We start from the raw sequence: 72,089 nt of genomic DNA on the forward strand, positions 1-72,089 counted from the left end.
AGATGGTTCCTTGGAGGGGAGTTTCATAATTCTAATTTCACCTAGAGGAAGACCACAACTTTCTGTCAAACCTCCTGTAGATTTTCCTGGACTCCTTGTCAGAAAGAGCTGACCTAAATAATTCCTAGAGTAAGCTTCCTGCTAACAGTGAAATCGTGAGCAATGTTTTCAGCTGGCTTCCCATTGCAGGAACATTCTGTCTGAGACCTGTGGTTCCATCCTTTGCTCTTTTCTTGGGAATCTAGAAGGTTAGGTCTTCCGAAGGCAAACTTCTTCTGTGTCTTGAGATATAGATTCTCTCTAGGTTGCAACTCAAAGACCACAGACCAGGGGGTGCTTCTGACCAGTTGCAAGCTCTTGTCTCATTCAGCCTAGTAACATGTTTCTAGGCATTTATTGATTTATGGCTTAGTCTACAGCAGATGAACATCTGAGGGAGTAGGTTCAGTTTCATTAGTTCTATTAATCTAGTTCTCTTTGGTTAAGATCAATTGAGCCCTCAAAAAGCAAGCAGAATGATGGCTGTTGCGTTTGACTCAATGAATTTCTCCAAACATAGCTTTATCAGATGGAAAGCACATGCTTTGCTTTAGATGGCAGGATATCCCATTGCCATTTTCTGACACTGAAGTTCAGCAGGCATGTAAGTGCAACAAGGTTGGAGAATTGCAATCCACGTTTTACTGAGGCAACTCGTCGTTTTATCCTCGTTACTATCTATACTATTCTCATAGTATTTCTCTGTTTGATACAGCAATTTTTGTAAGGCTTTGGGGGTGGGGTGCATGAGAAGAAAAGTAGAATTGAAAATTGGATCTTTTGGATATTCAGGGCATAGACGCCATTTTCCAGAAGTTCTCCGGTGAGGCCATTTGTATTGAACAGGGGTTGGCCCGGAGCCCTACTTTACACCTGGTTTATGCGAAATTTTGGGGGCAGCTGGCCACTTACTCCATGCCTCACTTGTGCAGTTGTATCCAATTGCTCGATAAGGAGGCTCAAGTACTGATTTAAAAAGGTATTTTCCAACTTTGATCATAATTTTATCCAGTTAGCATCAACATTATGAATACTTAAACATGTACAAGGCAATCAAGGTATGCATCTCCCCCATGACAGTCCAACAATGTTATATATGCCAATACAAGAAAAATAAATTGTTCAAACCTGTAAGTGCACAATTTAGGAAGGTATTTTTCACTGTGGCAGGCCTAGCTGTCTTGTATGAAAACCAGAGTACAGATTAAAATACTAATACTGTATGTTGGGAACGGGACTAGCAGGAAAAATTAAACTATGTTTAATAGTTATTGAAAATCCAATTTAATGGTGAACTCAATTTTTTTATATATATTAAAGAAAAGTAACTTTTAGAAAGTTACCTTTTTCCTACTCGAGGTTCTCAGAGGCTAATTTACAGTGCTCTCCAACTTCTCCTAGAAAGTATTTTGAACAGGTGTGAAATTCCTTCTGGAGCTACACTATAAGCCACTGTGATTGACAGGTCGAGATGAATGGGCAGGGATAACTCCTTTGTGCTCTAAAGAAGCTGGAGCTGCACTTGAAAGGGCAGGAACATGATGCCAAGACAATTCTTGCATAGTCACTGTCTGGTTGCTGGAAAACCCGGCTTTTGTTCAACCAGACTTATGTCTCTGGATATATTGTGGGTACAGTGGCAGTCCCAAACTGGATTTCAGTGTTAAATGTGCGAGGACACTAGGATTATCATAGTTCACACCCCAGAAACACCCTTAGAGCCTGCGCTTATTGGGGCCAAAGACTTCTGCCATTTTCAAAATGCCCAATGTGGGTAGGGTTGGCCTTGGGAACTTTTACTCCATTGGTAAGGATATGCCTCAGAGTCATTCCCACACACTAGCTTGTGCCAGGCATAGATGTGGCACTCACTTCAGAACACCTCTGAGCCGGATGAAGACCAGATGAGAACTGGACCTACTGTCTGACCTGAGACATGTCCTGAAGGACTGGATCTGCTCCCTCTTATACCCAAGGCAAAGAAGTGAACTCTAATTGTCAAAAGGTTGACAACCTGTTCAAGCAACAGGAGTACAACAAGCAGCCTTTCCTGCAACTGTCCAGCTGGTCACTGACAACTGGACCAGGACGAGTCCTACTGCTGGCCTCTGCCTAGGAACTTGCAAGTCTCTACGTGCCTCCCCTGAGATCCCAGGGGGAGTTTAGAAGTGTTCTCCTGGGGTGGATTGGGACTTGAGTTGAAAGGTAAAACTTCTAACCAAGATGAACCTGGTTGGTGTACTCAGCGTAAAATTTCACTTAGGTTTCTGTTTACTGTGATCGTTGACTATAATTTGCATTTTGTGCCCTTTGGTCCTGTTCCTACTTAAAACCTTAAATATTTATATCTCTGGTTCCCTTTATTGCATTTTTGTCATGGTGGTATCATTTTGTTTATTAAGTTATATTTTATTTTTCTAATTCGGTTTGGGATTTTCATTGTTTTGCATTTTGACTTTATTACAGTTTGGGTACTGTATAATACTTTATACATTGCTCTAAGTTAAGTCGGTCTTATCTGTGCCATAACTACCGGAGGAGGGGAGGATGGGTGTTCAGCTCAGGTTAACCTAGTGACTTTGAGGGTTCACCCAGACAAGGGTTGTAATTATTCTTTGAGGTGGGTAGTCATCCATCCCAAGTAATAACCCAATTTCTTACAACAATAAATAGGAGGATGTCACACCACATCTTTAACTTAAAACACATATACAACGATCAGTGATGTCATTCATAATGTTAATGGTAAGGTGTCGGAAAAAAGGTTATTAGCTAGGGAGGATGTGAATTCTACCCAGGTAATAAGTCCCAAAACATTATTATGTCAAACAGTTTCAATAATTTAAACCTAGGCTGAGCTCCAAGCACCCCTCCTGTTCTCCTAGTAGTTTTGGCGCAGAGCAAAAAGTTTCTAAAAATACTAAAACAGTCAAAAAGTCAAATCACAGCCCAAATCAAAATTCCACAACTAATTAAAAAACGCAAAATGTAAAAAGGAAATTACAAAGATTTTTTTTTTTTTTTTGAGTTTCAGAACAAAAGCACCAAGAAAAACAAAAGCGCCAATCAGATATAATTGTCCACAGTGGACCAGGCACAATTTTAGACAGACCACAATGGAGAGGAGGTCAGACACCAAGCAGGTCATCCAAGTCAAAAGCTGTTTTTATCTTCGACTTAGGTCTTTTTCATGGAAAGTGAAATTCTTCAGAAGGTCAAGGTTGAAGGCTGTATCCAATGAAGTGATCTTGCTGATTTTGGTAGGAAAGCCCTACAGAGGGAAAATTCTACTTTAATGATCCCCAAAGTCCTCTGGTCAGGCAGATACTTTCCACAACTTCATTCTGTCAACTACCGACTTAGGGCCCGATTTTAAGTTTGAATTACGCATTGCACTAAGTCAGGGCTAAAGAGAACCTGTACCACAAAATTAGAGGTCTGCCTGCCCAGGAGACAGAAACCACACTCACGGCAGTTCCTGTCAATAAGCTAAAAGTTTGATGGACAGCTCCATCAAACAAGACGGCCACCTGTCAAACGTTTAACTCGTTTTTGTTTTTTTCAAAACCAAAATCCCACAATGAGATTTTGCTTTTGAGAAAACAAAACTAATGACCCTCACACCAAACTCCCTTAGCATAGGGATATTTAAACATTTCTATTGTCCCCTATTGCCATGTTCATCATGTAACATGAGACAAATAACGTCTCACAGGAAAGCTTTTGTAAGGTTTCAAACCGAGCACCCATAGGTTAATACCAAATTAAGCTCCCACTGAGGCATGATAAACAGGGTGGGAGGATACCGATTAGTAAGTCCCTTAATAAACCTTAGCACTATACGGGACTTAAACAGGGAGGGCTGGACATGTAAACAAAGAAATGCCCAAAAGGCAGACAAATATCCCTAAACTGTTGCAACTGCAAGCTTCTTGCGAGGGATAGCATAAAACTTAAAATATCAAACAAATGAGATTTTAAAGGGTCAACAGTTTTCCTCACACCACTTTACAAACTTAGCACATTTGCCAGCATACACCAAATTAGTGGAGTGTCGCCTTGCCAATAAAAAAACATTCACCACGTCGGTGAAGGAAGGGGTGTTTTGGGGGGCGTGAAAAAGAGAAAAAGAACTCGGGTTGCCCTGTTCAATCTCCAGGCATTTAGATGCAAACTCTGGAGGTGGGGGGTACAGAACCTGCCCTTGCAAGAGGAGGTCTTCCCTGTGAGGGAGACGGAGCAGAGGGCACAGTGAAAGGCGGAGAAGGGCAGTGTACTATACCCTTCTCTGCCAATCCAGGGCTATTATTATGACTTGGGCTCGGTCTTAGCGAATATTCCTCAGTACAAGAAAAATCAAGGGTTGGGGGGGGGGACATAAAGCAGCTGGGAGCCCCAGTCCAATTGAAACGAGTCCCCCAGTGGTCCCTGCAGCCGATACTGGAGGCTTCAGAACAACTGGCTGTGTGAGTGGCGAACAGGTCTATCTGAGGAGGTCCTCCATAGCCGCAAGATGTGAAGCACCACCTCCGGATGGAGATACCACTTGTGATCATCTAAAAAATGCTGACAGACTGTCCGCACGTACATTCAGAACTCCGGCCATGTGATTTCCTAAGATGCAAATTCAATAACAAGTCAAGGACCAGTCATAGAGCTTCTCTGCAGAGAATATATGACCCTACAACTCCCTATCTGTTGACATACTACATTGTGGTTGTGTTGTGATTCAAGCCCTTCACTGAGACCACAAATGGAAGGGAGGAAGGCCCTGAGAGCCAGACGTATTACCCATGATTCCAACAGACTGATGTGCAATAACTGATCCTCCGGAGGCCACAGTCCTCTGATCTCCAGATCCCCCAGATTTGCTCCCCAGCCTAGAGTGGAGGCATTTGTTATCGCTGTGGCCACCAGAGGTGGAGGTCAAAACGGCTTCCATTGAGACAGACTGACATCCACATTAAGACCCGATGTAGTGTCTGTGGAGATGTTGACCGAGTCTCTGGAATCTGTTGTGTTAAAACCACTGCCTGCAAAGGCACAACTGTAAGGCCCTCATGTGCCAATATGCATGGGTGACCAACGGAATGCAGGAGTATCAGACCAAGCAGGCGCAAGACCTTCAGGACTGGACCCATTGCTCCACTCTGAAACATCAGAATCATCCAGGTAAGGGAATACTAGTACCCCCCCACCTTCTGAGATGTGCTGCGATCACCGCCATCACCTTTGTGAAGACTCCAGGTGCAGGAGTAAGACCAAACAAGAGGACTACAAACTGGTAATGTTGTGACCCCTACGGAAAGCAGAGATACTTCCTGTGCAACTACACAATGGGGATGTGAAAATACGCATCCTAGAAATTGATTGAAACCCTCCAGTCTTCCTTGTCCAACGCAAGAAGCACCTTGCCAGGGTCAGCATTTTGAATTTCTCCTGCTTGAGGAACCAATTCTGCTGAGGTCTAGAATAGGCTGCAAACTTCCATCCTTTTTGGGAATCAGGACGTACCATAATATCCCTGACCCTGTTCCGGAAACAACTCTGCTGTGCCCTTTTGAAGTAGGGATTGTATCTCCTGTAGGAGGAACCAAAGGTGGTCTTCCAAACAAAAACCTTCTTGGGGAGTTGAAAGATGGGGGAAACTACTGGAAGGGAAGAGCATACCCATTTTCTACTACACTGAAAACCCACAGATCTAATGTTATGGACCTAAACTGTGTTAAAAACTTGGATAATCTTCCTCCCACTGGTAAAGCATGCTCTAAGAAGGTGAAATTAGGGCTGCTTTCCTGTGATGTTAGCCGAGGAAGAATAGGACGAGGAGGAGAAAGGCTGATGGGCGGACCCTCAATGTCTGCTTTTACCACGCCCTCTAGAAGACTTGTAAAGTGGATTGAAGGACTGTTGCTGCTGGAACTGCGGCCTGCCACAAAAGGAATAGTTCCGGCCAAACCCCCGGAACTTACAAAAGTAGTCTCTAGGCCGAGATTGAAGGCCTATAGTTCTCACTGTTCCTTTGATGCCCTTAAAACTTTCCAAAGCAGAATCAGCCTTGGCGTGAACAGTCTTGCACCATCAAAAGCAAATCCTTTAGTGCAACTTGTACATCAGGTGAAAAACCAGAACCTCTCAGCTAAGCAGGTCTTCGCGTGGCGAATGAGGATCACATTGCTCTAGCCACAGACTCAGCAGGGTCCAGGCTCAACTAGATAACCTATCTCGCTGCCACCCATCATTCAACAAATCTGAAAAGTGTCCTTCAACCTCTCCCAGCAGCTTTGGAATCACTGTCCTGGCAGAAACCATCAAGGCATGAATATGACGACCCAAAAGACAAGTAGCATTGGGAGACTTGAGAGCTATACTACCTGAAGAAAATACCTTCTTCGCAGATGGTTCCATTTTCTTCACCTCCCTGTCCGCTGGAGAAGTTGGAAAGGACCCTGGAATCAACTTAGAAGAACAGAAAGCTTGCACCACCAAGCTTTCAGGTGCTGATTGAATACTAAAAAACAGAGGATCCCCGAGAGCAGTCCTGTACCTTCTGGCAATGGCTCGAGGCATTGCCGGAGTAGACAAAGGTTGCTGTCAAAGGTCCAACACAGGTTCAGTTAAAGCCTTGTTAAAAGGCAACAGTGCTTCTGACACAGAAGAAGCAGAATGAAGTACTTATGTCAACAGATTAGTTATGCTGGAGGAAGGGGCAACGCCAACATGTCCACAGCCTTTATCACCACATGATATAATGTGACCTCAGAAAGAGGCATGGCCTTTGGTGACGACAATTCCCATTCTGGGGAAGTATCCAAGAATCCCTCAAAATCTGGATCATGTGAATTAATTTTAGCTCGTTCAAGCTCAGGATCTTGCTGTGAGCAGAAATATTGCTCCTCCTCCAGAAGCCACTGAACTTCTCTATGGGATCTGTCTCAACTCCAGCAGCAGCGCCAGAGGAGAATGAATCAGTACTGGGGACTTTGACACCTGAACCACTGAATCCACAGGAACAGGAGTCGCATGATGAGATGCTGGCAGGGAGCCTTCCCACGGCGGCAAGGGTGAAATCAGCGCCATTGACTTCTGTTGAGTGTCAGTCGGTGAAGGAGTCCCTTCCTCCGCGCCTTAGAAGGCCAGGGTACCTGGGCCATTGGCATGAAAGGCAGATACTGAGTCTGCTGGTACGGCGCCAAGAAACTCCCAGGGAATTTGATCCATTCAACAAGAGACCCTTTATGAAACTTATTTTAAGTTTAATGACATTGGATCCATGGGGCCCGCAGGCGCACCAGATGAGTCACTGCCCTGCTAAAAATGCTGTACATAGCATTGAGGAAGCTGGAAGGATCTGTTCCAGGAGCAGGAAAAGCTGGGCACTCTTGCTCTTGTCGAGGAGGAAGAACTGGAGTCGGAGAGACCACTTCTGGCTTCAGATTGGGAGGCAGGGGTGAATTCAGTGATCTTTCTGGACTCGAAAGCAATGCCATACAAGCCACAGGAGATGGAGCCAGAGAGCCTTCAGTTGACCTTGGAGACACCAGCGTCAGAGATACCTCTCGCGAAGATTGACAGAGCTGTGACGATGATGCTTCTTGTGTTTCCTCTTAACACTACTTCGAGGAGTGAAGAGACAGCGAATTCGAACAAGGTTGAGGCTTTCGGCGACCTCACTTCTCCTTCCTTAGCTTATTCGGACACGAAGAACAGGTGTTGTGGTCCGAGCTGAGACACCAGAGACAGTTATCATGAGGGTCCGTGATCGACATCTGACCCTCGCACTCCAGGGAGGGCTTAAATCCGGACTTTCTTGGATGACACATTGTTGCAGGAAAACAGTATGTACTATTTTCCCCCCAAACAGAAACACTGTTGCCAACAGTAACCTCAGAAGAGATTTTAAAAAACTGATGATTATTCTCTAGTGCTATAATTTTAAGTCTGCAATCACATGTAACCTGACGATTGCTTGATCAACTAGTTAAAATACCCTCTAACACCAGTAGACATTGTATGTACATCATTACTGTGCTGCATGTCAGTTGTAACTGTGCTTTAAGTTGCTGCTTATGTATTTGGTTGTGATGTAAAACAAGTAAATCAAAATCAATAAAAAGATTCAAACAAAAATAAAATTAAGACATTTACTGAACTTAAGCTTTTTCATCATAGAACCAGCGACAGGCCTAACAGTGAAAATATATTTTGGAAGCTACTCACTGTAGGGACATGCACATATTAAATTCTTACATGTTTCACTTTACCACTAACCACACCCCAGTCATGTCCTGGCCCTGTACATCCATCACCTCCGCCCATGCCTACACCACTGTAGCTAGATTATTATGTCTAATTCTGAATGGCAAAACTCAAATTAGGAGGGAAATGTATTTGTGCTTACCTCACTGGCTGACTTCAGATAGAATCTGTCATTTAGTGGCCTGAAGGAAGAATTACTTTCATAAATGCAGAGTGCAGAACAGCAAATGGAATGTGCAGCCCTATGCTCAAGGCTCAAAGATGACAACTGAAGCTCTGCAAGAAGTACCTGACTGGCTGCAAGACTGAAATTGATCCATTCAAGAGACCCTTTATGAAACTTATTTTAAGTTTAAGGAAGATGCACTTTACCCTCATTGGATACCAAAATACAAGACCTGCACTCTTCCGAGTGGCATTTTGAGTCCCCACCTGCCACCCTAAGGATCTAGGCTGGCCCTTTGAACCCAGAAATGTGTTCCACCTTAATTTCCATTTGGGTACCTGTGCCCAGCTAGGCAAGGACTATTGTAAAGTAGATTATCTCAGCTAGGAATCAATCCAATATTTGTAAGCCAGCAGGTCCTTGTCATCACCCGTTTTTTTAATCCACCATCATTGCACAGTACAAGCTGTGTATAAGTATGCAACATGTGAAGATGTTAACTTTAATTCATGTTGCATTATTTCCTTTCAGTATAGACATGTTTACACTTTATTATACATGTGGAATCATGCTGCATGCAAGTAGGCACACTCAATGGTTACGTTTTATAATGTTTCGATTGCTCACAAGGAAAAAATGTATTTTATTTGGAGAAGGAGTTTTTGTGTCAAATGGCTAACCTAAGTCTGCTTTTAGTTTCCTATTTTTTTTTATTTTTTAGAAATTATGTTTAACCTACCCAGAAGTTGATGCATTTAAACCCTCTGGGCCTTCTTAGGATAAATGGTAAAAAATAATGTAACACTAGTGGCATTCACAATAATATATACATTTAAGGCATCATTCCATGTAGCTGCATCTCATCAAACACGGAAGATAACTAATCTTCTTAGCTGATCATTACGCGCGGTTGTTCAATTGGGCAAATTGTAATTTATCACAAGAGTTTTGATTAGATCCTATAGGAGTTGGTCACCGGTGTCACAAGCGCACACATTCAATAATGAATCCACAGTCATTAAAGTCAACAAAGTGTGGCAAAAAAAGAAGGGGTGGAGAATAGGGCTATTAAAGCACTATTTATGACTGACGTGCCGTCCCATTGTCCAATGAATGACTGCAAATCAACTACAAGCTAAACACGCACAGATCTTTAAAATCAAGAGTGCCATGTACTGTTACTGAATTTAAAAAAATGACAGTTAAGAGGGAAATGTGGCATTATGTTTATTTGTAATGGAATTGTTGTGCCTAACCACAGGCAAACTGTATGCCCTCCCAAGAGCATAGGCCAGACGTTCACTGTGGAGAAGCACAAACTTCTGAAAGAGAAGGTTGGCAACAGACCAGCGTACTGACCAACTGCCTTACTAGACCCCACTTGAGGACAGTTGTATGGAATGACTGCCCAAAGCATGGATTGGTGTAGAGAATGGTGATCCATGCCAGTGCTAAGCCTGACTGAAAACCAGTGCTGAGAGCAGGCACCCATCTAGACCCACTATCTGGCCCCAGGGCAAATCTCAGAAACCGTCAGGATGCTCCTTCTCCACTCAGATTGTCAGGATGCTACTGGGTGCTAACCAAGATGGGGGCTGAGGGGAAAATACCTCCTGTGTGGTACCTTAACAACTCTTGCAGGTGCATCCATCAATTCCCCCACATTGCTGCTGGAGCACGGCTCAAATAGTGGGTGCACCCAGCAGCGAGAACTACCAGTTGCTCCTCTCCAATGCCGAACTCTACACTTTTCCCCCATGTCCACCAGCTTCTCTACACCAGTCGCTGCTCTAATGGTCCTGCTTGCTCCTCATCACCGTAGTCTGCTGCTCAGGACACTGCGCCGACTGGCAGCCAAGCAGGTAAACCAATGCTGAAAGAACTTTTGGAGAACTTCAAGTCAAGGCTTAAAACCTGTACCAGAACTAGTATCTCCCAATCCGATTTGCTTAAACAGGTGAGGTTTTGAATATGTTAATATCTGTTTATTTTCACACTGTTTCACTGTAAACAAAGGAGCTCAAATTCATCATACTAACATGCCAGAGCTCTTGGCTTTGTCCAGGCTGGTTTGACTGCAACCGTCTTTTTAAACTTTGAATAATGTACTTGTATAAAAGAACAACACTGCCTGAAAATATATGTACACTCATTACGTGTAAACTTTTACTCACCTATCTCCAAAGAATGTCAACATCTAAGAAGATGATTTTGGTAGTCTAGGAGTTCACAGCAAGATCTGGCTGAAGTTCAGGGACAAAGGGCTGTACGTGTTACAAAGACTGCCCAGATGCCCCACAGCTCCTTAGTTCGTAAAACACGGTCTTATAATACTGTGCTATATTGTACTGGCAATCCAACGCCACTGCAGCCAAGTCTTCATGCAACTTTATATGCGATACTGTTACAGGTAGTTGTGCAACTGTATAAGTCATATAGTTATTTTGTTATAAATTCTGCATTAATTTCAGTCACATCTAATATTTTACATAAAACTGGTCTGCACAGTTAAACACAAAGTTTGAACAAGAGGTCATGTACAATGTTATTCAACACAAGAAGAAATGAGTGGTTGTTTAGATCTTTCTTCCAATTCTTTATTTCTTCTTAAGAATGGCAAATATGAAAAAACGATTCAGATTATATAAAATACTTAAAACTGAATTAGTGCAACGTAAACACCAATTTACAAAACTAACAAATAAAAGTAACAGATTTTAGAATACTCAATGAATACAAAAATAACCACCTTAAACTAAAGTTCTCAAAATTTATACTATAGTTTTTTTAAACAACTGCATTTTTTTGAAATGTTGACAATGTAAACACGAAAAAGCAATACAATTAAAAGTAGCTACTGTAACACAAATATGAAAAACTGATAAAATAGTATGCTTTCCCTTTTCAGCGTGATGTGATGCAACAAATCACCTTGCAACACATGTATACTAAAATAAAACTTAACAGGAAATACTAAAAGATAGAACTACACAGCTGATTGATGGGTGAAAATCGGTATTTTCCATGCCTAGCTGAGTTGTGGATAGAGGTTTGCTTGGATGGCAAGGAAAAATATAAATTTAACAGTGATGCAAAGCTAGGTAGCTGAAAGGAATACAATACTTCAAAAGGAACACTAATTACAGCATGACTTTCGTATTATAAAACTGGATAAAAAAAATAGCTAGTGAGTATACATCATCACTTTGGAAGATATAGAAACATACATTCAGATACATGATGCTATATTAAAAAAAGGCCTCAGTGACTTCCAAAAACTCCTGAATATTTTTTGACATCTGTCTAAAACTTTTTTGAAATTTCTTGAAAATTCCGGATGGAGCAATTTCATTTTATGTACTTCTTTGGCATTAAAAAAAGCTTCTTAGCAGTAGCCATCATGTATTCAACAGCTCCAGAAGAGCCCCTACGGCTCCAAAGTAGCCCTAAGACAGAAGAAGAAAGATTACATTAGGTACACAAATTACAGAGAAAGGGCACTAACATTTTAAACACAGTTAAATTATTGTCAAAGGGAACCCCTTCAATGCGGAGGACAGCTCGAAGCCATACTCCACACCGGTGCTCACGTGTGCAGGACAGCTCCGAGCCACCCCTGCATACAACTCTAAAAATTCATCCGCTGTTCCCAGTAGATTGATTTCTTTTCCTCTTTTTTAGCCTTGAGGGCTGGGAGAAGAGCTTCCCTAGCTGCCTCAGGCATTTTTGTTTTCACTGTAATGTCTGTCGGTGCACATGGCCATGCTCCCCGCAACCCTCGGGGGCAGAAAGCCCACTAGACACCAGGGAATAATTATTTTTTCATTATTATTTGTAATTATGGGGGCAGCCCAGTCCGAGCATGGCAATCCGTCCGCCGCAAAGGGGAAACAGTCATTCTGCCTCCCACCCCGGGGAGGCAGATGAGGGCAATTACCCCCATCTGCCCTTCCTGGGGGCACGCTCTCTAGACACCTGGGATTACTTTTTTGTTTCTAGGGGTGGGAGTTGCTCAGCATGGGCATGGCCATGCCCTCACCCCCTCAAAAAATGGGTAAACAGTCTTTCTGCTCCCATGCGGACGAAAGCATCTCATCCCAATGGCAAGCAAGAGGATATTTGATTCTTTTGGGTGTTGTTTTTACAAATTAGGCCAGGAGAGTTTGGCTAACTTCAGTATCATCCCCTTGCAATGGTGAATGGCTGCACTTTTTGGGCTTGGATAGGCTGCCACCTGGAAAAACCTACCAGACAGACAGTTCTGAAAGCTAGACATCTGGGAGCATTCAGGATGGTTTTGCATCCATCCCACACCATTTTCTTACCCACAATGCCCTGCAAACCTCAAATGCTGAATACAATCTCACATTTTTCCTCACAGTTCTGTGATGGAAAATTCCAGAATCTACACAGGAACATATCCAACCGATGCCAATAGGAGTCTCGACGCAAGGGCTCCCATTGTACTTGGTCTGCTAAGTTCCCGTCACTGGCATTAGGCCGAGCCATATAAGTGGCTTAACATTTTTATAAGCACAAGTAGGGAAATGCTGGGTGGTAGGAATTGTGTGGATTCTGCAAGTTTTCATCACAGAAATTTAAGAAAAAAAGCATGATTTCGGGCAAGGTTTGAGGTTTGCAGGGCATTGTGGGTAAGCAAGCTTCAGGGGATTCATGCAAGGCACCCCATTTTAGATTCCCCTAGGTGTCTTGTTTTCAAAACTTTACAGGTTTGCTAGATTTCCCTAGGTGCCAGCTGAGATATGGCCAAAAAAAAAACACAGCTACCCACTTTGCAAAAAACAGGTCCGTTTTGCATAGAAAAATTTGAGGTATCCATGTTGCATTTTTGGCCATTTGCTGTCGCGGTCACTAGGAATACCCACACAAGTGAGGTACCATTTTTATTGGGAGACTTGGGAGACTGCTGAATGGAAGTTTTGTGGCTCTGGACAGATTCCAGACCTTTCCATCACAGAAATGTGAGGAAAAGGAGTTCTATTTAGTTAAAGTTTGAGGTTTGCAAGGGATTCTGGGTAAAACAACCTGGTGCGAGTCACTTACGTCACCCCATTCTGAATTTCCCTTGGTGCCTAGTTTTTAAAAATGTACAGTTTTGCTACGTTTCCCCATGTGCCAGCTGAGCTAGGGTCCAAAACCCACAGCTTCCAACTTTGCAAAAAAAGGGTTGGTTTTAAATGGAAAATTTTGATGTATCCATGTTGCGTCTTGGCCCGTTTCCCGTCGCGGGCACTAGGCCTACCCCCACAAGTGAGGTACCATTTTATACTGGGAGACTTAGGGGAACACAGAATAGTAGAGCAAGTGTTACTGCTACCTGTATTTCTCTGCATTTCCCCTTGCAAATGTAGGACAATGTGTAAGAAAGAAGTAATTTTGAGAAATACCATTTTATTCACATGCTACTATGGGTACCCACAAATTCAGAGGTATGCAAATAGCCCCTGCTTCTAAACTCTAATTCTTGTGCCTATTTCAGAAATACATAGGTTTCCTTGACACTTATTTTTCACTATTTATATTTTACTATATGAATTACTCTATACCAGGTACACAATGAAAAAACATTGCACGGTGAAGCTCAGTTACTGGCTCTGGGTACCTCAAGTTCTTGAAAACCCACAAACCCTCTATATTCCCCACAACCAGAAGGGTCTAGTAAATGTAATGGTATATAGCTTATGTGAATAGACCATCATGATGAGAAGTTACACATAAAACCGTTGTCACTAACGTGACAACTAAAATGATTGTTTTTTCCTACTATTTTTCAAAAATTATCTAGCAGTGAAATGTTTAGAGGAGAACCTGAAAAAGGCATAATGTGTTCTTTAAACCTGGTGTTCATCCACCAAAACTAGAATTTGGGCTCCAGAGAGGAAATGCAATATAATGCAGATTAGTTATTTCGGACAGAACAAAATGTGATACTTTGAGCCAAACAAAAAAAAAAGAAAAAAGTTCACACTGCACAATTCTGTTGGTATTTTATAATGCTTTGGCTGCAATTGTTCTCTGGATGAAGCTTTACAAGTGTGCCGAAGGGTGAACAGGTTACTGTTATTCTGATAATGACTGAGCCAGCTGTTACTTGTAAATGGCACTGGGAACTTCGTATGAGATTTTTAAATGTATCAGTTTCTCCATCAGTGGCCACTGCAACATCTTCAAAGCAGGAAGAGTTGAAAATTAAGCAAAATGCCCAAGGTGCCAGCTTCCATTTAACATTCAACTGCACTTAGGGTTGCTCTGGGACCAATCAGGTGGTCGGATATGGTCACAGCAAGGGCCTAAGCGGAGAATCAGGACTGTACACATTGCTGTAAAACAGTAACAGGAGGACCCAAATGGTGTTTGGTCCACACCTCAGCAAGGAGATGAACGCACACTCTGTCCATCAGTTTACCATTGGGTCTCTCAGGCTTACACTTGGTAAACACACCAGTCATGCTGATCCAGTGATAATTCCCCCTTACCACAAGATAAGGGACATGCGTCAAGCATAACTACTCTGGAGTAGTGATAGAAATAAGAAATGAGTTTTGAAAATATCCAAAAGAATGCTGCAGGATACAGAGTGGACTTAAAAAAAAAAAAAAAAAAAAAAAAAAAAGAAATCCATGAAAATTGGATAGCCCAATTAAGCGTTGCCTCTGGAAAAATTTGCCAATTTTGGGGATCCTGGATCAATGTGTGAAACAAACAAAACAGCTCTGCAGGGATGACTGGGACAGAGCAGGAGCTGAACTTATCAAGTGTGAGCAACACTTCACTTCCACTCTTACTACAACCTTATTATAGGAGCAGATTGTCCCTATGTCTTGTTATCGTTTTAACCTACTACAGGGTGTTTTTTTTTTTTTTTTTTTTTTAAAGACAAATGGTTTAAAATGGATGCTCTGAACGTAAAACAAAACATATAGAGGTTGCTTCGTATTGGCATATTCTGTTTAAATTATTTTCAAATTAGAAAATATTTATTGTGCTTTGGAATCCCAGACTTGCATGTAGATAGATTCTTCTATAAAAAATATCAGAGTATTACATGTTGGACAAGGGTTTTGTTTCTTTTTTTATTATTATTGTGCAATAGCAGTCATCTACCCTATCCGACTACATGGAGGTATGTAATCAGGTTTGAAGAAGGGTTGTAGAAGAACTACTAGACTTGTTGGGTCAATAAATCATACAAACCGAAGCAGTTATGGACTGTAGCACTAGACATTAACAAAAATATTTGCAAAGGCGTCACAGCTCTTAAAACATTCACAGCACGCTTTGATGTTCACAGTAAGTCTTAAGAACGTGGTATACTAGAAAACAGATTGGTCACATTAAAACCTCAATAAAGTTTCATCACTGAGTACATCTGACTTAAGAGGTCCAAACTGTAACGGTAGCTTTACTGCACATGGGTGTAGATGTACGTAAAGACACACTTACCTCGTGCTCCAGAAAAAGGGCTTTTAACTGTCCATTCGACCAATAGTCCAAAGCGTACGCCAGAAGCTTCATCGAGATGGTATTGATACGCAAGAAGTTACCAACAAACACCACCCGGTTTATGTTCTATATATTAGAAGAAAGCGCAAGTCACAGGATTTTCTGATACCAGAGGTCTTTCAATAATGATAAATAAAGCAGTACATCTCATATCTCATCAAGGTTGTTTATCATGCATCCGGTTTTACAACACCTTCCGAAAGAACTAGAATTATGATAAACCCATGGGTTATGCACAGGGAAACCATTAACAGTGAGTTTTATGGTTCTGGTGAATAGTTGCTAAATTACCTTTATAAAAACAAAAAAAAGATCAGACATGATTTCCAAACTGTTGTTGACCTGGGTTGGGTTCGCACAATGCATGTTTCTGTGTACCGGAGTTTTTTATTTTGTTCAAGTCAAGGGTCAGAATGGACACAGCTGGTATTAAACTGAGGCCACAACCAGTGTAACTTCAGAGGGATATGAACGATGAGAAGTAACTGCCCCTCCTGTGGAAAAACTTCTAAAAGAGTTCTAGTTTTGTTGTGAAGGGTGAGGCCATCGTCCAGCCTGGATCAGATTACGAGAGCAAGTGGACAGGGCTAAATCAGAACCATCATACATACACCTCTGACTGCAGATTTAAGCACCTCCCTTTTCACAACCGATGATCTACGCTCTTGATCCGGCCATTAACAGCCTCTTTGCACTCCCAGAAAAGTAGGTTTAAAGCTAAAAACAGATGGGAGGTTAAACATTCTTACGATTATTCAATCTAACGACCACTTGTTCTCAAAATCCTAGATAACCTAAAACTAATACCAGTTCTGACATAACTGTCCAACATTGCCAATCATCTGAACAGTTGATGTTCGGCCAATAGGCACCTACTAAACCAGAATGCACCATCATAAGACAAACGTGAAACTCAAGTTAATAAATGATGTCACAAGAAAATTATTAACTGGTCTACTTTGGTATAGTGCTCATTCAAAGGTCCAAAACAACAGAGGCATGTTTAACTCACCATAAATTAACAAAGCATGATTGAAATGATTAACTATCTTTTTCACCTAATATTGACTCAAAAAGGTACCTGCGTCAGGTGACAAAAAGCATAAACGAGCAATCATACTTTATTAACAGTGGGACAGGTTGATACGGTGGCCTTTTTGTAGCACAGTACTTTATATTGGTCGGCAACCAAAATCTTTTTAACAATATCACCAATAACGTGTCTCAAAAAAATTTTATCAGCACGTTTTGAAGAGGAAATAAAATACATGTGACTGAGACGCAAACATGTTCAAATACAGCACTGTGCGCTTTTATCACAAGGTCCAAAAAATATAAAAATTGCACCTCTACATTTTTAACCGTACACTTTTAAGACAAGTTAAGAGGTGCAATCTTAAAAACTTTCCGTTGATTGCTTTTCCCTTAAATTACTTCGCCTTTAGAACATCTACAAATTACACATTATTAATATCTGCAAGATTTTACATCTGAATCTTTCATTCAATAATAAAAAATAAAAAAATAAAAAAGTTAGAGCTGCATTTACTTACACTGAAAGAAAAATGATTATCAGGACCTCTGTAAGAGTAGCAGCATGTTGCATAATCTTACGTAAAGCCACCCAAAATAACCTAGTATCCTAAGAGGTGCAATTTTAACCAAGAACGCTAGAAAATTGAAATATACAACCTTACAACTAAAACCACAGCCGCTACCGTGCGGGCTTTTGGTAAATCAACGTACCGACAGACCCCGCCTTGCTCATTTAGCGCTGGAGGCTTTGGCAGCATGCCACCTGCTCCTATTAATGATGGTCAGCTCCAACTCTCCGGCGGGTCAGCACTGCCCGCAGCATTTAAAATGAAAGAAGGGTATGTGACGTGGAGGTGTCAAAGTGAATTTATTTAAATAAAAAAATTTAAAAAAAAATCTTGGAAAACATCCCCTCCGCCTACTCCCAAGAACAGCGGTTGTTACACCTCTATAGCCAAAGTATGGGTCTATATTTAATCAATTTTGAAGCTACGGTGTTTATTGGGACAAGCAATGGGCTTCACATTTGGGGTAGGGCTGGTCATAGTGTATTAACCCTAGTGTTGGACGGTCTGGTCTGCTATGTTCTATGCCCTTTCTTGCATCAGGTACACAAGCAGCCGGAGAGCGAGCACCCTTCTTTCATAGCCCTGTACAATGCTGCTTGACATGAAACCTACAAGGCAGCACTGTAAAGAAGCTGAAAGCGAGGAGCTTGGAAGGACCGTCCCAGTCACACGCCCGGGGATGCACCAGAGAAGCAATGAGTTTGTTTGGAAAAAGATACCGTTAGGCAGACCAGCAATGTAGACAGTAAACACCGTGACTGTGGATCTTTTTAGAAACTTAACTGAATATTATAACAAACCCCAAACCTACAGAAATACAACCATGCTGGAAAGATTAAACCCAAGTTGACTTAAATGCCACCTCGCTTTCCATCCCTCCCAACAACGTCGAGGGATGCAAAACTTTCAACAACGAACAATTTCTAGATTTATTACACAAGATGAAAAAAAAGGGTCTGATGGAGTGCGAAAACATTTGGTACATGCAATGCTGTTTCACCTCTACTACACGCTGCTTTTTCTAACTTTCTTTACTTGTTGCAGCACAAAATTAAATGTACGTCTGGTAAGGTCAGCGAATAAACATCTAGGGGCTAGTACTGCAGTTAAAATCTCTAAAGTCATCAGGGTGGTAAGGGTGATGCTAACCTCGTTGAGGGCACACATCCTGGCTATGGAGCCAATGTTGTTAGTGATGGTGATGAGAGTGGCTCTGGCCAGGTCCTCCTTATTCACAGCATCTCTTTTCTCCTTGCTCATCATGTTCCCAAAGCTGGAGAAAAGAAACATTATCAGAATTAGAAATGAGCTATTGTTAAAAAAAATAAAATAAAATAAAAAAATAAAAAAAAGATTCTGAATGTTAGAAGTAAATGACATGCTTAAATTAAATATGTCAACAGAATACTGCATTGGGAGCTATCCAAACTCTTGGGTTAGAAACAGTGCCAGATACGAGTGGCCACAAGAAAGCAGATGCTGTGTGTTGTAACCTTCATATTAATACTGCAATGCTTTTTCTTACAGGTCTCATTTAGTTTGGAATTAACTGGTCTCCTTCCTCCTTGTTATCCCATTAGTTCTATTACCAGTTGTTCCCTTCCCTGATAACACACCAGTGTTCTATCTGCAGCTGATCTCTGAGAGGAACTGAGGGCCATATGTATGAACACTTTTTCCCATAGACACAGAATGGGTAAAAACCTTTGCTACATCTGGCCCTGAGACACTGATGTTGTCAACATCAAATACTCCCTGTAGCTCTTACAAGCCCCTCTCACACCCTTTTCAAAACATCACCATCATGCTCTTCTACCGTTTATCCGGTACCCACGATAACTAGTACAGGCTCGTGCTGGACATGTTTCCTTCTCTCAATATTTGCACTATTGTGATACAGTGTGTCATGTAAAACCTAACCACCCTACCACCCCTTCCAGCCTCCCACCTCCTTCACACATGATCCTTATGGACACTACCAGTGTTTTTACCCTGTGCTCTGCATTCACTCTAACAATCTTGACTGACATGAAGCTAGAAATAGCAGAGAATTGCAGGTGGTACTTAAGTGTATGACCCTTCCTGAAAGCTATCAGTGTTTCAGTGAGATCTGTTAACCCAACGTGTGTCCAGGAGGGTCATGAAGAGCCATCTAAAAGTGCCGTACAAAAGCCTTCTAAGACTCCTCTGGAACTAGCAGCTTAGGCACTACAGAATCGAAGGGTGTCTTACTCTGGTGGCCCCAGTTTTAACTCTCGGGCCAAGGACCCAATGTCGCTGCTGAGCATACCACGGTTTGTCCAACTCAACTAGCTGGAATTCCGTTTTACAATGAAAGATGTAACCCAAACTCCCTGAAATAAATCTGGAATTATTCTACACCTCTCGTCTCTCTGTTTCTGATCTGGACCTTCCTTCAAAGTTGGGGTAAACTCACTATTAAAATGACTTGGCATATATGAGAAGTAGAAAGATAAAATGTCACTTTTTCTCATATGCAACGTGTGGACTGATGGGGAGCTCAAATAAGCGTTTGGGGAGGGCTGAGTAGGGGGGGGGGGGCTTCTCTCTTTTTTAGCCATCCAAAGTAAATCCCAAAAAGGTCTACCTAGAACGGCATGATACATATGCACTCAGATTTTGTGTGATTCAGACGTACACCATTCCGAAACCACTGAGGGTTGTGCTATAGCACAGCACATGTTTAAATCTAGAAGAGCCATATCTCCCCTCTGTTTAGTCACTTGAAGTAGCTGAGGAGGAATTCCTGGCCTGTCATTATTCGAGACAAACTTTATCACTGATTTCTGTAGATGTTTGAAAATGGCTTTCCCACTGAAACGGGGAGAGCATAGAATAAGTAAAGAAGCCTAAGCAGTATAATTATCTTCGAGCATTTATTCTTCCACACATTGTAAAGGGAGGACCGTGTTGCAAGACCTTTCTATAATGGTTGTTAACAGAGAGAAAGTTTACCTAGAGTAGATATGCTACATTTGGTGTGATTTTGACCCCAAGACATTATAATATATATTAGTTTGCCCTTCTAAAAGGATAAATATTTCCCAGAGCCTGTGCCTTCTCCAGAAAAAGGGACAAGTTTAAAATTTCAGGTTTGTATAAATTAATTTTGTACCTTGTCACCAAATCAGTGTCTTTCAATTATCGAATCACCTCTGCGAGTGATGTGCCAGGTGATCCTAAGGTGAGAAGAAAGTCAACATAAGAGTATGTCGTGCTCATTCACACCAAAAAGGAATCCTCATAATATCTGGGGCACCCCGGATTTGGCTGGCCAGAGGAAAAATGGGAAGAGCAGACAACAAAGGTAACAAGGGATACCGCTGTCTTTGTCCTCTATACAAATGAAACGGTTGTGAAAGGTGGCCATCTAGCACTATTCATGTCATGGGGCAGACAGTTGCTCGCCATCATAGCTATTTATCTAGAGCCATTGGCCCTATGTTCCAAGACTGGTCTCAGATAACACCAGCCATCCATGAAAAACCTGGTTTCATAACCATGTGGGCCACCCTAGTATATTATCGTATGAGTGTCTGCCCTAGAGGAAGCCGTTTTGATTAGCGCACATTACATCAGGTAAACCCTTTTAAAAACAGAAGCCCAGATTTTGGTGTATAATTGGCCATCCACACCGAGCAGAGCAACTGGCTTGTATGAGGCATAAAGTCTCGGTTAGGGGGAAAAAACATAACTATGGCATCACCCATAGATGGTGTACCAACATTAGTTTCAGCGCAGTGATTGAAAAGATGCATCAACTTTGGGATCAGCCGAATGTCATAGCCTCCAGTGAAGCCATCAGGCCCGGATACTCTGTTACCCATCAAGGCCGTGATCAACACTCACGCCTCCTCCTTTTGCAAAGGGAGCATCCAAATGTTCTCTTTTTTTGCACCGTTAGTACAGGAAGATTAGTCCTCTCAATAGAGTCCTGTTGTGAGGGTGAGTAATCTCTTCTAGAGTATAAGGAGGTATCATTCTTCTAGTTTATCCCTTTACTTCACTAATATAGTGCAATTACTAGTCATTTTTTTATTAAATAATCTGTCTTCCTTCTACCACGGAGTAGTTTAGGTAAATGAGTGCCCACAGAGTCCGATAACTGCAACAAACTGCCAACTTCCTTTTTCATTACTCGAGGGTGCAATCTGTTGGATTACCCTTTACAAGTCCTATTAGCTAAGGTGTATTAGCTCCCTCGGCTAAGCTTATAGGTCCTCGTTATGTCTGCCCTCCTTTTCCCCATTAATCCTTCTCCTCCGTAATTTTGTGGCTGCCAAGTTGATGGTGAGCTTCCATTCAGGTGCTTCTTTAATTAAGGTGACCAGAAAAAATGTGAGTTGTCAGAAATATCGATAACCAAGATCTTTACAGTGTGCGTTTGTTCAGTAAAATGATGGTCTCTGAAATGAACGGAGGTGAAACCCACAATGCTTCCCCATAGAAAGCATCTTAAAGAGCTGCTGAGGCACTGCACACCAACTCCTTTACGTAAGATTTATTCAGCAACCTCAGCGATTACTTTGCGGCGCTGACCAAGGATGTCTCAAAATACCTGAACCAGAGGAACCAGGAGGTGGCGAAGTTGACTCAGCATGTACCCACGCTAGAGGGTTCTGGGGATACCAGGGGCTGTGTTACAGAATACAGCGCACTCACATTCTTTTCGCCAGGCGCACCTTTCAAAAGGTGCGCCCGACGCAAACAAGGAGAGCGCATCGTATTATATTGAATGCGCTGTCCCCCAGGGCAGGCACGAAAGCGGGTGCTTTAAAGTCGCTCCGTGTTTCACTGTGCTGGTGGCAACCAGTCTGCACTTTTAAGGGAGATTAGAAATTTCCTTGCAGGCGGGTGCAGTGAATGACTGCCCTCGTCTGCAAAGGGATGTCCGTGGGGTCTATAGGGCCCCCTTTCTCCCCTCCAGAGGGCTGCCAGCAGGGGAAGCACTGACAGTGTGCCTCCTGGCGGCTTCTTTCTTCCGTGCCCGCACTCAGCACGGGTGCAGAGGCAAAGGGATTCCTCATCTGCATGGAGCCACGCCCCTATGCAAATGGGGGAACACCCTCTTGTGATAGCACTGGTCCTATCTATGTGCCAGTCCGACCTGCATTACAGAAAGGGCAGCCCACGTGTCTGCGGCCCTTTCTGTAATATAAAAAGAACCCAGGGGTATGAAAAGCGGGCCCACATGCCCATTGCGCCCCCGGGCAAGAGTTAACAGACAGACATCCACCATGACATAAATCACTGAGACAATCCCTGACATTTTGACAAGTGTCCACTGCTTCAAGCATAAGGAAGACATTTTGGCAGTGATCCGCACTGTTGGTGCCATTCCCTTTAAGGGAGCGAGGATTTTGCTGCAGCAAGGGTCGTCATTCAACACACTGCAAATGCAGCTCCTCAGACATGCAACCAACGTCCTAACTGGGAAAGGAGTGAAATAAAGGTAGGGTTCACCCTTTGTCTTTCATTAATCCAGGAGAAAGCAAGACATTATGGATGTACCACATCTGAGAAGGAGCTGATCCACTCAAGACAGAGAACCCACAAGCTGTCAGCAAAGATAAAATTACCAAGGTATCCTCAAAAAAGAAGTGTTACATAAGTTGTATTGAGTTCGGATTTTAAAATTGGGATTTCCCCCATCCCTAGAGCATACAACCTCGAACATGCACACTTCATGCATACCCAATAGTGATCAAATCGTGTTGGCTTTCCAGGAACAGGTTGGCCAGTTGTGGTGGAGACTCGAGGTGACACATATGACTAAATTCCTAAACTTCAATCTAAGGGGCCTTAATCCAGCTTCTATGCATCTGGCACTTGTCACATGAAGAATCTTTGAATAACCACACACTCACCATATCAACGATTTACACCTTCAATTAGAATTAGAAGTTGTTCTTCAGAGAAGCTCTATCAAAGGTCATGACATCTCCAGACAGAGAGGTCGTGATTTTGGGTGGCAGGAGGGAGTTGGGAGTAAGAGACCTTAATCGTGTGCCTGACACTGGATAAATCAGTGCAGCACATGGGCCAGAATGTCACATGAACAGGGGCACATAGGGTCTGTAAACCGCCCTTGTTGGCAAGGAAACACCACAAGGCACCAGAATACACTCTACAGGTGCCAGTGTTCCTATAAGGGGGGGGGGATAGAAGGCAAGGAAACGTCTCACCTCCAAACTAAGGACTAATATACACAATATGGATAGAGGCACATAACTGACCATCTCAAGTTAGAGAAACTAAGAGAGGACAAAGATACTGCCCAGACCTTCAGACACTTCTACGAGGACCTAAACACAGAAGACAACATCCTATAAAGGCCCCCTTCTCCCCTCAAGCCCTCACCAGCCACTCCCCGTGTGCGACAGACAAATTATAGAAACATCTGAAAAACAGACAGGGTAAACAGCACAGAATGGCAAAAAAAACAACACTATTACCTAACACAGGTGGTGGGTGGCTTTGGTATCCCCAACTTAGCAAACTACTGCTTAGCAGCTCAAATTAGATATACAGTGTAATGGAACAGGGCTGTATCCGAGAAGCACTGGTGCTCCATAGGCCAACACATCGCAGGAATGCCCAGTTGGAAGGTGTTATGGTTGACTAAAACACAGACCAGGGGGTGTATACTCCACTCCGGTCACCAGGTTCGCTCTTAGCCCATTAGGGAAAGGCAATTATCTCGAAGGGTCTCACATCCATGCTCTCCCCGCTGACACCCCATTATCAACAACCCTGGCTTCTGTGCTCCGTCGTATATGCGTACTTGGAATGGAAAAAAATCGAAAAGCAAAAGGATAGAAGACTTTTACAACTCTGAAGGGATCCATTCCTTCAAACAAATTGAGAAGGACTATGGGGATGCCGAGAACAATAGATGATACTTTCATATAAGACAGCAATAAACACATGCTTCTATTAAGCCACATGCCAGCATGTCTCTTACACGTTTCGAAAATAGGGTTCTTACTAAAAAAGAAACTTATTGCATGCTGGCAGCCGTGGGGACATACTAATGCAAAGAGTAGAGAGGCAGAACTAGAGCGCACCCTTTCTGATGAAGGATAGTCCAGCATAGTTTAGAGAACACGCAGATTCGCAACTGGTGCCTCAGGCAAAGAAGCCATTTTGAAAGTCACATTACACTAGTATTACACCACAGCACAAATCAATATGTAGCATCTCACAAAGACAACTATCCGCTAGTGGAATGCTAACCCATCTTCTGTGGTACTGCCCCAAACTCAAACAACATTGGCAGGGAAGCGCTCTCAGACAAATGCAGTATTTAACACCGATATCCCAGATTTGCACTCGTACATCATCAATAGCCTCCCACACAAGTATCTCCCCTATGATCACATAGGGGTATGGACATAATACTGACACCGTGGGCTGCAATACAGATCATCACTTCTATGCAGGGGTTCTGCGTGATCCCAGAATATGGAACTTAACTACAGATTGTGGGCACTCCTGGGTATGCAAAAAAAATACCTAGATCACAAAGTAGATCAGTTAGAAAATGTACTGGGTCTCTCTGCATCACCTTCTTGGGGCAGGAATTTAAATAAGTCGTATGCCACAGATATTTGACAGTACTGTGTGCAATGCACTTGCTGTCGAGTTTGCAGGCGATGCCAAAAGGATACATCTATATACAGTTGATGTTTTCACTGCAAGTTTTTCGGTGATGGGAATGAAGGCTATTGTCCTCTGCAAGGGGATCTGCAAGACATCTTGGAACATCATGCAGGAGCAATATTGAAAAGAAACCTCACCTTGGCTACCGGGGCTTGCAAAACGTACTCTATCTCTGAAAAGCAACGAAATGTCCCTGGGATGTTGCAAGCTTCCCGGCTGTGTCCCAGATCATGTGACCCCACTCTGTGTATCCTGTCCAGTCAAACTTCATAGTGTCCATCTCTCAGAACATTCCCACTATGAATGCCCTCAGGCCTGGCCCTTCTGTGCTTTTTAGAGCTCTAATTAGCAGATTTATTTCCTCCTAGACAGGATTTGAAATTCTGCTGCTTCGTCAGAGCTGCCTCAAACCTTCACTCCACCCTCCACAACAACTGTTCAATGTCTGTTTCCAAAGTGTCCACCACTCTGACCTCCACCTCCCTTGGACTGGCAGTGCTCAATGGGAGGGCCGACGCTGTGCAGCAGTTACAGATCACTCTTCCTTGCGTTTGAAGACCTTTCTCTGCTCACAGTGGCCATGAACGAGATCTCGGTGCAGGCCCAAAACTGAACATCCCCAGCACTTCAACCCCAGAGGTGCTCCGACTCGAAATTCGATAAGAATCTTCTTTTAATAAAACTTGTATTCTGGTGCTGGGTTGTCCATTTCCAGCACTGGTGAGGCCATCCTAATCTTTCTTTAATGAGGGCAAGAGTGAGAGTGAGAGAAAGACACAGCAGTTCGTGCTGCTTTTGCAGCCCTACATCTATTCTTTTTTGTAGTCACTAATAAGCAAAATATCTGAGAGTCAAGAGGTACCATGCTCATCTGGTAAGGGACGGAAAATACCTGGCTGTCAAACGTCTATTGGGTTTCATATGCTAATTTAAGTTTGCTGTCATTTATTCTATTTAAAAGAAAAATAAATTATCCAACCAGGCAGTATCCAAAAAAAAGCAAATTGTGTAAAGTTTCAAAGCCCCTTCCTCCCTAAAATATGAAACTGCAAGCAGAAAAAGGCTTCACAAAGCAACATAAGAAGGGTCATCAACATAAGTAGTGCAAAATTGGAATTCCAATTAAATTTTTTTCAGACATTTTTAGTTTAAAACAGGTTGTGTACCTCGATGCAACAGCATAGCCTGGCAATCCAAACCGTTCATAGTCACCCCCGTAAATGTCCCGCACAAGCTTATCCACTTTGGTGCTGTCTCCGTTGGAGGCCATTTCAAGAGCTTCTTCAAATGTTGAACAGCCTGTCAGCAGACAGCAAAGACCGAAGAATGTGCCTCCACCAAGACTTGAACAAAGAATAATATCAGAGTATTAGCACATCCAAGAAACAAAATGACTACTTTTACAACAACAGTACCACCTACTTTGGCCTAGTGCTACAAGAGGTTAACACATTTATAAGATCTCGTGCCCTTACCTAGTCCCCGTTACCCGCTTATAATTGTCTTTGGAATACACAGCCAAGATGCTAACCCCTGAGCCAATATTCACCAGAAGGAGAGGGTATGGGTTCTCCAGGTTGTAAGCTATCTTCTGAGACATAACAGGGTCTCTTGGATTTTCGAGGTAGTAGCACTGAGGCTGTCCATTAAAGCCAACAGAGTCAATGTACAAAACTCCTTTGATCAAGCAATCTAGTTCATCTAGTTTGTGCAGTTGGAGGTCGCTGACCTGTCGTAAAGAGAAAAGATACATGTTACCGTGCAGGAACATTTCACATTAAGTGACAATAATAATATGTCTTGGACAAGTGCTTATTGCATACTAGAGGAAACTTTACTATTTTTTGCGGCTTAAGTTTAATGTGATGTATTTTCAACTACATGACTGGTGAGCAGGACTGTGGAATTCCTGTAGCCTGTCACCCAGGACATATTGTTTGGGGTGAAGGTCAACAAGTTTTCGTGTTTATTTTGCTCTTGGGACAAGTACCACATGCAGCACAAACCCTTTGGCTGTCAGTTTACAAAGAAGGGAAATGTCTGCAGTTGAGGTAATATTTGTGTTCATATGGTAATGTTGTTCGAACTTTTATTTATGGCTCATTAATGAAAAAGCCTTTATTATTAGAGAATGTACACAATTGTTTGAAAAGTTTAACAATATGAGACTAAGTATAATGCTCCCAAAAAGCTCTGATTAGATGCAATTGTTTGCAGAAGCTTGTAAGAAAGAGTGAGGATTCTTTGCTTTCAAAATAAAATGTTCAGAAAAAAATGCAAGAAGGAAAAAAAAACATTCCACTATTATGAAATTGTAGGTGCAATTTCTCTGAAGCATCAGTAAGTAAAATGTGCTAGTATTTCCCAAAAATATTTCAAATGGAAAAATCGGTGTAACAATTTTCAGCAAGATTATGAGAAGCATCAAAATAAATAAGCACTGGCAAAGCTAACCGATCCAACATTTGTTGTGAGTTTTTTGGTTTCGTCAATGTGTGTCATGTTTTGACAAGGCTTTTGTAACACTTTATTGTTGTGAAAGCTGCCAGGGTCTCACTATTGTAACGAACACTAGCAAAAAGCCACACACTGCCACCAGTGGCGTAACAAAGGCCCCACAGCCCCTGCGGTGCCACGGTTTACCCCATCAGCATAGCCCCTGCATTGAGTGAGTCTGAAGCCCCCCCATATTCTTTGCAGGGGTTGAGGGGCCTCCAGTTTCGTTACGCCACCGATTGCCACAGTAGTTCCTGGCACTGAACAAAAACTACTCTGTGTGCCAATATGCTCCTTGTAGAAGAGCAGAAAAGTCAACCCATAGATAGATATAGAGAGAAACTGAAGTTTAATAAAAATAAAATGTCTTGGTTAATGCCAGACCCAATTAGGGACACAATTCTTAAAGAAAGTCACAAAAGAGCACCCATGGTATATGTCTTTGAATTAGGGGATTTCATGAATTCACAAGAACTTACAGAAGTAGACCAGGAAATCGTACTCCTAGAAAATATTTGTTAACTGTATTTTAGCACGAGCAGATACACATGCACAGATTTACTCATGTGAAAATCTATTGAGCGTTTACAAGCTCACTTTCCCTCCAACCACTTTTTTCCCCAATCCTGGAAGAACTTCTACTTATGCCTTTGTCAGGAGTAAGTCTTTCTCAGTATGTGAAAAGATTAGAGAAGAGCTGGTAAAAATCCTTGAACATGCAATTTAGTAAGTTTGCAGGCTCAAAGGCATTCCAGTCCTGGAACTATTGCTTACTGCTTCCTCCAGCCCCACAATGTAGATCTGCAAAAAATTTGCAAAATAAGAAAATTGCTATAGTAGGGATTGAAATTGCACATATTCATGCCCTACTATAGTAGTAGCACTGGCATTATCAGAGAGGATATTATCAAAGCTCTAACATAATAAGATTGTTGTCATAATTTGTTGCCCAATTACATGGCACCAAATGAACAAGTAGATTTTTTTTTCACATGATAAATAGATGTAAGAAGCAACCTGTCCCAAGGGCAAGTAAATATTTTATTAAATTCTACTCCCCTGCCGAGCTAGCAATGTTACACCAATAAACATTTCTAATAAAGTGTATCTTTCTTTGAGAAACAACACTTGTTTTTGAGCTCCAGTGAAGTCTTAAATTTACAGTAATAGTGCTTTGGTGTGCCTATTAAAGTTTAATTAATTAACCATGAGCACTGGTTACGAGAGGTAACCACAGGATTATTCCACCACAGTTAACATCAGCTAAAAAGGTAGCCTTTGCCAGCTCGAACAGTTGTGGGCCTGTTTCATTGATGTAAAACAGAGGCTCCAGCTCCACATGGATAGAACCAGGAGTCTGAGACAAGAGGTTTGTGCTGCAGTTTTCTTTAGATAGAAATGTAAATTGTTACCATCCTCATACCGAGTTGAAACTATAGCAGTAATAACTGCCCAAAGACAACTCTAAGTAGCACTAATAACATCCCAAAGACAACACTAACCTGGCAATTTGTAAATTCATCATTTTAAAATGCACACAATATAACTAACAACATTTTCAACTATCAGATGTAAGTATTTGGGCAAGCTCCTGTTTTATTGAACTGAAAGGAGTTGCCTACCACTGAGGGAAATCCATGTGAGTACAGTTCTTGGTATCAAGTAAGAATTTTACCAAGTTATGTACAGCAAAAAAACAAAACAATTGTGCTAAAAAAAAAAAATAAAAAAAAAAGGAATGATACCACTAATGCTAGCTATCTTTCAAGCAACTCATCACAATCCGTTATCAGAACTGCCCTGTTATTCCTCTCCACCCTGTGGGCTGCCTCACATTCTGGGCAATCCGGCAAAAATGTTCAAAAAGATTTCGCTCTATTTCAAACTTGACCAAACTCATACTATGAGAAAGGCTAAGAGTGCTGTATCCACCATGCCACGTAAACCTATTATTTCTCCTATCTCAAGAGCTTAGGACATTCAATAAATATTACAAAGGTTGGGATTTAAGAAGTAGGTGGAAAAGGTAATGTCCATATTACTACTAAATTTGTATAGTAAAATACAAATATCTACAGCATTTAACAAATAAAAACTAAATTTATTTGAAAGTGTATTGCCCTACTATAAAAGCTGAAAACTCATACTGTGAGAAAATCCTCTTCAAATTTGTATGCTCCACCTCCAGTAGCACACAAGGATGTGTGTAGGCTTGAGAAGTGCTTGTCTCTTGCCATCAGCAGAAAGGTCGGCATATCGTAGGTCGGGAAGCGGATAAAATGGAGATTGCCTTTCCGCCCGCACAGGGTTAGATCCTTCAGTTCATGGTGCACGTCCCGAATACCTGTACTCCCATAGGCCACATTGGAGGTCAGATACTTCCGGATGCTCTTTAGGTTTTCCACTTCTTCTTGCTCTTCCTCTGCTGTGATATCTTTTGGCTCAAAATAGACAAGTTTGACCAGTGTTCCTCCAATATCCAAGCCGAACCAGGGAAAAGCTAGAAACAAAAGGAGATTATTTCCCTTATGTGACAAAACCAAAAATCACCAGCACTAAGCAATCATCTAAGCAGCTTAAATTTGATTTAAGGTTGACAAAAATAAGTCATAGGATGCTGCTCAGTAATCCTATCTTAAGACAGCCTGCAAAGGATGGAAAATGTGGTGAGTACCTGAAACCTATGACTTACTCGGATGGAAATTTCCACATCCATAAATGTAGCAAAAATCTGCATTAGCACATTTAGGGCCTGATTACAACTTTGGAGGAGGTGTTAATCCGTCCCAAATGTGACGGATATACCACCAGCCGTATTAAGAGTTCCATAGGATATAATGGACTCGTAATACAGCTGGTGGTATATCCGTCACTTTTGGGACGGATTAACACCTTCCTCCAAAGTTGTAATCAGGCCCTTAATCTTTTTACTTCCCCGAAGGAAACAAAAAAAAAAAAAAAAAAAAAAAAAAAACATTTTCTTAGAGACATCGTTTCCTTTCCAGGGAAATTAACTTCTGCTTCCCTTCAATTTGCAAATGAAAAACAAGCCTAAACAAGAAAAATTCAACCCTTACAGGTGTATCCCACCCAGAACACTGAACTATTTCTAAATGCAAACATTTCATAATACTAGCTAAATGGCATCTATTCATTTGTGAATTGGGCATGAAGTGGTCATGAACATATGGTATGTCAGTTATTCTGTTCTATAGAACTGCATCCGGGGGAAACTTCAAGTAGTTGGTAAATTATATATTTCGGAAGCAGACATCTTGGATTTGGATGCCTTTGACCCAAGTTATGAGAGCCCCAAACACAACATCCTTTTCAGGGATGGTGGAAAGAACAATTGACGATTCCACGATTAATGGGAGCACATCCTACAATGACATAAAGCTGAACAAGCACAAGGGACACAATTGCTGCTAAATGTTTTGCACCGATGGCATCACATACCCATCTGGCTACATAGAATAGCTACAATGTGTGAGTTCCGTGCAGGAGAGACTGCGGAGAGCAAGACGCACAAACATTTTGTTGATATGTCTGATTGTTAGCTTAGTTGAATGACGTACTATAGGACATAAACAAGATTACATGTTTCAAATTACAACACGCCTGATCTATCTACACGCTACAAGGAAGTAAAGGAAAAACAATATCAGATTCTTACTTGCAAAACGTTAAAATGGAGCCATCCAAAAGAGCAGGTGGTTACAAAAGGCATGGGCACTAGCGAGCCTATCAGATGGCAGATGAAGAGTGGTTTCAGAAACTCAGGGGCCAGTGGCACATGCACACAAAATGAAGACCTTCCGATTGATGGCCACAGATGCAACAGGGGTGCCCCACTATACTTGAGGGGAAGACACTGGGTCTTATCTACCTTATATTACAAGACCTGCTGATCTATTCCTCCAGAAAGCATGAGAATATTGGGGGTCACAAGGGAGGATTGGTGGGGGTGTAGGGGGACAGTGGGTGGGGGGGGGGGGGAGTGGAGGGTGATGAAGAGGGTTCCATATGGTTGTTTTTGGTAGTATATCAAATCCAACTGCCTATTATACGTGTGCTTTAACAAAGACTGCAATACAGATTACTAGAACGAAAATGTGACAGGCCGGGCAAATTTGATCTGAAGAACACAACTACTGGTAACTGAGAAGATCTGATACAGTCTGAACTGTTCTATTTTTAAGTTATGTGCATTTATACTGCACATTTATATCATCTGTTTGGCCCTGCTGTAGTGCTGTTTATGTCTGGGAGCAATTATCATTTTGGGATAGTCATTAAGCAGAATCAAGATGGTCTGATGACATTGTATTTGGTATTGTTTAGTAATGAATCGTATTGGATGGTGACTGGCTATAGAAAAAATGGACCATCGTCTCTTGATAATAGCTCACATTTGATAAAGACCAGCTACGCCCTGTCTCCGAATAACCTTAAGACTACTGGCAACCAGATACTACTTTCTGCTCATGCTACATAAACCATGATTCTAACCTATACTAAAAAAAACACACATTTGTCTACAAGCCTTCTCTATATAACTAGGAACTGCAACAGTCTTCTTTCAAAGGGAGAGGAAAGCAAGGCAATCAAATTAACCTTGGGGCTGTGCTGACAATTTCATTGGCTTTCCTCAAAATAATCTATCATATTGTCATAGTTAAATAAAGCATCATAACCCTGATCTAGGAGTGAACCCCTCGGATAAGCATTGGTACACGGGAGCCCTTTTGGAGTGTATAGTCAGGAGTATGCTGTGTGGTGCAAAGTGATCGATGTGGGAAATGTTGGGCGAGGTGAGGTTCACAGCAATGCTGTACACATAGCACCGTGATGGGCATCTGCACTTGTTTGCGGTTAAAGAGGTATCGTGCAATCTCAGGCTTCGTTTTACCCAATTCAGTTACTTACACCAAACTTACCTGTCCCCTTCCCGCATTAAACACATGTTCCCGATGTCTGATCTTAAATGTCCAAGATGCGGCCTGGGAGATTCCAGCTTCTACCACATGGTATGGGAATGCTCGCTGCTACGAAAGTCCTGGCGTCAGGTAACAGAGACAGTAGCTGACGTAACAGATTATTCTTTGACATTCACACCTGAATCCTGTTTACTGGGGCTACGCCACAGGAAACGTAGAAACAAACACCTCCACAGATTCATAGACATGGCTTTTACCACTTTTAAATGCCTCATTGCCATGAGCTGGAAGATGCCTGTCTGCCCCCCTCGCCTTCTCCCCCCCCCCCCCGGAGATTGCCCCCTGCTACAACTAGCATGCGCAGACGCAGAGGTACTAAAAACACTGCTACGTAGGGGATTAGCACTGGGTGGTAGCGACATATGTAACACATTTCTGGTCAAATTGGAAGCCAAAAATTACACTTGACCCCCATGAACGAACTACATTAGAACACCCACATCTATAAGTGATGATTTCTGCGCTGCCCTCAAATGAATATCTTGTCGGTGATTCCTCCTTACAGACTAGCAAACCCCCACGTCACCACCACCAAACCCCCTCAAGCCTCACACAAATGGTTAAAAAATGATGCATCTGTAATTGTGCGATCTCCGTCATTTTTATTTTTCAATTTGCTACTTTTTTGTTTAACGTTTCTTTCAGTTTTCTGTTGCAAGCATTAATTGCGTTACAAATCTCAATAAAACGATTTTTTTTTTTTAAGCATGCACATTTGTTGAGAGTTTGAGGACAAGCGAAACTGCATACCTATTCAATTCTCTCTCTCTTTTTTTTTTAGACATCTTTTTATTACAGTTGCAACAAAAAAAAACATACACCACTGCATTTCCACATTGAAGGCTGTTGGATACTCATTGCAGTATGTGGTTGCCAATGCCTGGTACTTATTCAATTGTTAGTGAGAGAGTGGAAATTTCCAACAACATCCCGGGGATTTTGGTGCAGTGTAATCCTCTCACTTCGGTCCTGTGTAATGAGGAGTATCTCCCCTGACTACACCTTCCTCCTAGCCACGATTACAATACCTTAAGTGTATTTACGGAGACCTGTTGCCTTGTTGTGAAAACTGTAATGTTTTGAATTGCTTTACCAAGTGCAAGACATTGCAGTGTTTAATCTTTGAGACGATGCCATCACATCGTGAAGAGTAATCTGCTGGGCCGATAGTACTGAGTGGCATTAATTCATAAGAGATTTTCAAAAGTTAAAAAACTCAGATTCTCGTCAGATTTGCAAATCCTTCAAGTTCAGAGGATCTTAGAATTGGATGCCAGGTTGGGGAAAAAAAAAAAAGTTCTTTGGTCAATCATTTATTTCTATTTCTCAAGTTTGGTTTTGCTAATCCTCAATGGATCTGGATGTGTGAATGAGCAAATCTGGATGAGGGATTATGACAATCCAATCCATTTCCACAAGTCATTAACGACACGGCTCTCCCCATCATTGTAAAAAAACAAGCAGACTATTATTATCTTTAGAATAGGGGAAATCGATGTGTGTGCTGTGCCCAAGCCAACACTCCGAAACACCCCATGCATGTGCATTGCAAGTTGCACCATGTTAGGAGTATAATTTAATGGCTCATGCACGTCAGTCAACATCTCCCACATATGTTCTATCCTTCCAAACATACCATATCAGGGGAATTAAATGTTAAATAATGCTAGTCGCAAATGATGCAGTTTGCTGTTGCATTACAGAATGTGGCGTACCAAAGTCTGCATCTTAAAAAAATAAAAGCCTCACGGGATACAAGGAGGCTCATCCCACAGACACGTGTTTTTGGGCAAGTGTTGACAAAAACTTTATTAAATATAAAGTTACAGCATGTGCGGATCCACCCTTTGGCAATCTGGGCCTAACAACTTTGGCGAGCAAGAGTTTGGAGTGACAAGAGCAGTACTCAATTATAAGTTGAATAAAAGCTGCACTGGGATACATGCTTGAGTCAGCCAATATATGCAAATACTTTCATTTAAGAGGCCCCCTTACCTTTACCCGGGTGTCAGAGTATAGGCTTATAACTGCTGTTACTACAGGTTGCGGCATACCCACAAGCATTTCTACTTTACACATAGTCTAACTATCAAATACAGGCAAATGCCTTAGCAAAACATATGCAGCATAAAAGAGACTGATCCTTGTGTGACTGCTGAGTATGAGGCATGAGGGAGCTAAGTTACTGTCAAACCGCATCCTTTGTGGAATCTTGTTTGGAAAAGGTACTAATTTAGCAAACAACTACCCTCTACGTCCAATAAAGCTATAACATGTTGGGAGAGCAGAGCCCACTCTTTCTGTGAAACTGAACTAATGCTGAGCCTCTCCAGATATCAGGCACCAAACCAGGGTCCATTCTATTTGTACAAAACAGAAAAAGGATCAGCGACCATACAGGAATAATCCCTTTGAAAAATACTGTTGGTAATCCACTTGGGTCCGGGGCTCCAGCAATGATTTCAGTATTGTTTGGACCTCTACTACAGACCTAACTATTGTGAACTCATTCAAGACGTTTACTCCTTCTACCAGCTCACATCCTGAGGGTCTGTCAGTCACACACACAGGTTTTTTAGATGTAAACTGTCCTTTCTGCAGGAGACACACAGTCCCACCACTCTTACTATAAAATATGGTTTAACTCATTTCTGAAACGTTTGCCTGTCTCTGGAATTAGTTGCTTCAAAAATTAACCCATCTTTGTTCCTCTTTTTTGTGCTTTAGACCCCAAAGTTTTGTTCTATGCCCTTATCTTACTAACGTTACTTAATTTTACAAATCAGGGTTGTTTTTTGTGCTAGCGTTCTTCCATGATTTTTCAGTCTTACTCTAACCCCAATCCTTTAGTTGATCCATAAAGCTCAAGACTGCAGACGGCCATGACTGTACACCGCACACAGATTTCCACTGTTTCCCAACTTCTATCATGAAATTCAGATGCTTAGATAATAAAACTCAATTTCCCAGTTTTCCATTTTTCCCTTCGTAACAGTTCTGTATTCTCTAGGGCTCCTACAGGTATAAGCGATTCATTTGTCATATATTTGCAATAACTATCATCTGATCACTGCCTGCTATTAGGGCAATTTTCTATTCCGTTATTAGATTGAAGAAATCCACTGGAACCAAGGTGTACTCCAAAATCTCTAACCTTTGTGAGGATAGATGGGTGTATGCGGCAGGCTGGTCAAACTTCACTCAACCATTTAGCAATCAAAAACCAAACCCCTACAGTGCATTTATTAGGGAACATCCAATGTTAGATTTTCTGTGTATTGCAGCTACAATGGAGAATTCCCTGTAATTATCCTCTACCATTTGCCTTTCTAAAATAGCATATTTTGTGAACATGTTTAAATTACAATCTACTGTGAAAAGCCCCCCAAAAATAACTATTTTAAACTGATTCTCCTTCAAATGAAATTCTAGTTTGACCAATAATAATAAAAAAATTCCTGAAGACAAATTAGGTTGCATGCTTCCATGTGGTTTAACATTTTAGTGGTAGCATCTACTAGTGCATTCCTGATATCCCAGGAGCAAATTGCTAAGCAATGGCTACATGTAAAAGTGCTCACCCTAGGAATGCCAGCTTAGGGCTGTAGGTACCTGTAGACTGTTCTCACCCTTTCACATTAATTTTTGGTAAATGTTCTTTCTTTTTTTTCATCGATTACCTTTTGTTTGATGAGGGTCATTTATGTTGTTAGTCTCTGTCTCATTTAAAAAACTGATCTACTTCCTTTTGATATGTTTTGTTGCTGTTGTTTTAAGATCTGCGAGCTTTGCTTGCTTTGTAGAGAGTTGACTGAAGAACATAATGCCAGAGATGTAACTCTAATTCACTGGTTCAGAAAAAGCCTTGGACTATCCTGTATTTTTTGTTCAGTTTCTTTGAGAGAGCTACCTCCGCCGATATGTTCTTTCTCCCAAACGGAGTGATATAAAGGTGATAGTAGCAATGCCCTTGAATTCTATATGGTGAGCTTCAAAAAGCTTGAGTAAGATTTTCCCTGTCTCATATTCATCTTTTCCCCGTGACTGATATTCAGGATAAAAGTTATGTTTTACGCCTTTTGTCATTTGTTCAGTGTGAGCACCCACTCTGAACCAGGATACGCTCTTTTTCATGCACTGAATAAATAAGGGTTAGAGGTGCTTCCTTGAGTCACAACTCGGGCACCATGTCATCGAAAATCTATATTACTTGTGCTGTGTAGGTAACAAGTCATTTTCTTCAGTGAAAAACACGGACCACGGTTACTTGTCTGTGCAGAGGCATGTCTTGGTAGGCAATCATGGGCTCTTTGGTGTTGAGCTGGTTTTGTTCTTGCCAGAGCCTACCCCTACAATAGAGACCTCCATATTGTTCCTTGTTTCTTAGCGTACTCTGGTATACATGTGGATGGATGATCCTTTTTTGTTTTATCTTTATCATCATCTCGAAAATATGAGGTCATCACGTTATCATCCTCTGAGCCAATGGAAGGTGATTTCTTAGTCCACCGGGTATAATTGGTGGCTTACTTAGCCATCATCTTTTTGTCTCGTTTCGGTTTCCACTGTTCATTTAGTTCTTCTGCAGTAGTCTTCAGAACCACTTTCCTTTCTTCAATAACTTCAGTTTGGAATGATCTTTCATATTAGAAGTATAATTTCCATTTTGCCTCATTGGTTGCTTTGCTTTTCTATTTAGCTTTTTTAAATCGTTTTTCTTTGATAATTTACTTGATGATGAACTGATCGTGGTCTGATTTAGCTGGCTGAGTGTCTAAACACCAGGCACTGATAGCACTGTCTGATAGGATTGTGCTCTCTCTCTACATTGTACAAGTGTCCTGTCCTTTTTATGGGCGAGCAAGATCATAGATAATTCTTGCTGCAATGGGAATCCCTTTGACTTTGATTAGGATTGAAGAGATGTGATTAAACATTAATTCACCAGCGACCTTCCTAACCACTCTGCTCGGATACCTACTAGATGTAGTTTGGGAAGTACTAGAAGCAGTGACTCCCCTCTCTAGCTCTACCTTGTTAGCACAAGAGCTTTAAAATCATTTTACGGAATGATGGGGTTGCTACCTCGCAGGAGCCTGAGCTTTTGCAGTACCCAGTCAGCCAAAGTGCTGACCTGTGCACGTTTTTATGGGCGAGCACAAAGTGCTCCGTCCATTCTGTAATCTCTCTTTAGGCTTGAAACCACGCCCATTCCACGTCAGTCACTTACATTGGTTTGTGGGCTTGCCTGTTAAAATCCGCTTGCTTTCATTTGTGAAAGGCATGCATAGGTCATGCCTTTTCCGGTGTTTAGCCCACCTACACGTGCTGTGCGATAAAGTACCAAAAACATACGAGGCTCGATGTTTTCAGCCTGGAGTCCGGACAACTTTATCTGTTTATTTTCAACGCAGCGCAATTGCGCTGCATTTTACATAGCGCGATTGCGCTGCGTTTTTTTTTTTTTGCTTTACAACGCTAATAGCTCTAACTCGAACAAATGCGAGACCCGTGGGATGCCTGTTACGGTAAAACTTTATGCCTGGTGTTTGAGGGGCAGTGTTAATTTCGGTATTTTGATAAGGTTTAGGATACGTCCAGGTAAATAGAAGACTCCCTTGGACTCAAAAAGGGCCAATCCCATACTTTGAGGGCTACTCCCAATCCTCTGAGGCGAGTCCTTCACACTGGCAAATTATAAGATGCATGTCTGTCATTCTGTTGAGATTATGAGAACCCTACGGTCACGTACGGGACTGTCGCGATAAGAATGGTTTACAGTGATTTGAGGTGTTTGGGTTACAGATAAAGAACACAAATGCCCTAGCCGCCTACACTCTGGCCGTGTATTATGTGGGAGAACGATAGAGGGATTACCACGAGTAAATCAGAGCACCGATTCCCCTGTCAGCCGGTTGCAGGCGGCATCTGATCCATGGGTTATTGCCCTGGAAAGGAGGCACTACATTTTCTCGATGTTTGGTTTACTGTTGTTGAATTTTCTCCACTTACCGCAACTGTTTTGTTCCCAGGAGTTTCCAAGGAAGGGGGTCCGAGGATGTTATGAATTCCTTGTTTTATCCTAGTACTGAACTGCCCAGGGATAATCTTAATTTCATAGTTTTGGAGTCAAGGGATGAAGACTCTCTCAGAAGGCGAGCGGTCTGCTACCCAGGCCTGGGCACTGTTCTTTTCCATGCTTCATTGTTGTGCAGTGAAGCTCTCGAAACAGTGACCTGACAGGTTCTGGAGGCAGTGGTGGGGTTAGGTGCTGACGTTGTAGACATTTGTATCTGTTATTCGTTACGGTTTTTCTAAACTGGTGCGATTGTGCCCTTGAATTTCTTCTTTTTCTAAGGCAGAACATAGCTGTTAAATTTGTGTTTTTTTTCTTAAAAACACAAAGTGGTGCAGGGTTAATATTTTTTAGATACACGAAGTTGAGAAATGAAGGCTTAATAATGTGTATCACTGTTATATAGGAGCAAACCTGACTGATGTTACTGCACAGTCAGCCAGGGACAGAACTACAGCAGAATTTCTGAATCGTGCTGCGCTCCTGTTCAGAAGATTATGCAAGATAAAGGAATAAAGTCCTTTGTATCAGAGGGCCAAATTTGTATTTTTTTTAATAGGATAAGGTTTTTGGGTTCAAATCTGGGCGAATTTCTAAACTAAATTTAAAAGTGGTATATGAGTGAATAATTTGTTTGGGTATGCTCATTGTTAATGACATTTGCTTTGTGCGTGTGGTTACTTATCAAGACATTTTGTCGTCTATGTTGGGAACATTTTTTGACGTTCGCATCACTACTGCTGTCTTAACCTGTATAGTTGATGAATGCTATTGCAGATCAATGCAAATCCTGGGGCTCTTCTGTCTGAGCGATTGCTCTGCTGTCCATTGCTTGAAGAATTGAAATCTGTGTATCCGTTTTCCGATTCTGGGCCTTTTATTGTAGTTTCTGGTTCATACTGCATGACTGCCTCTTTGGTGGGGTCGGTATGAAACTCTAATGACAGTGAGAAGATAGTTGCTTTATTTTTTTATGAGCTATAGAAGGCTGTCAAAATGCATACCCTCATTATTTCAATCGTCTCTAAAACATATTAATTATTGACCGTTTTCTATAGCACAGTCTACACCTAGAGGGTTATGGAGCACTTTACACTTTTTCTGTAACGTAATTGCTTTACAGTCTTTGATTTTGTTGAATGAAGGGATTTCAAGAAGCGGAGAGTCTGTGGCAAACTTGTCACTAGGCCCTTGAGATGGCTAGTTTTGTGTCGGCAAGATCATAGATAATTCTTGCTGCAATGGGAATCCTTTTGACTTCGATTAGGATTGAAGAGATGTGATTAAACATTAATTCACCAGCGACCTTCCTAACCACTCTGCTAAGGCTGCTTTGATAAGTACTAGATGTAGTTTGGGAAGTACTAGAAGCAGTGAGTCCCCTCTCTAGCTCTACCTTGTTAGCACAAAAGCTTTAAAATCATATTCTGGAATGATGGGGTTGCTACCTCGCTAGAGCCTGAGCTTTTGCAGTACCCAGTCAGCCAAAGTGCTGACCTGTGCACGTTTTTATGGGCGAGCACAAAGTGCTCCGTCCATTCTGTAATCTCTCTTTGGGCTTAAAACCACGCCCATGCCACGTCAGTCACTTACATTGGTTCATGGGCTTGCCTTTGAAAATCTGCTTACTTTCATTTGTGAAAGGCATGCATTCGTCATGCCTTTTCCGGTGTTTAGCCCACCTACACAGCACCGGTAAAGTACCAAAAACATACGAGGCTCGATGTTTTCAGCCTGGAGTTCGGATTACTTTATCTGTTTATTCTACACGCAGCACAATTGAGCTGCATTTTACGTAGTGCTGTCACGCTGCGTTCTCTTTTTGCTTTACAACGCTAATAGCTCTAACTGGAACAAATGCGAGACACATTGCATTGAAAATGCTTGTTCTATTTTTTGACTGGGCTGATTTCGTTGGATCAAGGCCATTTGTGTCTTATTTATTTAATGGCCATCCTGTGCCACTCCATTATAACTATCCTGCTTTTTTTTTTTTTTAAACCTGCAACTTTAGGTCCTGGATAAGTGGCACCATTATTTCTAACAAGCTTGAAAGCTGATCAAGCAGTGGAGCACAATTCTACACCTCACTGGTTCTTTTACCTTTTACTTGGGCCCCATGAATAAGCTTGTCTTCCTAGTTTGGTAAATACTGCCATTGTATGGGATGCCAATGTTAACAAGTGATTAACCCGGATGTCCATCTTGCCTGTGTGCATCTAGACTGCATTCAAAATTACACCCAGGGAATTATTCAACGATTCATTACCATTTTTATGAGATCCCTGGTGTTCGCATTTTTCACCATATAGTATGATGACTGGTCCCAACTGAATATATTAATCAGTGGCGGGACTTGAACAGTTGAGTTCAATGAATAAGAGCTGGAAGGAAGTGAAGGATAGTCTCTTTTCAATCTTTTCTGCTACACTGTAGAACAGGATTCTCTAACCTTTTCTATAATAAGAGCTATTTAAGTTCAATGAAAGTCATCCCGAGCTACTAATATTAGTGTCATAATAGTGACTACATGAGACAAGACTACACTAAGTGGCCACAATATACGTGATTACCATCAGTGATCACCTCAGTTCATCAGGCGCAGTTGCCAGTAGTAATGCAGAAAAGGTCTTATCAATGCGGAATGCCTCGATGTAGGTAATACATATTAGCCATAGTTGCAATGCCTGTGGCAAAGTAATTATATTAGTAGAAGGTCTCCCCAACGTCGCAAGAGGTTTTCAATGACATAGCTTTAAATATGTCTTGTGAATTCAATCAATATGCTCCAAAATATCAACTCATGAGTTCTGAAAATACACAGATTTTCAGCTCCAATACATATTTTGCAATGTTGGTACACATATATTATTTCAGCCAAGCAAAAGCTTATAATTTAGAAGGATGGTGTGCGCACAGGTGAACCACTTACAGCTAGCTGGAGAGCTACCAGTAGCTCACGAGCTACTGATTGGAGAAGCCTGCTGTAGAATAACAGTCCAGCACAATTCAATGCAGCACAGCTGCTCGACTATTTATTTCCCCTCGGCCGACGCGCCCCACCAAGCCACAACAAGGTGACAGGCAGAAAGAGCAAACTACAGCAGCAAAGGGAGAGAGAGTGCCCTGCAGCTCATGCTGCTATCAGATCTGCTGATACTCTCACATTATTGTGATTTCATGTTACTGCTGTCTTTGCCTGATATACAAAAGCACTCATATGATGTGGTTGAAGCTGTCAGAGTTAATTCTGTCTCCCCCTTCAGGCTCGACTGGAGTAGGCAAATGCCCAAGTGTGTGATTGAAGTTAGGTTACGTAAGGTCTATGATGATAGAACAACTTCAAATACATGTGTAGATGCCCCCCGGCTCGAGGGTCAACTATGGAGCACATTGGTATTGCAAACCATGCTAGACACATTTCATTGTTCGTATCCCCTCCCTCTAGTTTTTCTTTCCTCTTCCCCTGTGTGTTGGACTGGGACTTTACAGCAAGTACCATAAAGCAGTAATAGTATAACGACGCTTTTAGCAAGCGGAAAGGAATGAGATCAATGGTTGTTTCTGGGATAAAGTAGATAATTCAACTAAGATTATCAACTGAACTGAAATATGTAATTACTTATCGTAGATCCTCTACCTTTTCAACTGAAACACGGTCATATGTATCCTTTTTAGGGTCGAGCCTGCGTCGCATGAGCTTGCGCATGCATTTCGCTAATCGAGACACTTTAGTAATTAAAAAGGGCTCGGAGCCCTGTCCACGTCACGTCAGTGTCTGTCATTGGCTTGTGGGTTTGCGTGTTAGAATGTGCTTGATTTCATTAGTGGAAGGCATGCACATGTCATGCCTTTTCCAGTGGATAGCCCTCCTCGAGCGCATCGACCAAGTACAGAAAACATGCGAGGCTCACTGTTTTCTGTCCGGCTCGTGGACTACTTTTTCTCTATTTTCCCAGCGCGATCTCGCTTGGCAGAAGTCGAGCGCTTTACATAATATCGGCGCTGTTACACAGTTAATTGCACTTTTTCAGGTTACGTACATAAATGCACTTTTTCCGATAGGTATCATTACCAGTGAAAAGTTGGGTTAGGAGTTTACAACGCTGTCAGCTCTAACACGAGCAAACGCGAGACCCGTTGCATTGCAAATGCTTGTTTATATGATTGGCTGCTATGTATACTGTAAAACTGATACTTGTCTGCTAATTCGTTTGTTTTGATAAAAACTAATAAAGACATTTAAAAAAAAAAAAAAAAAGGGAAGAATAACTTCAAGTAGACGTTACCAGACATTTTCTGCAGCATGTCTGATTAATGCATATGGCACATTCATTAGAACATGGGCCTGACAGCGAATCTTTGAACTGGGTGCTCCCAGCAGTGATAGGCGCAGTACATCTGGACTGTTGGCCGTTTACTCCATCTTCCATCTTGAAAACAACCTGTTGTCTCCCGGGCTGTGCGAAGCTCATGCACGCGCTATTGGGATGAAGGAGTTCAAGACCACCTGAGCACTACAGCCAAGAGGTGGGGTGCTGCAAGTAAAAACTGGGGGCAGTGCGTGCTTATATAGCTGGAGCAAAGTAATGGAATCATCTCCTAATGTCATCATGTCTGAAGCCCAATCTGTTAAAATGTAGGAAATCCCTCGAGCCCCGGCTTTATCCTTTCCAAATACCAGAGGCCACTGAGAGTAGCAAAAGGTAGTGTCTGACCTGCAGGTTTGCCCTGCGAAGTTTCGACTGTGCTAAGGTGCATTCAGGTGTAGGCCTACGTTATAAAAAAAAAAAAGCAATTTCAAGTGCTTGTTCTAGGATACAAATTCCTCCTGTAGGTTAGGCATGTAAATGTCTCATTACTGCGAGAACAGTAGATGTTGAAAATAGAATAGTTACATTGACTAAAGTGTGCCATTATTCTGGGATTTGAGTACCAAATGTTTACTTTTTAGGTAAGTACAAGGATTTTTTTCCAGCCTAAGTGAAGGTACATTTTTCTTTATCACAACATAGTAATTGCACAACATACGCTGGCCGTCGCTGGCGATATGCCATTACTTGCTGGACGGTCTGAAAAAATGTACGTATTTTTATCCCTGCCCCAAAAATCCCCCTTTCCATCTCCTCTGTCTTACACATAATCCTCTTCCCCACAGCTCCTCAGACTTATTCTCTTCTTACAGACTACCAATATCCTCACCTTTTGCGCAATTTACACCTTTCTGTAGCTCACATACCCTCAAGCCCACCCTCCAAACACTTTTTCCATATAATCGCTCAGTCAAATTTGTGATACCCTGCTCTAGTTCTCCCTCTCACTTTACACATGCCTCCCATTAGCTTCCCCACTCTTTATTGTCTTCATACCTTTCTTAAAGCTTCTTCTTCCAATCTACCCCTTACACGGGCACACAACCATGTATTTTCCAAAGTCCACATGTTCCTGGTAAACCCCTTATCATATGCACTCGTCCCCTCTCATAGGCCTTACTCTCAGTCAAACTATGCCTCCCTTATTTTATGTTAATTTTCCTTGTTTCATGTTTCCCACATTCACTTCTATTATCTCACTGCATCACTCACTCAGACTCACATTCCAAGAATGGCTGTTTCTCTTACGCTGCCACCACTAAGGCACGTGTTGAACTCTTTTTTTTTTTTAAATGCACTGGAGAAAACAAATCTCTGTTTCACAATTAGGCAATAATGCCCTAGAGGGCTTACTGAATGTCAGTGGAGCAAATCCTATTCGGCTCCTCACATTTAAATCAATTGTGTGGTGCTATAAAGATTAAACTTAACGATTTAGTTGTAAAAGCAATACACGGGATTGGGGCATTTAGAAACTGTTGGGATTTGGTGAGGCCCACATGCACCAGGAGTTCCCAGCTTTGGTGATGCACTTGTACAAACTGTCAAATAGTTGAGACTCACCACTGATATTGGGGGTTTTCAACTTGATGACACTTGGGTAGCTGACACAAGAAGAACATAAGGAACGAAAGGGAAATAGGCCATTTTCTTTAAAGATGAGGATTTGTTAGGGCCGAGACACCACTACAGATGATGCCACTCCACGTGGTAACACAGTGAACAGCTTATGTATTTAATTAAGGACTTTAACCCTGGCTAAAAGTAGTGTTCAGGTAATGCGAATCAGGATTCCAGGTACCATGTGGGATGAAGGACCAGTTGCATGATTATAGTATTTTTCAAAAAATTCTCAGGTTACATTCCTCCCAAGGCAGGGTCGTCCTATCTGGGCACACAGAAGCTATCTGCGTATAATTCACAAAAGTAGAGGAATCCTGGCCGCCATGCTTCTTAGACAATACCTCAATCCACTCGCGACCCGAAGTTCATATGAATTCGTGGCTGCGTTTGATTAATAAACTGGCGACTTGAATGCAAAAAAAAAAAAATCAGAATTAGAAAGTAAAATATATTTCTACCACCATATACTCCGGGAAGACAATTTTGAAAAATGCAAAACGTTACCTTGGCCTGTGAAGCACAGACCTGGTATCAATGTACAGACTGCCGCAAGCAAAAACAAAAAACTTTTATTTAGAACAATATTAATCATAAGACAGTTGGGTGGCTCGGAGTGCTAAACCCTCGCTGCTGCGAGTAAAACGGTGGGTCGATTTCCTGGGTTTTCATTTGAGCAAGGGTGCAGACACGGCCTTCGCCCTCTGGTAAGTCACTAAACTGAAGTTACACCAAATACATAGCTGACGGGTGGAGGGGGAAAGACGAAAGAAGCGAGGACGTTGGAGACAAGGGGAATACAACGGGGAGGGGGAAAGGAAAGAGGGGCGACGTGCGAACTATATTGAAATCACATCATCGAAACCTCTAAACACAACCAGTATTCGGGCATGTAACCTTCCACGGAATGGCACGGCTCGATGGACAGCCCATGCAACCTATGCCATAACTACAAGGGAGAGGTGGATGTCAAGTAGTTCTGACCCAGAGTCCACTCTGTCTATACTACATCTTATAATACTCTATTTGGATCTACCAAAAGATAGCGCTATAAACAGGCCTAAAAGGGTGCTGTTGCACAGAAGATAAATATGAGGGTGCAAAAGGTGCATTTGAAAGCACATTCGTACTGTAATACTAATTGGAACTTACTACGAGAATGAATTGGAGGGGGGCAGCTACCTGAAGTCCGCATGCACTATACTCACTGTCTGTCAGTACAGATCTAGGCCACTGGACCATGAAGGAGCCAGAGGAGACGTTTGCCCTCTTACAGCAATAAGAAATACATAGCATTACACGGTTTATAAACCGGTTGTGCAGAGATGAAGATGCCAATGCCTGCAGCAGGCGAGGAGGGAGGCTGGTCTCCAGCAAAACCACAAGCCACACCCCTTCCTTCCCAGTCACTTGTCAAGGCTACCCGCCCCATCCCTCCTCACCCGTGACATTAGCGTCTGAGCACCCAGGGGCATGAATTCGATCAACATCTAAACATGTGATACTGCATGCAATTTAAATACCCTAATGACGTTAGTTACAGGGAAGCTTTAACGAGACGACTAGGTAAAATGCCTGAGGGTCCTCCTGATATCCCAGAAGGTGGTATTTGGGGGATATTCGACGTGGCTGTTGCTTTTAATAGGGTCTGTTGCGAGGGCAGTGTCGGTGGGTGTTCGGGCGATAAAAAGGGGGTGACGGTGTCATCTGAGGCGGGTGTCAAGTGCCGTGGTGTGGAGCTGCGATAAATACCGGCCACAGTGAAGGCTACTCACGCGGACGGTTCTTCTTGAGCGAGTCCAACCGCTGCTGCCGGGCCCGCATTCTAGCCGACGGAGAAATTGGCGCTCCACCGTGCTCCATGGGGGGGCTGTCGGGGCACCGCGGCTTCTTCGGCCGTTGCTCATCCTCCTCAGGCGCCATGGAGCTCTACCGCCCCCTCCCTCCTGGTCCGATGCGCGCTACCGCCCATCCGCTGTCTGGAGCCCTCTGCAGATCCCGGCCTCCGCCCCCGTCCTTCCACTGCGCAGGCGCAGCCGGAGGGTGGGACCATAAGGAATCTCCTCTGCTCCTCTCCTACCCAATCCCTGTGAAGGATAGGGAAGATTGACTCCTGGTGTAGGCCAATAAACCATTTCTGTGTGACTTACGTATGAGGACTAAAGATGAAAGAAGGACGGTAAGCGGAACTGTGGAGCCAACCTTTACATCGAAAGGAAATAGGATGTCCATTGTGAAAAGAGCATGCCCAGTCTTGCTCATACTTAAGAGAGAAGAAAAGGGAATTATTTGGTAGCAGTGGCAAACTATTTGTTATAATTAATTCGTTATATGTTTTTTGAAGATCACGCTTTCAAATACTGACATTTTAAGACATTGTCTGTGGCATGAACATTTCGCATACTTTTTGTCTCTTACTTTTTTGTCCCTTTGTCTCTACGTATGCAGTTTTGAAATTTGTAAGATGCTTTGCCTGTTGATTCGTTTTGATTTCTAGATTCGTACATGTAGTCCAAAAATTAATTTTCTGTCATCTGGGCCGTTCGTTTGGCAACCATTATTAGTGGATGGGCTATGTTACCAGTCCGTTTTCTATGTCCATGGCGAAATCTGACAGTTCTGGACCTGCTAGTCTCCTAGGCAACAGCGGAGGGGCGGACAGGGAATGGAGGAGAAAGGGCCCTTTGTGGCTGGAAGGAGGAAGGAGGGGGTTCTATTTTGGTTCCAGTGATGAGGCTGTCACGGAGTTACAAAAGGGAGAAAAAAAATCTTGCTCATGACCAGTAGCACAGCGTTCTGCACGTTGCTTCACAAGACAGTCTAATCTTTGCCACTGCGCAATTAGCAGAACCCAGAGCCCCAGGAACAGCGAGGACATCACACATCTTTCAATAACATAGCTGTTAGCACATCCTCATTTGGCGGGTGTTACCTTCTTTCCAGTAAAATACAGCCCGCCATAGATATTTATTACGTCACACTCCATTCACATTTTCACCACCCTCCCGAATTTTTTTTCTCTTCACTTCAACGGGATTTGAAGTGAGAAACACCTAAAATAAAGTCATTTTGGGCTTAAAAAATCTAGAGTCTCTCTCCTGAATCGGCTCTGTTGGCATGTATGGACTTGGGCTCAAAGGTAAATGTAGCCTGGCTTCACATCTTCCTCTAGTGAGATGAGGCAATAGAAGCCCATGGAAGAGATTGCTTTACTCAGGTGGATCTACTATTTGGAGTCTTCAAACCACCAGTTTTTATATCTTTCTTGTTTATTTCACACCTTATTGGCAGAGAGGGCACAACTGTCCTGATGAAAGCCCCAGCACCTCAATAGAGGATGATGCAAGGGCAGAAACATGATGGCAAATCCCCATGGGTCGATTTAACGCCTCTTCTTTTAATCCTACTTTCGGGAACACAATAAAAAGTCTTTACCATCTGTGAGAAAGTAGCCTCTTTCTAGCCTTGTTACCCCCACTTTTGGCCTGTTTGTGAGTATATGTCAGGGTATTTTCACTGTCTCACTGGGATCCTGTTAGCCAGGGCCCAGTGCTCATAGTGAAAACCCTATGTTGTCAGTATGTTTGTTATGTGTCACTGGGACCCTGCTAGCCAGGACCCCAGTGCTCATAAGTTTGTGGCCTATATGTATGTGTTCCCTGTGTGATGCCTAACTGTCTCACTGAGGCTCTGCTAACCACAACCTCAGTGGTTATGCTCTCCCTGCTTTCCAAATTTGTCACTAACAGGCTAGTGACTAATTTTACCAATTCACATTGGCATACTGGTACACCAATATAATTCCCTAGTATGTGGTACTAAGGTACTCAGGGTATTGGGGTTCCAGGAGATCCCTATGGGATGCAGCATTTCTTTTGCCACCCATAGGGAGCTCGGACAATTCTTACACAGGCCTGCCAGTGCAGCCTGAGTGAAATAACGTCCACGTTATTTCACAGCCATTTACCACTGCACTTAAGTAACTTATAAGTCACCTATATGTCTGTAGTGAAGGTTGGGTGCAAAGTTACTTAGTGTGAGGGCACCCTGGCACTAACCAAAGTGCCCCCACATCGTTCAGGGCAAATTCCCCGGACTCTGTGAATGTGGGGACACCATTACATGCGTGCACTGTACATAGGTCACTACCTATGTACAGCGTCACAATGGTAACTCCGAACATGGCCATGTAACATGTCTAAGATCATGGAATTGTCACCCCAATGCCATTCTGGCATTGGGGGGACAATTCCATGATTCCCAGGGTCTCTAGCACAGAACCCGGGTACTGCCAAACTGCCTTTCCGGGGTCTCCACTGCAGCTGCTGCTGCTGCCAACCCCTCAGACAGGTTTCTGCCCTCCTGGGGTCCAGGCAGCCCTGGCCCAGGAAGGCAGAACAAAGGACGTCCTCTGAGAGAGGGTGTAACACCCTCTCCCTTTGGAAATAGGTGTGAAGGCTGGGGAGGAGTAGCCTCCCCCAGCCTCTGGAAATGCTTTGATGGGCACAGATGGTGCCCATCTCTGCATAAGCATGTCTACACCGGTTCAGGGATCCCCCAGCCCTGTTCTGGAGCGAAACTGGACAAAGGAAAGGGGAGTGACCACTCCCCTGACCTGCACCTCCCAGGGGAGGTGCCCAGAGCTCCTCCAGTGTGTCCCAGACCTCTGCCATCTTGGAAACAGAGGTGTTTGTGGCACACTGGACTGCTCTGAGTGGCCAGTGCCAGCAGGTGATGTCAGAGGCTCCTTCTGATAGGCTCTTACCTCTCTTGGTAGCCAATCCTCCTTCCTGGGTAGCCAAACCTCCTTTTCTGGCTATTTAGGGTCTCTGCTTTGGGGATCTCACCAGATAACGAATGCAAGAGCTCACCAGAGTTCCTCTGCATCTCCCTCTTCACCTTCTGCCAAAGGATCGACCGCTGACTGCTCAGGACGCCTGAAAAACTGCAACAAAGTAGCAAGACGACTACTAGCAACCTTGTATCGCTTTATCCTGCCGGCTTTCTCGACTGTTTCCAGGAGGTGCATGCTCTGGGGGTAGCCTGCCTCCTCTCTGCACCAGGAGCTCTGAAGAAATCTCCCGTGGGTCGACGGAATCTTCCCCCTGCAACCGCAGGCAACAAAAGACTGCATCACCAGTCCTCTGGGTCCCCTCTCAGCACGACGAGCGTGGTCCCTGGAACTCAGCAACTCTGTCCAAGTGACTCCCACAGTCCAGTGACTCTTCAGTCCAAGTTTGGTGGAGGTAAGTCCTTGCCTCCCCACACTAGACTGCATTGCTGGGTACCGCATGATTTGCAGCTGCTCCGGCTCCTTTGCACTCTTCCAGGATTTCCTTCGTGCACAGCCAAGCCTGGGTCCCCGACATTGTAACCTGAGTGCACAACCTTCTGAGTTGTCCTCTGGCGTCGTGGGACTCCCTTTTGTGACTTCGGGTGGACTCCGGTTCACTTTTCTTCTAAGTGCCTGTTCAGGTACTTCTGCGGGTGCTGCCTGCTTCTGTGAGGGCTCCCTACGTTGCTGGGCGCCCCCTCTGTCTCCTCATCCAAGTGGCGACATCCTGGTCCCAAGGAAATCAAAAGATGGGGGGGGACCGGGAGATTACAGGTCCAGTGTACAGCCTCCCAATATAGATATATGCTGCTGTGGCCCAGGAGGGACCAGGATGTCTAATGAAACAAAGGTACACTGTTCCAAAGCAGAAGAACGAACCTCATTCTACAGGAGCGAGAACCCTCAAGCATCACATTGGATGACTGGCTTCATCATTGGGAAAGCTCCTCGTCAAGCCGGTGCTGCAATGCCTGACGGGCTCCCCAACGGGGGGCTCTTAACCGTGTTTTGCTCAAATAGTAGCAGTTGAGATACGGATCAACTAGAAAAGGTACCCAAATGCAAGTACCCAAGCAAAAGATGGAGAGAACAAAGTGCTAAAATTGGTTATCCATCAGGCCAAAGAAATCATAAATTTAATCAGTGTGGATCCGATGGAGACCAAAACTAAAAACAAGAATTGGAGTAAGGGTGATTAATTATTGGTCACCTACTCTCAAGTAAAGGTACTAGAGGATAAACCCTTTGTGGTATCTCTAGACTTCGGGTCTACATGTTTCGCGTCTAGGTGGTCCAGCCGGATCCAATGACGCTTCATCAGGACCAAAGAAAACAACTTCTCCAAATTCTAAACTAATGTGAACCCTATTAGGGGTAAGAAAAACATTTACTATATAATCGGTTATGCTACGTCAAAAAGGTCGCCCATCCCCAGTGTCAGGATAGCGCTCAGAGGGATCGCATGTCAGGGAAAGGAACTGACATTTTCAGTATCACCGGTGTAGGCTATTAAACCTACCCTCCCGACGCGCGTCCCATTAAGGCTTAATGGGACACGCGTCGGGAGGGTAGGTTTAATAGCCTACACCCTAACCGCGACCCTTGCAGCTAGCAAGGCTCGTTTGCGGTCTTTCTGCGGGGGGACACCTCTTCAAGCTTCTTCACGACGTGGGACATCCATCCTCCAAAGGGGAAGTTCCTAATCCTCTTCGTTCTTGCAGAACACTAAGCTTCTTCCAACAGGTGGCAGCTTCCTTGCACCCTCAGCTGGCATTTCTTGGGCTCCTGCCAACTCTCGACACTGTCGCAACTCTTGGACTTGGTCCCCTTGTCTTACAGATACTCAGGTCCGGAAATCCACTGTTGTTGCATTGCTGGTGTTTGTTCTTCCTGCAGAATCCCCCTATCTGTGCTCTCTGGGGGTAGTAGGTGCACTTTACACCTACCTTCAGGGTCTTGAGGTGGGCTATTTTTCTAACCCTCACTGTTTTCTTACAGTCCCAGCGATCCTCTACAAGCTCACATAGGTTTGGGGTCCATTCGTGGTTCGCATTCCACTTTTGGAGTATATGGTATGTGTTGCCCCTATACCTATGTGCTCCTATTGCAATCTACTGTAACTTTACATTGCTTGCATTACTTCCTTTTGCTATTATCTGCATAATTTGGTTTGTGTACATATATCTTGTGTATATTTCTCATCCTCATACTGAGGGTACTCACTGAGATACTTTTGGCATATTGTCATAAAAATAAAGTACCTTTATTTTTAGTATATCTGTGTATTGTGTTTTCTTATGATATTGTGCATATGACACCAGTGGTATAGTAGGAGCTTTACATGTCTCCTAGTTCAGCCTAAGCTGCTTTGCCATAGCTACCTTCTATCAGCCTAAGCTGCTAGAAACACCTCTTCTACACTAATAAGGGATAACTGGACCTGGCACAAGGTGTAAGTACCTCTGGTACCACTACAAGCCAAGCCAGCCTCCTACACCATCCACCAATCAGGAGTTTTAATACACTGATTGCCCTCTGCACCTTGTACCCCACACCCTGGACCCACTCTCTTATTATACGGCACCCTGTGCAATACAAATCCTAGCAACAATTTAAAATACCTCACACGCTGTCTTACACAGGTAGTATCTCACACCTGAATCTTGATCGCCAGTGCCAAGAGAGACCCATGATGTAGCATGCCACCCTCTGGGTTTGTGAGGTATTTCCAGTCTCGTTAACAAGATGACCCGAACATAGGTTTGAGAGTCAGTACCCGATCTTTTGACTTTCCAGCAAGGAATATTTATTGTGATTATGCTAATTGGAGGACGTATTTCCCCCTCTTTTCCCCTAGCCTATGATGACTCTTGCATATTAAAATGTATTCTATGTATCATATTGATAACATATTTTGGGGTAATACGTTTATGTGTAATCTGACTTCTGGTTTTTGAGAATTGCAGTTTATGAAAATGGTTGTGGTGTGATGACTGCTTAGTGATGCAACGCAGGTTTGAAAAGTTTAAATAATCCACTTGTAGGTTGTTTTGGGAGCACCGTGTGAGCATTATTTTCAACTCCATATGAAGTCTAGCAGTTTGGGGAAAGGAGTCTTGTACCTGTCTGCTTTTTGTTCTGTCGATACATGCGTGTTTTGCAGATTTTAGGTGTTGAGGATGTGGGGAAGAATAGTTCTGTGTTGCGATATATACAAGTGTAGCACACGTGTGTTTTTGTGCAAACTGGACAAAGAGCACAAAAAGAAGTATGGTGTGGCTGGGGGTTGTATGTGGAGCACCCTGTGGTTTACTAAGTTGAGGAAGAGTAGTACAGTATGGTAAAAGAGTTTCCCCTTAGGTGAGACGTTGTAGAATAGAAGTACCATGTCATAAATAGTTACAAAGGGAAGTACCCATGGAGTGAAAATGTGGAGAAGTCTAGTAGCATGTAGTGCTGTGAGTGATATCAAACATACAAAAGCTGATTGGAGAAATGCTTGAAATAAGTCTAACCACTGGCAATCACTCAGGTAGCATTCCAACCCGTCCTTTGTTTGGCCAGCATGTCACATCAGTGGTTGTATGATGGAACCACACATGCCGGAACAGTGCATGCCTTAACAACACGTTTGGAGGCACGACCGCGTTGTTTCCCCCTTGGCTTTACCTTGCATGCCTTTACAACAAATGGTGTTGTAAAAGCATGCTAGTAAAAGCATGTGTGGAAACAGAATGCAAAACGGCATGTGTGGTTCTTTCATGCAACCCACCACCCGCCTGAGGCCCAAAACTACCCTCACCCCTAAAACCTAAACTACCCTGACCCCCCCCACCCGCCCTGAGCCCTAAAAAAATACTATCCCAACCCTCCACCCAACCCCTAAAAACTAAAGTACCCCAACCCCCCACCCAGCCTGAACTCTTAAAAATAAACTACCCCCACTCCTGCCCCATAAAACGTAACTACCCGACACCCCCACCTGCCATGAGCCCTAAAAAAAAAGAACTATCCCGACCCTCCCACCCCTAAAAACTAAAGTATCCTGACCTCCCAACCGCCCTGAACCCTAAAAAAACACTACCTGACCACCCACCCCTGCCCCATAAAACTAAACTACCCTGACACCCCCATCCATCGTAAAAAAAAACTAACCCGACTCCCATCCCAACCCTAAAAACAAAACTATCCTGACACCCCCACCTGCCCTGAGCGCTAAAACCTTTCCCCCAATAAGTAAACTGCCCCGATCCCCCCACCCGCTCTGAGCCCTGAAAAAAAAGGGTCTGACCCCCCACCACTGCACCTAAAAACTAAAGTACCCCGACATCCCCCACCCACCCTAAGGCCTAAATCCATCTCCACCCCTAAAAACTAACCGCTGACTCTGCCCCAACACCACTTACTTCACCGCTCCCTCTCCCAATCCTTCCTGCTCTTCTCTCCTCCCTCCTCCCACCATTTCTTAAACCTTCCCCCACCCCTTTATTACTAAACTACCTTGCCCCCCCACCCTAAGCCCTAAAAAAATACCCAAAACCCCCACCCCGCCCCTTAAACAAAAAATTGCCTCCCCTGACCCCCCACCCACCCCAATACCTTAATTCATCCCCTAGCCCTGCCCAAGTCCCACTTACCTCACCACCTCCTGCGCATTCTCTCCCGAACAACGCATAGCTTTTTCTGTGCTTTATCCACACATATGCTTAGTTTAGCACATGCGTGGTTAAGACACAGAAAAAGCTATGCATTGTTCTGGCAAGCTTGGTTACGCTTGCATGGGAAATGTCTGTGTCATTAAGGACACATGGTTAAGAACATTTCCCCACACGTTTGAAACCAGCCATATGCAAATCAGCCAAGACCATGCTCCAATAGGAACAGTCCAGCTTGAACTGCCAGCTAAGATTCTCCCTGAACTAGAAATACAAGCAACCCAAGTCCAGTTTTACCTTGATTTGGGCTCCTCAGTCAGACGCTGTTTAGTTCCAGTGGCACAATGAGCACGGACCCATGGCTGGGCAGTCCCTTGCTACTTAGGGAGGCGTTTTTAACACACAGAAGGTGATGGGAACAATGCTTGAAATAAGTCTAACCACTGCCAACCACTTGGGGTAGCATTCCAACCCATCTTTCTTTTGTCCACAATGCCACCTCAGTTTGGTCCCAGTCATATGTAAATCAGTCTTGACCTTGCTCCAACAGGAATAGACCAGGTCCTCCATGAACAGAAACAGAAGCAACCTAAGACCGGTTTCGCCCTAATGGGGCCTCATCAATTAGATGTAGCTTGGTTCCAGTGGCACAGTGAGCGTGAGACCCACGTCTGGTCATTCCCTTGCCACTTAGGGCAGTACACTAAACACACAAAAGGTGATGGGAGGAGTGCTTGAAATAAGTCTAACCACTGCCAATCACTAGCTGCGACATCCATGTAATGACAACTGTACATCATGCCAGTACCATGGCTAACTGTTCAAATTTATAAGTCATTTTACAGCCATTAGGGCACTTAAAATTACCCAAAAGGCAGCACTGAGGAGTAAGTGTTATATGTAGGTGTGTAGCAGGAAATTATAATGTATTAATCGAAAACGGGCATTGCTAGAGACTGTTTGTGTCAATTCACAGATGCGTATCCAGTCAGCTTCCTCATTAGGAGCCTCTAAGTCGAGTTCCTACGCGTCAAGGGCTCGTATGGGCCCCCTATATGTGTCCGCCCGCATGACTTTATAGAGGAGCATGATCATGTGTCTGATAGATCCCGCTGTCAGTAATACCCCCAATGTATGTGATGGCGGGGGTGCTACCGGGCAGCTTAGCCATATCTGTTTCTCCTTATTCGCCAGACCAGCTTGATGCAGGAACTGTCCCAGGCCTAAATCAAAGTCTGTGCATGCTTTTTGGAAAGTGATAAAGTATTAATCGGGGTACAGGCTCCCCACTTGTTCACACCCTCCTTCCATCCACGCCCGGAAGGACATATCGGCCATCATCTGCCTAACCGGTTTTAGGATCCAGATAGTGAGTTCTCTATGAAATGGCACAATACATTTTTACACTGTGGTTACAAACTGCTGCCATACCCTAGCCATCTGCCTTACTATGTGTGGTGTGTCATTTGCAATGCTGGCCCCCTCCATTAGTAGTTTGGGGAGACTGTTTACCTCGACCAGTCCCGTCAGCAGCTGCGGTTCCAGCTAGGGACAGAGTCCCGAAATCTAGCAGCGTGTTGCAAGTGTGCTGCGTAATAGTACAGTTCTAGGCGTCGGGCTTCCAGACCCCCTAACGCATATGGCCTGTTTAGTTGCTTAAATGTACGCGCTGGGATGAGATTCATTGAGTTCTGGAGGGCATACAGACATTTGGGGAGGAGCACCATTTTAGAAATAGCAACTCTGTCCATCAAAGGGTAGGGGGAGTGTATTCTAGAATGCAACTGAGGCTTTAAGCAAGGACATTACTTTTTCCATGTTAAGGCGGAATTGTTGAGTTTGAGTGTGTGCCACATGGATATCCAGATACCGGAAGGAGTGCAGGCCCAGATCCGGGAGGAGCTCCCCACGGAAGCCACGCAACAGAGCCATAGAAACATCAGGGACTTGGTTCTTTTAAACCTGAGCCTTGAAATATCTCCAAAGTCATCTAAAATCTTTTGCAGCGTGGGTACTGCCACCCAGGGGGTTGAGATGTAGAACAGTGCATCATCTGCGTATAAGGAGATGATGTGACGTGTCTCTCCTAACTGTAAGCCCCAGGCCCTTAAATCCTGTCAGACCATTATTGCTATTGGCTCCATTGCTAAGGCAAAGAGGAGCGGGGACAGGGGACATCCCTGTCGCGTCCCACGCCCTATCTCCCACGCCTCAGGTCGGGTCTGTCCCACTCATATTCTAGCCATTGGGGCTGTATATGACAACTTAACCCACTCCCTATAGTGCGGTCCGAATCCCGCCACTCTAAGGACCTCCAACAGATATCCCCAGTCTATGGTATCGAATGTTTTCTCTAAGTCAATAGAGATTAGCGCCACTTCAGTATCGAATCCCTGCACTTCATGAAAGACACGTGACAGTCATCTTAAGTTCATAGCTGTATTATGGCCGGGAATAACCCAGATTGGTCTTCATGTATTAAGGTTGGCAGGTGAGGGGCAAGCCGGAGCACCAGTACTTTGCTCTGTATTTTCCCATCGGGATTAATTATAGTGATGGGCTGATATGCCGCTGCATTTGTCTTATCCCCCCCAGGTTTTGGGATAATACATATCTAACCTTCTCTCATGGTTAGGGGGAGCACGCCCAGTGTGCGCGCCTCTTGGAATACCTCCAATAATCGCTGCAGGACCTCTATTGTGTGCACCTGATAAAAAGCTGCGGCAAACCCATCCCCTCCAGGGGCCCTCATGTGAGGAAGCAGTTTCACAACCGTCCTTAGTTCATGGAGGTCCAAAGGAGCTTCTAGCTCCTCAACTGCCACTACGGGCAATCTAGGGATATTCAAGTCCTCCAAGAATGAAGCATAGAATTGGGGTCTGATGTGTACATGAGTTGTAAATGAGCCTTAAATGCATGCACTATGCCCTCCCTAGTAGTCACCTGGGTACCGTCCAGGGTCATTAGGTGTGTGATAATCTGTGGCTGGTTTTCTCTGTGTAGAATCCATGACAGAAGCATTTCTGACTTGTCTCCCTCCCTGTGTAGTAACTGTCTGTACTGTTTAAGTGTAAACTTGTCCAACCTGTCCCAATGGTCTCCCAACTGCCTGCGTACAGTGGTCTCGCCCGCCTGTCTATTTGTGTGATGCGAGGCTTGCACCTACAGTGCGGCTAAGTGTATTTCCTCCCTGCGCAAATCCACTTGTAAATGCCTGCGGACTCTGCACGTTAATCCCCCTTATTACAGTCTTCATGGCTTCCCACCCAGTGGCCCTATGAGCTGTGGAACCCCAGTTTGTGTCATGTATTCAGACACTGCCTGTGACAGGGTTTCCCTACCCTCTGGGTCCGTCAGGACCTCTGTGGGCATCCTCCAATACCTGGGGCCCAAAGAGGTCCACCCTATAAAATTTCACAGCACACTTGAAAGTGGTCCAAGAGGAAGCGTCCCAGGTGTGTGATTTTCAGGTCTTCTAGCCTCTCAATACATGCTCCTAGAATTCTATCTAGCCTGCTATATGAAGTGTGCGTGGGAGAGTGGCAGGAGTAAGCCCTAAGCGTTGGGTTTCGCTCCCTCCAGATATCAGTCAGGCCCATGTTGTGCATGACATCTCTGAGCGATGCAGACATAAGGGGCTTTGTGTTTGCATTGGGGAGGCTCTTGTCCACAACCCCATCCAGTACGCAGTTAAAATCACCTAGCCAAAGCAAAGGAGATCCTATCTCCTGCATTGTCTGATCCTGCATGGACAAGAAGAATGTGCAGTCGTCTATATTAGGGACATAAGTATTACATACCGTAAATGTACAATCGTCAAAGGATCCCTGCACCAGGACATATCAGCCTGCCACATCTGCTTCCATATAAGTCAAGGAGAAGGGGAGGTTGGGTGCCATCCATATCAGGGTGACCCTGGCATAAGTAAAGTATGAGGACTGTTATAACTGCCCTCTCAATTTCTTTGCTAAACGAGCTGCCCGAGTCACCTACAAACCCTGCCGTGTCTCATGCAAACATGCAATACTAATCCTGTGTCTCTTTAGGTAGAAGAGAATTGTATGGTGTTTCTGAAAAGAGCCCATCCCCCTGACATTCCAAGTGATAAGTCTGTAACTACCACCATCGTTGCTTGTGTATGTTTTTGATAGGTCACCCCATCTCACATGTGGACTGTGTAGCCGACCGCCCAAAGAGTAAAGTCTGAATCATCTAAGAATAAAACAAAGAACGAATATCACCCCACCCCACCCCAAGAGACAGTCAGCTCAACCGGTGGCTAAACTATGCCCACCCACATTCTGTGCCAGGATGCTCACAGTAACCCAATTCGCCCAACTAACTGGGACGAAAGTTGCTAACTCACTTGAACATCCCCTAGTTCCAGACCAGCATGTCTATTGATTCTCCTTAAAACTTGCAAGCTACCAAGCCTTTTGATGTTCAGATTCTTGGGATTACCAGCTTCAGGTGAGCCTAGCCAGAGGAGCTCCTTACTCGGGCTAGTTGCACCCCAGTTCGTAGTCTATGTTAGGATACATAGCTTGTGTCTGAACACCCACTACCCGAAACAGAGTCCAATCGTGATCCTACTCTGAGGGACCGCTGGGCTCCCCACCAGTTTATCCAACAGCCCTGCATCCTGGTTTCAAATTTCCCCCATCTCTTAACTCTCGGGTATTACGGTGTCTGGTATGATGTCAAACTGTGTATCTACCGTCTCCACTTACGCATCTCGTTTCCCTTGCTCAGTGGTCAATAACATTGTGTTGGAGCTCTGACTGTTGTCCTCTTGTGCCTGTACTTGCATTGTGCCTTCCTCAAGTATGGTCACCCGGGGCTGTCCCAAGGGATCCGTTTTGGCCTCATCAGCTACAGCGCGGGCCTGCATTTCCACCCCCAGGGCCTCAGGCGGGGTCTCCGCTCCTGGCTCCGTCCCCCATCTGGTCAGGAGTAAGAGGGTACATTTGGCATGTCAAACTAGTCCCAGACCTCCTCCAGGCGGCCAAAGAAAATAAGCTTTCCCTTGGAAGAGGACCTTGAGCTGCGCTGAGTATAACAGCATATACTGCAGATGGAGGGCTCTCAACGTCTGCTTCACTGCTTGGAATGATTTGCGGAATTCTTGTACCTGCTTGGTATAGTCAGGGTATATGGCAACAGGGCTACTACCGATCTGCGTTGTAGGAAGCTGGCCTGGTGTGTGGTGGACACCTATGGTGTTTACACCTTATACCAGGTCCAGGCAACCCCTATTAGTGAATGAAGAGAGTGTCTAGGAAGCCAGGGCCCTCTAGTGGTAGCTGTGGTGAGCAGCCAAGACCTATCTAGGAGGAGTGTAAAGCACTTACAATACCACAGCAGTCACACAGCAACTTATTACACCTGAAAGGAACCACACAGTGCTACAAAAATAAAGGTACTTTATTATAGTAGCACGTAACTAGATTACTTATAGACAGTCCCCCAATTGGAGGTAAGTACACACTTGATATATGCAGTAATTATTAGGAATTAACATATAGAAACAACAAGCATTGGCAAATGTTAGTGAAAAATAGTTATGGCCCTATAGGGGAGCCAAACCATATACTAAAATAGTCAAATGCGAAGTGAAGACCCCCACCCAAGGATATAGAGTAGTTAGAGGGGAGCTGGGAGAACTTGGGACCCCAAGAGATGACCCCCAGTGACCAGGAGAGCAGAGTAAGTACCTGGTCTTCCCAGGGGCTAACAAGAGGACTTAGAAAGAGAAAGATTGCAAGACCAGTCTGGTGGAACCTAGCGGTGGATTCTCAAAGAAGAGGACCTGAAAAAGAAGGGGACAGAGTCCAGTCCACACAGGAGTGTCCAGACGGGCAGGAGCCACTACCCACCCTTCTGTGGATGAAGAACCAGATCGACAGGGGAAGATGAAGATCAGCTGTGAAGTGGTCAGGAGGACCACCAACAAGCCTTTGCAAATGCAAGTTGGAGCAAAAGAAGAGTTGCAGAGCTGAAGAGGACAAGTAAGGTCCAGGGGACTAGACCCTTAGAGGGGAGTCCGGGGTGACCCTCAGCAGTTGGGAGAGCCAGCAGAAGCAGTGGCAGCCCCCACAGGCAATCCACTGACTGCAGGCACAGTAAGTTGCAGTGAGGCCCAATCAGCACACCTGGAGAGGAGTTCAACATCGCTGGAGCAGCATAGGAAAGACTGTCCTTGAAAGGATGAAGTGCTGGAGGCCGGGGCTACTTGGAGCCTGAAAATCCCTTGGAGTAGGAGTCAACAAGCCTTGGCTGCTGCAGGATTCACAGTGCACAGGTACCGTCCTGCATGGAGAGTCCTGCAGGGAGAGGCAAGGGCTCACCGTCTCCCATGTTTGGCAGCAGCAGAGAGGACCAAGGGAACCACTCAGACCCACCATCCGCTTCCTCCTGAAGCCAAATGGCAGAAGATCCCAGCAGCCAGTCATCGTTGTCTTAGGTGCCTGCAGATGCAGGGGAGTGACTCCTTCACTCCAAGGGAGATTCTTTCTTGCTTCTTTGGTGCAGCTGAAGTCTTGCTGACCCCAGAGGATGCACACCTGTGGAAATGCTGCAGTTGCTGGAAGCAGCTGAAGAAACAATGTTGCAAGGTGAGGTCGTCTTGTTTGATTCCTAAGATTCCAGTTGCAGTTTTGGTGGCCAGGAGCAGAAGAGGGCAATGCAGAGGAGTCCTGGTGGAGTCTTGCATGCCGAATCTGGAGACCCACCCGCAAGGGAGTCCCTAAATAGTCCTACCAAGGGGATTCGTCACTCTGCAGGGTGACCACCTTTCAGAGAGGGTCACTGACATCAGACACCCGTCCTGACCAACCAGATGCTCCCAGGGGCCTCTGCACATCTTGTTTTCAAGATGGCAGAATCATGTGGCCACCTGGAGGAACTCCAGGCACCACAGGATGTTGCCTCCCTCTCCCACAGGAAATCCTTTGTTCTGCCTTTCCCCTGCTTGGGCTGGTCAAGCAGCAGGAGGGTAGAAACCTGTCTGAGGGACTGCAGCAGCGAGGGCAGGAGCAATTTTGGGGGTCCTCTAAGGAGCCCCCAGAGTGCATGGAATCATGCCACCAATACTGGCATTAGTATTGGGGTATGATTCTGACATGTTTGATACCAAACATGCCTAGGTTCAGAGTTACCATTATGTAGCTGGACCTGTGACCAGTCCACAAGTAAAATGGCTTCCCCACACTTACAAAGTACAGTGCATTGGAACTGGAGTTCGTAGGGGCACCTCTGTTCATGCAGGGGTGCCCTCACACACAAGCACCTACACCCTACCCTCTGGCCTAGGAGGGCCTAACATAGGGTTGACTTACAGTGACCTTGTGAAGTGATCAGCAGTGAAAGGTTGCAGGCACTTTTTCACGCAGGCTGCAATGGCAAGCCTGCAGACATAGGGGGTCATTACAACATTGGGGGTAAATGCCGCTTACCGCCGTGCAGAAGACCGCCAACACGACGCCGCAGCCGCGGAATTCCGCCACAGCTATTACGACCCACAGCTCGGAATCCGCCAAAATCCAGACACCCACACAAGTCCGCCACACCAAAGGCCAGTGATAAACTGGCGATAACAAAACCTCCACCGTCACGCCAACAGGAATACGCCCACACTATCACGACCCACGAATCCACGCGGCGGTCTTTCAACCGCGGTATTCCATTGGCAGTACACACCGCTGCGCTCAAAATACACACACATTTTCAAAACACTACCACATTGGACAATTCCAAACACACACACCTGATACACATACACACACCACACCCACACACTCAATACAATATAAAACACACCCCCACATCACCCACAAACCCGTACAGCCAGAAATTTAGATGAAGGCCAGAGAGACAGCACAGCAAAGACAACCCCACCATACAGAGGCACACAACACCATCACACATACACATCCACGCACAAAACACCACACACCCCTAAACATCACCCCACACATCACAACACACACCGCCTCACACATCACCCACACCACCCCATGGCACCTCAAAGACACCCCAGGTTTTCTGAGGAGGAGCTCAGGGTCATGGTGGAGGAAATCATCCGGGTAGAGCCACAGCTATTCGGATCACAGGTGCAGCACACCACCATAGCTAGGAAGATGGAGCTATGGCGCAGAATCGTGGACAGGGTCAACGCAGTGGGACAGCACCCAAGAACTAGGGATGACATCAGGAAGAGGTGGAACGACCTACGGGAGAAGGTACGTTCCGTGGTCTCAAGACACCACATCGCGGTTCAGAGGACTGGCGGCAGACCCCCACCTCCTCCCCCATAACTAACAACATGGGAGGAGCAGGGCTTGGCTATACTGCATCCTGAGGGCCTCTCAGGAGTAGCTGGAGGAATGGACTCTGGTAAGTCAAATCTTTCACTACTTCATCCCCCACCCTACCTGCTATCACATACCCCCACCCTCGCCCTCACCCCCATCACTCCAACTCCTCACATATGTCCCACTATCACAACCCACCCATCCCAACACCAAGCCCTGCATGCACCACCAAAGTATGGACACCCATCACCAATGCATGGCCACTGCACATACCCTCACACACCCCTAAACAATTATCACACAAGGTCCTACACAAGAATGCAAGCACTGGGGTACAGGGTCACCCACCCATTGCACACCATGGCACACACAGATGCAATAATGATGCCTTTACACCCCTGCAGGACCCCTACCCCACGTCACCAGACAGGAGGTTCCAGACATGTCCACTCCCCCCACAGATGAGGCCCACAGTGATGACAGCAGCTCTGTCCAACTGGATCTAAATGACCAGCCCGGCCCATCTGGGACCTCGGGACAGTCGGTTCCCCTCACACTGGCACAAGCCACAACAGAGACTTCCCCCTCTAGAAACACCAGCACAGCACCCACCCAACGGGCCCATACCTCTGTCCCCAGGACACGTCAAGCAGCAGTGTGTCCATTACTACAGGGAGCCCATGCTAACCCACCAACCCAACAACAGCAGGGACCTGGGGGCAGTGGCAGTGGGCACACGGTTCAGGGGACAGAGGCCCAGGAACACAGGGGAACTGGGAGGGCTGCTGTGCGACAGGGGGAGGACAGGACCAGGGAACCCACTCTCCACGAGGCCCTCTCCAACATCATGGGAGCCTACCACCATTCCCAGGAGACAATGGCAACGGTACTAACCAAGTTTCAGGAGACCCAGCGGCTGCAGGAGGAACAGTATTTGGGGTTCAGGGAGGAACTCAAATCCATCAATACCACCCTGGGCACCATTGTAAGGGTGCTGAAGGAACTCATGAACACCAGGAGGGACACTGTGGCACAACAAGGGGCCCCGGACACTAGTCTGGACGATGAACTGCCCACCACCTCCGCCGGCGCTAGTGGACAGGAGGCACCGCCACAGGACCACGACACCAGCACCCCACCCCCTGCAGATGGAGAACCACCCCGCAACGGTCCCTGAGATCCAGGACAAAGACAGAGAACAATGGCAAGACCCCCGCCAAGAAATGAGACCACCACATCCTATGCCCCTTTGGACAATGCACCTGTGAGACTAATAGACTGGACTCTGCCACGGACATTCCTCCACCATCACCCTTGACCATTTTACAACCCCCTCCACTATTTAGCACTTAAATAAACACCCTTAATTCACAAAACTATCTGGAGTCAGTCTGTGCTTGCGAAAATGTGTATTTGCAATAACTGAGGAAAAATGATATATCCATTGTATTGTCAACATACCTATGTCACACAGCTCTAGTCCATGACGAAACAAAGCAGATGTCCATACACTGGGTGAAAGTGACAGACAGATGAGAGGTAAAACAAGTCTATCAGATGTAGCAGGCAGTGATGTCTTCTTACCTGTATCTCACTGGGAGTATTGATGAATCACCGTGTTTCTGTTGTCGATATCCTCTTCTTCTGCTTCCTCGTCTTCACTGTCTACAGGCTCCACAGCTGCCATAAGACCTCCATCTGGCCCATCCTCCTGCAGAAAAGGCACCTGTCGTCGCAAAGCCAAGTTGTGAAGCATACAGCAGGCCACGATGATCTGGCACACCTTCTTTGGTGAGTAGAATAGGGAACCACCTGTCATGTGGAGGCACCTGAACCTGGCCTTCAGGAGGCCGAAGGTCCTCACTAAAACTCTCCTAGTTCGCCCATGTGCCTCATTGTAGCGTTCCTCTGCCCTTGTCCTGGGATTTCTCACTGGGGTCAGTAGCCATGACAGGTTGGGGTACCCAGAGTCACCTGCAAATGTCGAGGGACAACTGTTAGACACACACTAACCCTTAGGGACAACCCCAGACCCAGACACCTAGTCACACTGTATAGGGTCCATGTCCTCACCTAATAGCCACACACAGTGCCTCTGGAGTTGCCCCATCACATAAGGGATGCTGCTATTCCTCAGAATGTAAGCGTCATGCACTGAGCCAGGAAATTTGGCGTTCACATGGGAGATGTACTGGTCGGCCAAACACACCATCTGCACATTCATAGAATGGTAACTCTTACGGTTTCTGTACACCTGTTCACTCCTGCGGGGGGACCAAGGCCACATGTGTCCCATCAATGGCACCTATGATGTTGGGGATATGTCCCAGGGCATAGAAGTCACCTTTCACTGTAGGCAAATCCTCCACCTGAGGGAAAACTATGTAGCTGCGCATGTGTTTCAGCAGGGCAGACAACACTCTGGACAACACGTTGGAAAACATGGGCTGGGACATCCCTGATGCTATGGCCACTGTCGTCTGAAAAGACCCACTTTCCAGGAAATGGAGTACTGACAGCACCTGCACCAGAGGGGGGATACCTGTGGGATGGCAGCTGGCTGACATCAGGTCCGGCTCCAAATGGGCATACAGTTCCTGGATTGTGGCACGGTCCAGTCTGTAGGTGACAATTACATGTCACTCTTCCATTGTTGACAGGTCCACCAGCGGTCTGTACACCAGAGGATGCCGCCATCTCCTCACCTGCCCCAGCGGACGTGCTCTATGGAGGAGAACAGCGAGTAGAGGGTCAGCCAACACTGAGGTACGAAAACACTACTTTATTGCACACATTTTTCAATTGCTATGTCCCTGTCTTAATGTGTATTCAAGGCCTAGATATGTGTGACGCATTTAAAATTAATGCCATGTGGCCCCCTGAAATGGCAGCTGCCTGAACTGTAATGTGGGACAAGGGGATATGAGGTAATTGCGCTGGCGTTGTACACCGTCGCGATAGGCAATCGAAGACCATGGCGCAATCCTGCATTGGTTAACATTGGACCCTATGGGTCCCGGGAACCAATGACGATGTACGCCGGCGGTGACGGTACGCACCGCCGCGGACGTGACCGCCATTTTCTATCTGTTCACTCACCTGATACCTGATCTTCGACAGGAGAGGACCTACACTGCAAGTGCTGCTGTGACCTCAGTCTGGAAAAGACAATGGCTCATGTGTCTGGGGAAAGGGCCCCTGCCTTCACCACGGAGGAGTTGGAGAAACTAGTGGATGGGGTCCTCCCCCAGTACACGCTACTCTACGGTCCTCCACACAAACAGGTAAGTACACTGTGAGCATGCTGTATGGGCAATGCCTGTGTGGAGTGGTGTGGATGGAAGATGGGGGAGGGGAGAATGAGGCGTGCATGAAACGACGGTGAGTGTATGTGCGTCATGGCAAGGGTAGTAACGCGGGCCAATGACTGTGACGGTCCGGACGGTTATATCTTCTCCTTTTCCCCTGTACTATTCCTGTAGGTCAGCGCCCACCAGAAGGAGGATATTTGGCGTGCCATCGCCAAGGAAGTCCGGACCCTGGGGTTCCACTACAGATGGAGCACCCACTGCCGGAAAAGATGGGAGGACATTCGCCGCTGGAGCAAGATGACGGCGGAGGCCCAGCTGGGGATGGCCTCCCAACGTGGGAGGGGTGCCCGTCGCACCATGACCCCCCTGATGTTCCGGATTCTGGCAGTGGCGTATCCGGAGTTGGCTGGGCGCTTGAGAGCATCACAGCAGCCACAAGGGAGTGAGTACACTCTCATTCAGCTGATTCAGCGCGCATTACGAGGTGTCTGGGTGGGGGAGGTGGGCTGTGGGATCCCCTAGGCCAGGGCAAGTTTAGTAGGCAAGGTCCCTTCGTAAGGCAGGCCATGTGGCACCCCACCCCACCAGTGTTCAGAGCCAACTACACCTAGTCAGGCTTGTGTGACTTCCATGTGTGCATCAATTGGGCAGAAGCCTTGTACCCCATGTCCCTGTGATTAATTAAGGAACTCTAAGTGCACGGCATAGTGCAGAGGTCTTCTGTGTCTGTAGTGTCCGCCAGCGGTAGCGGTATTGCATGCACTCAACATGTCTTTCTTCTGTCTCCCCCCCCCCCTTTTTTTGGTCTCCCTCTTCTTGTGTGCAATAGCATCATCAGGAGGAGGAGCAGTGGCACTGGAGCAGGAGGGAGCTGCATCCCACATGGCCCTGGAGGGCGAGACAACAGAGTCTGAAGGCACCAGTGGAACAGAGGGCGAGGGGAGCTCCACGGCGGGGACAGAAGCGGAGACCAGCGACACGGACTTCTCTGATGGGAGCACCCTTGCGGTGGCGGGCCCCTCTGTGCCCCCCGCATCTACAGGTACAGCCGCCACCCCCCCTACCAGCACCGCCCTCCCAGCAGCTCCTCAGCCTGTGCACTGTGGCCGCTCACCCAGGAGGGTGGGCATCTCCTTCGCTCCAGGCACCTCAGTCCCTGCCCCGTCAGCCCTGCTGCCCTCAGTGAGGCGGCCATTGACCTCCTCATATCCCTCACTGTTGGGCAGTCTACCATTCTGAATGCCATCCAAGGTGTAGAGAGGCAGTTGCAACAGACCAATGCATACCTGGAGGGCATTCATTCTGGTCAGGCAGCCCAACAGCAAGCTTTTCAGACTCTGGTCTCAGCACTGAAGGCAGCCATTGTCCGTGTCCAGCCTCCCCCCTCCAACTTCCTCCACCCAGACCCAAACCCCTGTACCTCAACCTATCCCAAGCACACCATCAGACCAGCATGCACACACCTCAACACACAAGGGAAGCTCTGGCAAACATAAGCACCAGACATCCCACAGGCACTCACACAAGCATCATACCCATGCAGACATACCAACAGCCACTGCCTCTACTGTGTCCCCCTCCTCCTCATCTCCCTCCTCCCTCCCTGTCACGTCTCCACTCACACCTGCATGCAATAGATCTTCATCCACTACGTCCATCACCAGCACACCCATCCCCACACACCGCTCACGTGCACTTACCACCCCCACTACCATTCACACATCCCGTGTCCTCTCCCAGTGTGTGTGTGAGCCCACCTCCCAAGGTACACAAACGCAGTCACACACCCACCCAACAGCCATCCACCTCACGACAGCCTCCAGCCCATGCACCTTCACCCAAAGTCAGCAAACGTACACCTCCTACAACCACTACCTCTTCCTCCACTCCCAAACCCCCTCCATCTACCTGTCCCAGTGTGTCTAAAAAACGTTTCCTTGACCTCTTCCCCTCACCTCCCCCACCCCTTCAGTCCCCTAGGGCACGCCTTTCCAGGTCCCAACCCAGCACCTAAGCCACCACATCAGCGGGAACAGTGGTGTCAGCAGTAACCGGCTTCTGGAGTGCACCAAGCAGCAGGGCAGCCAGTGTGCCAAGGAGCCAGACCACGGACAGTCCCCCACCTCAGAAGCATAAGAAGTTGGCCACTGCCCGGAGGGAGAAGGGTAAAACACCTGACACCAAGGGCCCTCCCAGGACTACAGTTGGGAGTGGGAAGAAAGCTGCACCACCATCCAAGTTGGGGAAGGGGCACAGAAAGAAAGGGAAGTCGCCGCCAACCTGCACGGCGGACAAGACCACTACCAGCACTGCTGCCCAGGACACCGCCGCCACCAGAACCGCTGCCCAGGACACCGCCACCACCAGCACCGCTGCCAAGGACACCGCCACCACCAGCACCGCTGCCAAGGACACCGCCGCCACCAGCACCACTGCCAAGGAGACCCACCAGCACCGCAGGCCAATGAGCGCCGCAAGCACCGCCGCTACTGAGGCCGCCACGAGCAGGATGAAGCACTCTGGGCACGAAGCCCCCTCCAGAACCAGTGGAGAAAGGCATCCACTACCTCTGTCCTTGGCAGGATGAAGCACTCTGCGCACAAAGCCCCCTCCAGAACCAGTGGAGATTCACATCCACTACCTCTGTCCTTGGCAGGATGAAGCACTCTGGGCAAAAAGCCCCCTCCAGAACCAGTGGAGAAAGGCATCCACTACTTTTGTCCTTGGCAGGATGAAGCACTCTGGGCACAAAGTTCCCTCCAGAACCAGTGGAGACTGTTATCCACTTGAGAGACTGTGGCTTTGCACTCCCCAGTATAAAGCAGTGGGCAAACCACCCACGGAAGAGACTTGAGAGACTGTGGCTTGGCACTCCCCAGGATAAAGCAGTGGGCAAACCACCCACTGGAGAGACTTGAGAGACTGTGGCTTTGCACTCCCCAGGATAAAGCAGTGGGCAAACCACCCACTTGAGAGACTTGAGAGACTGTGGCTTTGGACTCCCCAGGATAAAGCAGTGGGCAAACCACCCACTGGAGAGACATGAGAGACTGTGGCTTTGCACTCCCCAGGATAAAGCAGTGGGCAAACCACCCACTTGAGAGACTGTGGCTTTGCACTCCCCAAGATAAAGCACTGGGCAAACAACCCACTGGAGAGACTTGAGAGACTGTGGCTTTGCACTCCCCAGGATTAAGCAGTGGGCAAACCACCCACTTGAGAGACTGTGGCTTTGGGGGGCGAGACAACAGAGTCTGAAGGCACCAGTGGAACAGAGGGCGAGGGGAGCTCCACGGCGGGGACAGAAGCGGAGACCAGCGACACGGACTTCTCTGATGGGAGCACCCTTGCGGTGGCGGGCCCCTCTGTGCCCCCCGCATCTACAGGTACAGCCGCCACCCCCCCCTACCAGCACCGCCCTCCCAGCAGCTCCTCAGCCTGTGCACTGTGGCCGCTCACCCAGGAGGGTGGGCATCTCCTTCGCTCCAGGCACCTCAGTCCCTGCCCCGTCAGCCCTGCTGCCCTCAGTGAGGCGGCCATTGACCTCCTCATATCCCTCACTGTTGGGCAGTCTACCATTCTGAATGCCATCCAAGGTGTAGAGAGGCAGTTGCAACAGACCAATGCATACCTGGAGGGCATTCATTCTGGTCAGGCAGCCCAACAGCAAGCTTTTCAGACTCTGGTCTCAGCACTGAAGGCAGCCATTGTCCGTGTCCAGCCTCCCCCCTCCAACTTCCTCCACCCAGACCCAAACCCCTGTACCTCAACCTATCCCAAGCACACCATCAGACCAGCATGCACACACCTCAACACACAAGGGAAGCTCTGGCAAACATAAGCACCAGACATCCCACAGGCACTCACACAAGCATCATACCCATGCAGACATACCAACAGCCACTGCCTCTACTGTGTCCCCCTCCTCCTCATCTCCCTCCTCCCTCCCTGTCACGTCTCCACTCACACCTGCATGCAATAGATCTTCATCCACTACGTCCATCACCAGCACACCCATCCCCACACACCGCTCACGTGCACTTACCACCCCCACTACCATTCACACATCCCGTGTCCTCTCCCAGTGTGTGTGTGAGCCCACCTCCCAAGGTACACAAACGCAGTCACACACCCACCCAACAGCCATCCACCTCACGACAGCCTCCAGCCCATGCACCTTCACCCAAAGTCAGCAAACGTACACCTCCTACAACCACTACCTCTTCCTCCACTCCCAAACCCCCTCCATCTACCTGTCCCAGTGTGTCTAAAAAACGTTTCCTTGACCTCTTCCCCTCACCTCCCCCACCCCTTCAGTCCCCTAGGGCAGGGGTGTGGAATTTATTAAAATATCTACTTGTCCAGGGGACAGGTTGCTTCTCAAATCTACTTGTCCTGTAAAAAGATCTACTTGTCCCTTTGGTGCCATGTAGTGTGGCGACAAATTATGGCAGCAATCTCATTATGTAAGAGCTCTGATAATAGCCTCTCTGATTATGCCAGGGCTACTACCATAGTAGAGCTTGAATACTTGCAGTTTCAATCCCTACTGTAGCAATTTCCTTATTTTGCCACCTTTCTGCAGATCTGCATACTGGGGCTGGAGGAATCATTAAGCAATAGTTCCAGGGCTGGAATGCCTTTGAGTCTGCAAACCTACTAACCTGCATGTTTTAAAGATTTTCACCAGCTTCTCTCTAATATTTTCCCATAATAAGAAAGGTTGGACATTTACTCCTGACATTGGCAGAATTAGAACTTCTTCCAGGGTTGGGAAGAAAGTGGCCAGAGGGAAAATGAACTTGCAAATGCTCAATAGATTTTCACATGAGAAAATCTACACATGCGTATTTACCCATGCTAAAATACAGTTCACAAATATTTTATAGGGGTACGACATATACCATGGGTGCACTTTTTTTTTTAACTTTCTTTAAGAATTTGGGGCCACATGTGGGTAGGTTCAGATTTGCGACCCGCAAATTGCGAGTCAGAGCGACTCGCAATTTGCGAGTCGCAAATCCGAATGTAGGATGGTGTCCCTGACACCATTTGTGATTCGCAAGGGCTTCGCAAATGCCCACCTAGTGAATAATCATGAGGTGGGTAGCAATTTGCGACCCCCTTGCGAATAGCGGCCCTCACAGGGATGGTGGCCTGCTGGAGACAGCAGACCACCATGTCTGTGACTGCTTCCTTAAAGGAAAACAAGATGCATTACAAAAACGAAAAATGAAACGTTTTCATTTCATTTTTTCAGAGCAGGCAGTGGTCCGCAGGACCACTGCCTGCTCTGAAAAAATGTTTACAGTGACATTCACAATGGGGAAGGGGTCCCATGGGGACCCCTTCCCTTTTGCGAAAGTGTTAGCACCCATTTGAAATGGGTGCAAACTGCGATTGGTTAGCGCCCGCGTTCGCGGTCACAAAACAATCCTACATTGCACTGCGAGTCGCAATTAGGAAGGGAACACCCCTTCCTAATTGCGAGTCGCAAACCCGTTTTGCGATTCGGTAACCAAGGTTTGTGCATCGCAATGTGCTTTTTGCACGTCGCAAACAGCGAAAGTCGCTGTTTGCGACATGCAAAAAGCTACCTACATGTGGGTCTTGGTCCCTAATTAGGTCTGGTGTTAACAAAGACATTTTGTTTTTACTAAACTTCTATTTCTCTCTCTTTCGGCTGGCTTTACTGTGAGTGATCGCATTCTGCTCTTCCACAAGGAGCATATTGGCACACAAAGTAGTTTTGTTCAGTGTCAGGAACTACAGTGGCAATCAGTGACGTAACGAAACTGGAGGGTGCCCCTTTGCAAAGAACATAGAGGAGCCCCCTCTCCAGACTCACTCAGGGCAGGTGCTGTGCTGAAGGGGCCCCCTGGAGGGCGGCAGCGGGGCCTTTGTTATGCCACTGGTGGCAACGTGTGCTTTTAGAGTTCAACAACTTTTTGTTTTTTTTTTGCCAGTGTTTGTTACAATGTTGAGGGCCTGGTAGCTCCCACAACAATAAAGTGTTACAAAAGCCATGTCAAAACAAGACACCCATTGATGAAACTAAAAGACTTATAAAAAATATGTCGGACCAGTTGGCTTTGTCAGTGTTTGTTTATTTTCATGCTTCCCATTTTCGTTTTGAA

General features: G+C 45.2%; 1 protein-coding gene across 2 annotated transcripts; it reads right to left on the reverse strand.

Moving 5' to 3' along the window:
* Positions 1-11,036: 11,036 nt before the first annotated feature.
* PANK2 (pantothenate kinase 2) lies at positions 11,037-46,876 on the reverse strand. Of its 2 annotated transcripts, XM_069204741.1 has the most exons (7): positions 46,616-46,876; positions 29,919-30,271; positions 26,751-27,004; positions 26,442-26,618; positions 18,742-18,865; positions 15,929-16,054; positions 11,037-11,910 (listed from the first exon to the last, which is right to left on the reverse strand). In XM_069204741.1, exons 1-7 carry the CDS (start codon positions 46,761-46,763, stop codon positions 11,863-11,865), a joined length of 1,230 nt encoding a protein of 409 aa, XP_069060842.1. In that variant the 5' UTR covers positions 46,764-46,876; the 3' UTR covers positions 11,037-11,862. The 2 variants fall into 2 exon arrangements, with proteins under 2 accessions (XP_069060842.1, XP_069060851.1); XM_069204750.1 differs by lacking the exons at positions 29,919-30,271; positions 46,616-46,876 and having other exon boundaries at positions 26,825-26,961.
* Positions 46,877-72,089: the final 25,213 nt, after the last annotated feature.

The sequence above is a fragment of the Pleurodeles waltl genome, chromosome 1_2, assembly GCF_031143425.1.
Source record: "Pleurodeles waltl isolate 20211129_DDA chromosome 1_2, aPleWal1.hap1.20221129, whole genome shotgun sequence".
Taxonomy (NCBI): domain Eukaryota; kingdom Metazoa; phylum Chordata; class Amphibia; order Caudata; family Salamandridae; genus Pleurodeles; species Pleurodeles waltl.

Excerpts from the sequence above, each read along its gene's own strand:
- PANK2 (XM_069204741.1), bottom strand. The coding sequence starts at position 46,763 with ATGGCGCCTGAGGAGGATGAGCAACGGCCGAAGAAGCCGCGGTGCCCC. Across the intron at positions 18,866-26,441 it reads GGCTATGCTGTTGCATCGAG|CTTTGGGAACATGATGAGCA; the intron begins GTACACAACCTG and ends TCTTTTCTCCAG. Across the intron at positions 16,055-18,741 it reads GGATGTGTGCCCTCAACGAG|AACATAAACCGGGTGGTGTT; the intron begins GTTAGCATCACC and ends TCTAATATATAG.